We start from the raw sequence: 72,089 nt of genomic DNA, 5'->3' as shown, positions 1-72,089 counted from the left end.
TTTTAAATGTTCTTTACGCCAGTCAGACAGTGATGATCTATGCATTAGAGCTAAATTGACTGACTTTAATTCAACTGAAAGTGCTCAACGATAAGAAACGAATTCCTTAAAGGGGCTGTCATAATTATTTTTTTACTATAATAATTAAATACCTACAGACACTAGTGTTTCATTCTTTCAGGAATCTTCAGTGCAGGGTGTCACGATTAACACCAGTCGACAGATTCGAACTCAGCAACAATCGTTATACGATGATTTATGCATATATATATATATATATATATATATATATATATATACATATATATATATATATATATGTAACTACTTAATTTACTCACATAAAATTAATATACGAAAGTATAGATTTATGCGTAAACTTGAAGTATTTACTTCAAAAGTGCTCAATACGTAGGTAGAGCTAGTTAGTAAGTTATAAAATATATATGGTGATTAAGCTACACTGAATATTCCGCGTTTCATCCACTCTAGGACTCGTCAGGCTTATGTATATATATTTCCATAGATTTTGTTGTTGATTTTTAAACGATATTAAGATTAGCGTATTCACCTTGAAGATCGGATACTTTTTAGAAATTGCCAATTTTTTATTTTGGACATAAACAAATAATATTTTTATTTATTTATTTATTTATTTTTAAAACAGTAATCTACGTACATGCACGTTTTGGGGCCCTACATATATATATATATATATATATATATATATATATATATATATATATATATATATAAATATTGTATATCATAAAAGTGAGTACACCCCTCACATTTCTTCAAATATTTAAGTATACCTCTTTATGGGCAACACTAAAAAAATGATTTTTTGACACAATAAAACATAGTCTGTCTGCAGCATATATATAACAGAGTTAATTTATTTCCCCCCCCCTCAAAATAACTCAAAATATAGCCATTAAAAGCTAAATCTCTGGCAACAAAAGTGAGTAAACCCCTTACGAAATGTTGTCAATATTAACATACAACATGTCAACTCTCAATATTTTGTGTGGCCACCATCATTATCCAAAACTGCCTTTACTCTCCTGGGCATGGAGTTTACCAGAGTTTCACATGTAGCCACTTGAAAGATCTACCATTCTTCATTTCCGACGTTGTGGAGCTGGCGGATATTTGAGACTTTGCACACCTCCACCTTCTGTTTGAGGATGCCCCAATTCAAGTCTGGAGACAATCTTGGCCAGTCCATCACCTTTACCCTCAGCCTCTTCAGCAGTGGTTGTCTTGGATGTGTGTTTTTGGGCCATTGTCATGCTGGAACACTGCTCTGCAACCCAGTTTCTGGAGGGAGGGTTAGGGTTAGGGTTAGGAGGGAGGGTTAGGGTTAGGGTTAGGGTTAGGAGGGAGGGTTAGGGTTATGGTTAGGGTTAGGAGGGAGGGTTAGGGTTAGGGTTAGAGTTAGGAGGGAGGGTTAGGGTTAGGGTTAGGGTTAGGAGGGAGGGTTAGGGTTAGGAGGGAGGGTTAGGGTTAGGAGGGAGGGTTAGGGTTAGGGTTAGGGTTAGGAGGGAGGGTTAGGGTTAGGATTAGGAGAGAGGGTTAGGGTTAGGGTTAGGGTTAGGAGGGAGGGTTAGGGTTAGGGTTAGGGTTAGGAGGGAGGGTTAGGGTTAGGGTTAGGGTTAGGAGAGAGGGTTAGTTTCTGGAGGGAGGGGATCATGCTCTGCTGCAGTATTTGACAGTACATGTTGGAGTTCATGTTTCCCTCAATGAAATGTCACTCTCCAATACATGCAGCACTTATGCAGCCCCAAACCATGACATTCCCACCACCATGGCACGTCTGAACTCCAATCTCTGATCCCCCCTCGCCAATTCTTCACGAGAAACACCCGCCTAGCTGAATCCACTGTGAAAAATTTCCCCCGCTCTTTATCTGTGCCTAAATCAAAACGTAGATTCCATGAACAAAGCTTCTTTCTTAGAACTGCCCGCCTGTGGAACTCTGTTCCGTCTGCCTGCTTCCCACCTGACTACAACTTGGATGTCTTCAAGTCCAACGTTAACAAATTCCTAATGAACCGCCCTCTTAAGTAAACACTTCATTAAATCTCCACACTAACGTACTGTACTTGCAATAACCCTTATCCCCGAGTGGCTTCCGGGCCTTGATAAGTGGTGACCACCGTGTAAAAAAAAAAAAAAAAATTAAATTTTCTCTCATCAGACTAGGACATGTCTTCAGCAAACTGTTTGCGGGCTTTCTTGTGTATTGCTTTCCATGAACAAAGATAGGTGTGTCAAGCATGGTGGTGGGAATCTTTTAATTCGATTTGAGCTCCAGACAATAAATGTTAAGGGGTCAAAATTGGCGTCAAAGTTAAAAAAAATTTAACCTTCCAACCAATTTTTGGTCGAAACATTTGAAATTTTACATAAAGTGTATTCAGACATAGGACCAGCTTTTTAATCGGTTTTTGACCGAAATTCTGGCTACCAAAGTGTCAAAGTTCAAAAGATCTGACCTTTGCAGTCTCTATCAAACTATTCAGCCAATTTTGTGTCTGAACTTTGAACTTTTACATAAAGGATATTCAGACATGCAGAAATTTAGCTGTTGAGGAGTCAAAAAACAACGATTGGACCTTTGAAAACCCTACCAAACTCCTCCGCCAATTTTGGGTCTAAACACTTGAAATTTTAGATGTAGCTTACTTGGGCATGGATCAAACTTTTTAATTTGATTTGAGCCCCCAAAAATAAATGTTATAGGGTCAAAATTGGAGTCAAAATTAAATTTATTTTTACCTCTACGGTCTCTACCAAATTACTCAGCCAATTTCTGGTCTAAACATTTGAAATTGTACATAAAGGGTATTCAGAGATAGGGTAAGCTTTTTAATCGATTTAATTTGGTTGTCAAGAGGCCAAAGTTCAAAAGATTTGACCTTTGAGGTCTCTAGCAAACTATTCAGCCAATTTTAGGTCCGGTCTAAACATTTGAAATTTTACATCAATAGTATTCAGACATGCAGCAAGCTTTTTTGGGCGAAAATTTGGTTGCCAAGAGGTTAAAGTTAAAAGAGTTGACTTTGCAGACTCTACAGAACTCCTCTACCAATTTTGGGTCCAAACACTTGAACTTTTAGATGTAGGTTACCTGGATATGAGTCAAACTTTTTAATATATATATATAGATATGCACATAAAGTTATGAACAGTACATAGGCTCCAAGCAAAGCCGGGTTTAACTGCTAGTATATATATAAATAAATAAGTATATATATAAATCCTTTGTTTGTGAGATTAGTAGTCCCCAATTGAATAAGCGTATCTTTTCTTAAAACGAAAATCTACGCCGCAAAACGCATTTAATGAAAGACAATTTATTGCAGGAGATTACAAAAAACACATAAAAACTCTCTGGAGACAGCATATATTTCAATCTGACTTAATGATGAACCACCAGATTAAATCAAGGACTCATTAATAATTACAAACTCAATTAGTACGGCTATTATTATTGTCATGAAATGATATGAAATTGACACCATTAATGTGTAATGTTGGATGTCTTCTGCAGGGTTTCCCAAAGTAAGGCTGAGGGACCCCACAAGCCCTTTCTTAAAGATACCACAACTTAAGAGAGTTCCATCTACCATCGAGAGAAGGATAGACCGCGTCAGTTTCTGAACTTGGTATTTTACCTCACAGTATATACAGTGCCTCACCTTCCCAAATGATAACCCATCTAGTACTCAACGTTGATTAACTTCTTGCAAGAACTCGTGTCTCAACATGATTGTGCCGTGTATAAAAAGAAAATAAAAAATAAATGAACAAAAAATACAATAATTTTTGATTAATCAAAAACAAAACAAAAAATCAAGTGAAAAGCTTTTGCCCTGCCCAGGGGCTCCATGATATCCTGAAGTTTGGGAAACCCTGGTTTAAATCATGCAATTTCTGAGTCCAGAGCTTTGGTCTTTTAAGGCAGGGTTTCCCAAAGTGGGCTCCACAGAGCCCTGTGGGGCTCCGGAAGCCCTTTCTTAAAGAAGAACAAATGCTTTATATGAAAAAATAAAATGGATGCAAATATTTAATAATTGGTCTTTTTTACTGGAAAAAAATATGATACATAACTACAGGTTTAAAGAGTTTCAGGATGGTTTATGAAAAAGAAAATAACACAAAAATAAAATAAATAACTCCTTTGTTTGTGAGATTAGTAGTCCCCAATTGAATAAGCGTATCTCTTCTTAAAAAGAAAATCTACGCCGCAAACGCATTTATTGAAAGATAATCTATTGCAGGAGATTACAAAAACACATAAAAATTCTCTGGGGACAACATATATTTCAATCTGACTTAATGACGAACCACCAGATTAAATCAAGGACTCATTAATAATTACAAACTCAATTAGTACGGCTATTATTATTGTCATGAAATGATGTGAAATTGACACCATTAATGTGTAATATTGGATGTCTTCTGCAGGGTTTCCCAAAGTAAGGCTGAGGGACCCCACAAGCCCTTTCTTAAAGATATGCTTTATATGAAAAAATTAAATGGCTACAGACATTAAATTATTTACATTTTTTTTTTTACTGAAAATAGAAAAGATACATAACTACAAGTGTAAAGAGTTTCAGGATGGTTCATGAAAAAATAAATTACCAAAAAATTACAACAATTTTTGATTAATCAAAAACAAAAAAATGGTTGCAAACATTATCATTAGTAAGTGTTAAAATTTTAAATTAATGTTTTTTTTTAATATTTATTTTAGCAACTATCTTGTTAGTGCTCCGTGAAAAACTTTTACCCTGCTCAGGGGCTCCGTTGTGTCCTGAAGTTTGGGAAACCCTGGTTTAAATTATGCTATTTCTGAGCCCAGAGCTTTGGTCTTTTAAGGCAGGGTTTCCCAAGACGGACTCCGTGGGTAAAGCTGAGGGGCTCTGGAAGCCCTTTCTTAAAGAGGACCAAATGTTTTATATGAAAAAATTAAATAGCTGCAAAGATTTAATTAATCATTTTTTTTAAAGGAAAGAGATATGATATTTGAAAATTAAAATTTTTTTCATATTTATTTTAGAAATTATCCTGTTAGTGCTCTGTGAAAACTTTTCCCCTGAAGTTTGGAAAAAGTAAATAAAAAATAAATGGTACTAGTGCACTTACTGATCCGCACTATTTCTTAAATAGTATTTTCAAGTTTAATTAAAGTTTTATGATATCTGTTTTTATTAAATTGTAAGGTTAAAGTACAGAATAGGTACAAAACACCCTCCCCCTCCCCATGTTAAGAATGGCTTTCTAAATAATAACGTTATTATTTCAGTACGGATCAATAAGTGCACTAGTACCAAATAAATTAACAACAACAAAAAAAAAACATATGTAACAATTTTTGATTAATTAAACTCGCCAAACTTTCACAAGAAACACTAGACTAGCTGAAAACATTATCAATAATTTTCCCCACTCTTTATCTGTGCCTAAACCTAAACATAGATTCCATGACCAAAGCTTCTTTCTTAGAACTGCACGTCTGTGGAATTGTCTTCCGTTTTCCTGCTTTCCAGCTGTCTATAATATGGTTGTCTTCAAGTCCAACGTGAACAAGTTTCTGATGAGCCGTTCCACTTAAGTTAACAAATTTACCGAACTTCCATTACTATCGATTACTATATTGTCCTTTTGACTACTCTACACTCTTTAACCCTTATCCTTGAGTGGCCTATCGGCCTTGATAAGTGATGACGTTTATGTATAAAGCCTGCCTGCCTTCAACTACTTTTTTTTTAACACCTCTCTCCCGAGCTGCCTACTATTGTTGTGATTCGCCCCCCCCTCCTTCTACTACCACTATTTTTTTAACACCTCTCTCCATCCGCACCTCCCCCGGGGTTCCTTACTACACCACCTATCCATACTATATTGTCCTTTTGACTACTCTACACTCTTTAACCCTTATCCTTGAGTGGCCGATCGGCCTTGATAAGTGGTGACGCCTATGTAAAAAAAAAAAAAAAGAAAAGAAAGAACAAAAAGAAAAAAGATGGTTGTGAACATTATCATCATTAGAGTTAAAATGGTGTCCTGAAGTTTGGGAAACCCTGATTTAAATCATACACGGTGTCAGTGGATTGTTATAATTGTTTTCGTTTATATTGTTAATTGTGTCGTGAAGTTTAAGAAACCCTTTTTTTTTTATTTTTTTTTTTATTTTTTTTTTTTATTTTTTTTTTTTATTACTTTTTCACCCCAAACAAGGCGCATTGCCACTTTGGTGTAGGGGGCTACTATCAGGGGCAGCAACTACCGGGGCGCTATGTTGGGATTTGGGCAGCAAGGTGTCGGTTCACGTTGCACTTGAACTGCTGCATACTACTGTACTGACGTACAGTTGGGAAAACAGGAATTTGGAATGGAATTCCAGAGTCTAGCGGTTCTGGGGAAGAAACTACTGGAGTAGAAAGATCTTTTGCATCTAAGGATCTCTACTGTGTGGGGGTGGGATTTAGCTGCCTGTCGGGTTTGTCGAGGGTGTCTACGTCGTGGGGGGCACAAGTGTCTGCAGTTCGTCAGAGCATTCACCATTAAAGTACTTGTAGAACAAGCAGAGGGATACAACGTTTCGTCGATGGGACAGAGGCTGAAGCTTAGATGCCAGTTCAGGGCCTATCAGATTGGCGACTCTTTTTTGAACCTTGTCTAGGAGCGAGAGACTAGTAGCAGATGCACCAGGCCAAGAGCAGAATTTCCCAACCTTTTTTCTGGCAACCTTAAACTCTCAGATACCTACTACCGCCCTCCTACCTACATACATCCTTACATAAAAATTTTAGTAATAGTGGTAGTTCATATTCAACAAACTCCTACACTGTCGATCAAATAAGAACAGAGCAGCTATAAATCAAGTGGTCAATTAATCAATCATGTCAATGCTAAGACATCTTCTCCTATTCTATCTTCTCTTCTTCTATCTATTCATCTATATATATATATAATAGGCTTTTTCTGTTGTTCTTGGCCTTCGGGCCGGGATCAAAGTGTATCTGTTCCAGCAGATACTGCAAGCAAAGACCATATGTGGGGGGAAACCCCACATATAAGACCTTGGTCAATGTAGGGGCGACCCTTCATACCAATTGTCACTATCCAGCTCCCCTACTCCCCGGAGAGTTGGTCCCCATTTCCCCTTCACTCCTCACTTTAAAAATCGGCCTTGTGCCTAATTTGCTCAGTCGGGGAGCAAATAAATACCTCAAAGTGTAGTATTTGTTCCGGCAGATACTGCAAGCAAAGACCCTATGAGGAGGCGACCCCACAGATAAGACCTGGGTCAATGTAGGGGAAACCCTTCATATCAATTGTCACTATTCAGCTCTCCTACTCCCCGGGGAGTTGGTCCCCATTTCCCCTTCACTCCTCACATTAAAAATCGGCCTTGTGCCTAATTTGCTCAGTGGGGGGAGCAAATAAATACCCTGTTGTTCTTCGCCTTCGGGCCGGGATCAAAGTGTAGTATAGGAAATAGGCCAAAGTTAGTGGCTCACTGGAACTTAAACACTTCCCTTCTGGAGATACAAGACTTCCAAGAGAAGCTAATAGAATTAATTCAAAAAGCACTAGTGGGGGCGGTTATCGGGAGTAAGTGGTGGGTAGGTCTAAAAGCCAAAATAAGAACCTTCTCCGTCAAGTATGCCCAGCGCCTCGCACTAGATAAGGCCAAGACGAAGAAGCTAGAGCAGAAACTAGCCCGAGCTACGGGGGAGGGTGATAGGGTTAGTCAGGAACTAGCTAAGCAGGACCTTCTGCGTGAGAATAGCGAGCGTTATGAAGGTCAAGTAGTCAGAGCTAGGCTTAGAAAGGTAGGCAATGAAGCAGTCAATTCCAACACTGACATGTGTTGTGAAATTTCTAGGCGTGGCTCGGACAAGTACATTGCAAAGGTAAGACATCCAGATGAACGCACCCTTGAATCGACTCGGGAGATCTGCATGGGGTTTCGAGAACATTTCGAGGAGCGTTTTACGCAGCAGTCTGATCTTCCGGTCCTTGAGTTTAGTGACTATTTGGCTGACTCTCCTCGCCTTGAGGCGGCTAGAGCGGCTAGTTGCGAGGGCCGGGTGACGGAGCGGGAGGTTTTTACTGCGCTGAAGCAGGTTAGCTCTGACAGATCGCCAGGACTCGATGGTCTGCCATACAAACTGTATTTGAGGCTGTCGCCCATGTTTCTGCCTCTTCTGACAGATGTGTTCAACCATTGGTTTGCTCAGGGATCCATCCCGGAGCAAGTCACCAAGGGAGTGATCACATTGCTGAGGAAAGGTGACGGGCATGGTAGGGAAGAGGTAGACGATTACAGGCCCATAACTCTGCTAAACACAGAGTTGAAGATTTTGGCCAAGGTCCTGTCGAATCGGCTGCAGGTTGTTATCGGCGAGTTGGTTGAACCAGAACAGAACTATGCTGTGAAGGGGAGATCGATTCAGAACAACTTGCACCTGACCTGCACGATCCTAGAGGGAGGGATAGATGACGACACGGAAGCCGCGCTGATCAACTTAGATCAGTCCAAAGCTTTCTTTTCTTGGCATCTGTCTTAGAGGCCGCCGGTTTTAAACCGGACTTCTGCAAGTGGATCTCCGTGATGTATCGAAAGACCACAGCCGTCGTGCAAGTCAACGGAAAGCGCTCAAAACCATTTGTTATCTTTCGGTCGGTTCGTCAAGGTTGTCCGCTGTCGCCCCTGCTCTATGTTCTGGCTTTGGAGCTCCTGCTCCGCAAGCTGTGGGGAGACAAATTCGGCCCTGCGTGGAATTGCAATACCCGGTGGCTCAGCCGCCAAGGTATCCGCGTTCGCCGATGATGTCACGGCCTTTGTGTCGAGCTTCAGAGACATCGAGATCGTGTCGGAGGCACTCGCTCAGTATGAAAGAATTACAGGGACCCAAATAAACCGCAGCAAGTCGGTAGGACTGCGGTTGGGCGCCTGGAGTGGCAACGCCAACCTCCCGGCACCCTTCAACTGGACAGATAGCCCGGTTCGGATCCTCGGCGTGTGGTTCGGACCAGGTCTCCAGCTTGACAAAAATTGGTTGGAGGTACGGTCAAAGGTGGAGGCTGCAGTCAATTCGTGGCTTCCTAGGAAACTTTCCTTAAAGGGTAGAGCTGAGGTGTGAGCTACTTACGTCTTTTCTCTTATCCTTTACCGACTGGCCGTACTTCCCCTGCCTGCACAACACCTAACAGCTCTCGTCGAACTCTTGTCCTCACTTCTTTGGGACAAAGGCAGATACTGGGTGAGCAGACAGGTCTGTATTCGACGTCCGTGTGAGGGAGGCTTGGGAATGCCGGACTTGAAGTGTCATTGAGACGCTGAGAGGCTGGCCTTCCTGAGCCACTATATGCAAGATGACCAACCGGTGCACCCCGTGGTTACTGCCACCTTCCCCGACCTCGTTCTTGACCCTTCTATCGAGAGCCGTCGCAGGCCACGGGGAGAATCTGCCTACATGAAAGAGTGCCGAGCCGCGCTAAAACGACTACCAAGGTCCAGCGACCTTGTGACTGCTACCCGTAGGGAACTCCACAGGGATCTAGTGAGGGGGGCTGCTGACGACCCGCTATGCCGCGTTTGGGTTGGCAGCAGAGTGAGATCTGCTCCGCGTGGAACTGGGCGCCAGGTTTGAGTCATCTAAACAATTCGGAGTTCTCTCTCACCTGGCGATTGGCCCGAAATGCACTTCAACTCAACAACGTACAATGCAATTCTAGGTTTTTGGAGTCGCCTGATTGTCCCCGTTGTGGGACAACGGCCGTAGAAACGACTGATCATGCTTTCTTTGATTGCCGCGAACTCCGCCGGTACTGGTCGTATGTTGGTGAGGTGACGGCTTGCATCGATCCTGAGCATCCTCGCCCAATTACCGTATCCAATGTCGTGGACAATGTGAGGCCACCGTGGGACCGGGAAAGACAAATGGTCTACGTTACAATCCTGGCCGTGGCGAGAATGGTGATTTGGACGTCACGTCTGCAAGATTGCCGGGGGGTGTTGTCTTTTTCTGATCAGAATCTGATCGCTTTCTTTAAACACCAACTACGGGTGAAGATCAGATGTGATAGAAGAAGGCTGCATCGCGCGGCATTTGACAGAAGATGGATACATGTAGCAAGTCTGTGTGTACGAAGAGGAGCCAAATTTGAATGCGTGTTCCCCGCCTAGGTGTGGAACGCGCAGTTCCGTAAAGTAAAATTTAACAAATAGCCTCTCAGCTAGCTGAGTGTGTGTTCCATCCCTCCCTGATTAGCAAGCCTCCAAGATCCCCACCCCCTCTTTCTTACAATTTTTGTTTTCACCCCCTCCTCTAAATTTCACTCATCTTGGAGAGAAAGAAATACAAACTAACCCCCATTCCTTACCCACAAAATTTTCTTTTCTTTTCTTTTCTCCATTCACCCCAATCTAGAGACTGACCCGCAGAAGCCAGGTTCCTTTTAAAAACCTAGTGGAACGGGCAGTCTATCAACTAGACGGGGTTGGGAGGGTCCTACTACCCCCCCCTTTTTTTTCCCCACCCTCGACACAAATGAATTATTGTACCATTTTTATTGTTATCTTATTTTGTTTTTACACGCCAATAAAAAATGTTTTAAAAAAATTGGGAGTTAAGTAGGATGTCCCCCAGTATGAAAGGGTGAATGTGGTATTATGGTGAAAGATACTAGCTGGGAGAAACTTTTGATTTTGTTTAGTTCTGAAGTGACAAGGATGACCAACGACACCCACACATCCCCACTTTTTAGTTGGCCATGTGCCTAAGTTTTTTGTTCATTGTTGATTTTCAATGTATTTTTAACATGAATAAAGGATTTAATATCTCAAAGTGTAGTATCTGTTCCGGCAGATACTGCAAGCAAAGACCATATGTGGGGGTAACCCCACATATAAGACCTTGGTCAATGTAGGGGTGACCCTTCATACCAATTGTCACTATCCAGCTCCCCTACTCCCCGGGGAGTTGGTCCCCATTTCCCCTTCACTCCTCACATTAAAAATCGGCCTTGTGCCTAATTTGCTCGATGTGGAAGCAAATAAATACCTGGCCTTCGGGCCAGGATCAAAGTGTAGTATCGGTTTTGTGCCTAATTTGCTTGGTGGGGGAGCAAATAAATACCCTGTTGGTCTTGTGGGATCAAAGTGTAGTATCTGTTCTGCAGATGCTGCACTTAAGATAATTTATACCAGTCAATGAAGAGGAAACCCTCTATACTGGGACAATTATTATTTTTGGTAACCAAAGTGCCCCCCATTTTGCCTACTTTTAGGGGAGCTGGTTTTTACCCTACATTAAAAATGGCCTTGTGCCTAATTTGCTTTGGTGGGGAAGCAAATAAATACAATAAAATGAACTCATTTTTTCCCCCTATGATTTTGACCTTAATAGCATTAAAAATCAAGACAATATAATATGCACAAACTGCAGCACAATATCTGTGGTGTGTTATAGGCATATTACCTCTCCACTTCATCGATAATCGTAGATTCCAATATTTTTTCTGCTGAGAGTTAACTGCCAAAATCGGTAAAAATCAATGGAAGTAGTAAAATATTTTCTCTCTAATAAATTCCTCCTTCCCCCGCCACCAATTACACCGTTTCTGGGATCGTTCACAAGGGACAGTTATGAAGAAACGCCGGTTTCGGTTTTCTTTACTTTGTAGTTGCTTAAAAAAACTGGAATAGAATTTTACCGTGCCTTTCCGTTCAATGCTTTTCTGCTGGGTGAAACGCAACATGGACTTACCGAATCGAAGGGTTATTTATGCGATTTTTTTTTTTTCGCTTTTTGCTGTGTTTTTTTTTTTTTTTCCGAACACGTTCATCATTTTCTCCCCTTATTTTTGCTTTTCGTTTTCCCGATTTCTTTTTTTAAAGAAGTTTTACGTTTGTTTGCTGTTTTTTTTTTTTGGGGTTTTGGTTTTGGTTTTCCGATTTTTTAAAGAAGTTTAACATCGTTTTTTTTATTATTTAAACAGGATTATTACTTCGCTTATTGTTTAGTTTACCCTAACCTTAGCCCTAGCCCTAACCCTCCTCCCTTACACACACCTGAAAACACCCGGGCAATGCCGGGTACCCCCGCTAGTTAATTAATAAAAATCAAATTAATAATTGCGCAGATAGTTGTTGATGATCAGCAATAAGTTTCTATTCCTCCCCCACCCGACCCAATCAATCAAAAAAAAAAAAAGCTTTGTTACAGGGTTTGATTCTTGAATTAATTTTTCCAATTAAAAACAAGGGTGAATCCCAAAGAAAATGGGTTGAGAAAAAACCTACAGCTGTTACTTTTTTTTTTACATGGAGGTCACCACTTATGAAGGCCCAGAAGCCACTCGGGGATAAGGGTTATTGTGTGTACAGTAATCAATGGGATAGTATCGTAGTAATCGTTAGTATTGGAGATTTGATAAAGTGTCATTACTTAAGGGAGCGGTTCATCAGGAATTTGTTTATGTTGGACTTGAGGACATCAGGGGGTGGGGAACAGGCAAGCGGCAGGGAGTTCCACAGGTGTGCTTTGTTCATGGAATCTACGTTTTGATTTAGGCATGGATAAAGAGTGGGGAAAATTATTGACAGTGGTTTCAGCTAGTCGGGTGTTTTTTGTGAAAGATTGGCGAGGGGGGACCAGAGAATGGAGCTCAGACGAGCATTTGCCATGGAAATAACAATAAAACAGAGACAGGCTTGCAACGTCTCTCCTGTAGGAGAGAGGTTGCAGGGAAGATAAAAGGGCATCCCCCACTAAACCACGAAGTCTATTTTGTACTCTGTCAAGGCAGGATAGGCTGTTTTTAGCAGCTCCTGTCCAGATGTGGCAGCAGTACTCCATCCTTGGACGTACTTGGCTTTTATATAAATAGAGAATTGCATCAGTAGTGAGATATCTTCTGGAGCAGTAGAAGGATCCCACCATTTTCCCAGTGACCTTGGCCACAGATTTGATGTATGTGTTCCATTTCAGATCAGGAGCCCAGAAGCTTATCAAAACAGAAGCTTATCAAAACATGGAGCCTCCCCTAGATGAGAGCCATTCATTTCAATCGATGCCAGATGGGGATCAGAGCGTTTATGATGTAATGATAGGAGCTTGGTCTTAGATGCATTAAAGGTAACCAGCCACCTCTTCCCCGACTGTACCACGTGCTCAAGATCTGAGGAGAGAGAATCAGAGAGAACATTGTCATTTACGACCTTTGATGTGTTACCATAGATGGTCGTGTCATCAGCATAGATGTCAACGAATGATTTTAGTATGTGTTTTGGGAGATCATTGATGTAGATCAAGAAGAGAGTTGGGCCCAGGATGGATCCCTGAGGGACTTCAGCATTAATACTGTGGGCCTCTGATTTCTGCCCATCAACCACTACTCTTATGAGCCTATCAGAGAGAAATGATTTAATGATTGAGAAAACATTCCCAGTTATACCATAGCTGGAAATCTTGTGAAGTAGGCTTTTATGCCATATCTTATCGAAGGCCTTTGATATGTACAGGACCAATTGCCCTATAAATTTAGCCTTTGTCGAGAGATTCGCTAATTCCATGAGATATAACCGTTAGCACGTCTGCTGTAGATCTGGCAGAACGGAAACCATATTTCGTGTCACTAAGAAGGTTATTTCTGCTGAGGTGGTTGACTACTTCTCTATTTAATATGGATTCCAGCAATTTACTCATGACACACAGGAGACTTATTGGTCTGTATTGAGAGGGAGTAGTTTCCAAGATATGAAGAAATGTTAGTCTAAAGAAAGTGGGGGATCACTTTTCTATAATAATTTAACGCATAATGATCACCCACTTTATGGCCACCACTAGTGTAAAACTTGAATTTACGCCGCTGAAATACACATTTGCCAAATTTTTGTTGGAGGAGCGTCAACGTGTGGGTGCTCAATTTACGTAAAATTCTTCAAATATTGGAAACTACTCGTTTGCTGGAATTTTAAACGTTATCTTCGTTTTCAACATCCCTAAAAACTTATAAATGTCTTAATTTTCCAAGTTTTTTTTTCTATAGTGTGGAAAGTCGATTGTCTGCCCCCTTGCCGATCTTATATTCCCAACATTCCGAACAGGTGTCGCTAGCAGTGTATCATTCAAAAACAAGATGGTGGGAAGTTTTTCTTCGATAAAATTTCTCATAATATTTGATTTTCTTAAATAAAAAAAACAACTACTTGATTGATTTACGTAATTTTTGGAATATGACATTTTCATGCAGTGACAAGTACGTACATTATAAAGATTTTTGGGTTTGTATAACTGTACACATAGATTCGAAAAAGTTGTCAAAAAACAAATATATAACAAATAAATGTTATCAAAGGCAAGTTACTTTTCTACCTAACTGGATATATTTTTCGTGTTTTTATTCAATGTAACATGTTTATTCAGCTCGAAGACCATACAGTGTTTACCGATTGGAACATTCAAGATGGTGTGTGATTCTCTCTTTAACACGGTAAGTTTGGGAAAAGGTGTTATAAATAAAAAACCGGATAAAATACTGTTAAAAACTCGCTGAATATATGTTACCATGACATAGGTTGACATATATTCGGCGGGTTTTTAATAGTATTTTGTATAGTGTTTTAATTGTAACACCTTTTCCCAAACTTACGGTGTTAAAGAGGATGTGAGACGCCATCTTGAATTTTCGAATACATCGGTAAACACTGTATGTTTTTCGAGCTGAATAACTATGTTACATTGAATAAAAACACGAAAAATATATCCAGTTTGGTAGAAAAGTAACTTATCTTGCCTTTGATAACATTTATTTGTTATATATTTGTTTTTTGACAACTTTTTCGAATCTATGTGTATAGTAATACAAACTCAGAATTTTATCAGATTTTTATAGTAAAAAAGATTACTAGTGGACCACTGGACCATTTATAAACTTGCACCGCGCGCGTCGATAATGTAAACACTATTTTTGTCTCACATTTTCATTATTTTTGTATGCTGTAAGAAATTTTTTTAAAAATATTAGCAGTTTTTTTGAAGCTTCTTTTAAATGGTAGAAAAGTTAGGATTATAATATTAAATTAAATTACACTTACATCGTGTTGCATATGGGAGGGGGGTTAAAACTGTTGCGCGCGTTGGAGGTACTTATAGAATATTATTTATTAAAGAAAATAAAAATAGAATGTGATGAAAACGATCGTAAAACAGGAATTTGAAAAGGGAGGTAATTTTCCGTTTCGTATTAAAAGATGGCTGCAATTTTCCACCTGCTAACACGAATAAAGTTCTTTTTAGGTTTGTATTACTGTACACACAGATTCGAAAAAGCTCTCAAAAAACAAACAAAAAAAAATAGACAAAATACTGTTAGAAATTCGCGCAATATATATTACCGTGACATAGGTTGACATATTCGGTGTTTTTTTAATAGTATTTTGTCTAGTTTATTATTTATAGCACCTTTTCCCAAACTTACCGTGTTAAAGAAAGAGTCGGGCGCCATTTTGAATTTTCCAATACATCGGTAAACACTGCATGTTTTTCGAGCTGAATAAACATGTTACATTGAATAAAAACACAAAAAATATATCCAGTTTGGTAGAAAAGTAACTTATCTTGCCTTTGATAACATTTATTTGTTATATATTTGTTTTTTTGACAACTTTTTCGAATCTATGTGTACAGTAATACAAACCCTTCTTTTTTTTCTTTTTTAATAATTCGGTAATATTCAGGTAATTCCGACTTCAGAATTTGGAAGGTACCATTGTAACTTATTAGAATTAAAAAAAAAAAAAAAAAATCAGTTCGAACAATTGTTTTTTTTTTTTTTTAATCTGAAAACTATTTATCGACTACGAAATCTCATCTGAATAGTGTAGAAGTGTTATTTTTATCTGCCTATTTTCATTATTTGTATACTTTCCAATAACGTTCTTTTTTTTTTTAAATTTTTATTTCAGTAACTCACTTCAAAATACAAATACTGAATAACAAAAATAAATAAAAAAACACAATAGATTATTTTGAGCCGTCACCGGTTCCGGTTACAGTCACGCGGAAAATCTTGGCCTTCGGGACAAGATCAAAGTGTAGTATCAGTTCGGTGGAGGAGAAATCCTTCACGACTGAGACAAATAACGGGGAGACTATAATCGAAAATAATCAAAGCGAGTGGTATAGGTTTAGAGGAGTTATCTGCCCCTGTGTTTTTCGAGCGAGTTATCTGCCCTTATTTCCGGGCGAGTTATCTGCCCTTGTTTTTTTTTCCGATTTTCATTTCCTGTTTTTCGTTTCTTCCTCGAAAAACAGTTTTCCACGTGTCGGGAAATATATCTTTGTTCTTTCTCTGAGAGAGAGAGAGAGAGAGAGAGAGAGAGAGAGAGAAAAAAATATATATATCTGTGAGTATTATTAATATTTCGTTTATTTTTTAAAAAGTTTTTTTCTTTTATTTTTAAATTTATTTACTTTTTAATTTTCTGTTGGTATTTTTAAAAACTGGTTCTTTTCGGTTTTCACTTCCAACCGGAAATTCAAGTTTCCCCGGTTTATTTCGACTTTTTTGGATTATTAAATTATAAACGATACTTAACGCAGAATAAATATCGTTATAATATTTTAGATCGTTCCCTTTTTTTTTTTCATTTACGGTAGCTATTGTTTATTAAATTGTTACGTTATACTAAGAATGGATTTCTCTATTTCAGTACGGCCCGTGTTTGGTTTCGTTCGAAAAAGTTGTTAAAAAACAAAAATATTGGTACGCTACAACAGAAAACCGACCACTTTAATTTTTTAATTTTTTTTTTATAGGTAATTGAGGTCGAATCTGATAGTCAAACTTGGGGCAAATTTACCGTTTGCATGGTATTAACCCCTGAACCCACGAACTACTTTCCACCATTTTGCAGCTTCAGTTTACGCTACGCGCGTGCGCGCTGTGGCATAAACGACGGCTTCAACAAGCAAACTGCCTTCTCACATGGCGTATAAATCTTCCGCGGAAAATTTGAAATTAGATGCAAATGTTGGGCGGGGGGGTGAATGTAATTATTTTTTTATTTTTTTTTTAAGTTGGGGTAAATGTTATTATTTTTTGAAAAAGTTGGGGGGGATGAATGTAATTATTTTTTTAAGTTGGGTGTGTGTGTGTGTGTGCATGTAATTATTTTTTTTTTAAATTGGGGGGGAGGTGAATGTAATTTTATTTTTTTTTTTTTTCAGAACATACAATTTTTAACTTTTTTTTGGGTGGCGTTGTCAGCGACTTCAAGTACCTATAAAAACAAAAACAAATTAGAGTGGTCGGTGTTATGTGAATATTTACCGAAAAAGTAATATTAGCTGAAAAAGAAATAAAACAAAGCACTCAAAGTTGGAATATTAATTATTTGTCAAGACATAAAAAAAAAAAAAAAAAAAATGAAAATATCGAATAAAGTTTAAATTGTATGTATCCGTTATGGAACGAAGTTCTCCGAAAAAAAATTTCGGGTTTGTATTACTACACATAGATTCGAAAAAGTTGTCAAAAAACAAATATATAACAAATAAATGTTATCAAAGGCAAGATAAGTTACTTTTCTACATAACTGGATATGTTTTCAGTGTTTTTTATAGAATGTAACATGTTTATTCAGCTCGAAAAACATACTGTGTTTATCAATGTATTTGGAAATTCAAAATGGCGCCCGACTCTCCCTTTAACACGGTAAGTTTGGGAAAAGGTGCTATGAATATAAAACTAGACAAAATACTGTTAGAAACTCGCTCAATATATATTCCCGTGACATAGGTTGACATATATTTGGTGTTTTTTTTAATAGTATTTTGTCTAGTTTATTATTTATAACACCTTTTCCCGAACTTACCATGTTAAAGAGAGTCGGGCGGGCGCCATTTTTAATTTTCCAATACATCGGTAAACAATGTATGTTTTTCGAGCTGAATAAACATGTTACATTGAATAAAAACACAAAAATGTATCCAGTTTGGTAGAAAAGTAACTTATCTTGCCTTCGATAACATTTATTTGTTATATATTTGTTGTTTTGACAACCTTTTTCGAATCTGTGTGTACAGTAATACAAACCCCCCTTTTTGGATTTACTGTACAGTACACATAGATTCGAAAAAGTTGTCAAAAAACAACCGATGTATTCGAAAATTCAAGATGGCGTCTCACACCCTCTTTAACACCGTAAGTTTGGAAAAAGGTGTTATAAATAAAAAACTATACAAAATACTATTAAAAACCCGCCGAATATATGTCATTGTCAACCTATGTCACGGTAACATATATTGAGCGAGTTTTTAACAGTATTTTATTTGGTTTTTTATTTATAACATCTTTTCCCAAACTTACCGTGTTAAAGAGAGAATCAGACGCCATCTTGGATGTTCCAATACATCGGTAAACACTGCATGTTTTTCGAGCTGAATAAACATGTTACATTGAATAAAAACACGAAAAATATATCCAGTTTGGTAGAAAAGTAACTTATCTTGCCTTTGATAACATTTATTTGTTATATATTTGTTTTTTGACAACTTTTTCGAATCTATGTGTACAGTAATAAAAACCCGTTTCTTTTCTGTGTCTTATGTTATACATTAGTACATTAGGGGTCATTTCGAGTCAAAAGTTTATTTACTGCACCCATCTGAACTAGAGAAAATCATGGTTAAAATGTGTTTGTCTTTTTTTTTTAATGGAACCTTGGTCCTTGCTCCTTTAATTGAAAAAAAATTAGGACTTGAATTACATTTTTCGAGGAGTTATAAGCTTGGAAAGACAGGGGGTCGAATAATTCACGCCTCCCATTTTGTAAATGTCTAATAATAATTAATTTAGACCCCGATAAGTACATAATATTTTACTCACAAATTGAAGAGAAAAGGTCAATACATAATATATTCAAATTTAAAACAAAAAAAAAAACATTGTTCTTGTAGAATTTTACCTGTAAAGTCCGAAGTTTAAAACCTTTTTTAAAAAAAACACGTTTTTTTTTTTTTTTTTTTTTTTTTTTTTTAATGAAATCTTGGTCCTTGCTCCTTTAATTGAAAAAAAAAATTAGGGCTTGGATTGCATTTTTCGAGGAGTTATAAGCTTGGAAAGATGGGGTGGAATTATTCGCTATTTTCACGAAATTTCTGACACTGCTAGCCAACCAGACGGTTGAGTAAAAAGTCAGATCGAGCGTACCGGAAAACGAAATTAGACCAAATTGACAATTTTTTTTTTTTTTTTAACTTTGCGCTTTTCGGATTATTTTATGTTTTATTTTCTTGGTGGATACCGGAAAACGAAATGAGACCAAATCGACAACTTCTAAACAAAAATGAGTAATTTTTATTTTCTTGAATAAAAAAGAAAACTTACTCGACGAGAACACGACTGTTTTACTTTTTATTTATTTATTTTGTTATGGAGGAGGAAAGTCCTGGAGGAGAAATAGAAAAGTACAAGCTGTACATGTTTGACGTTCGCTCCAGGTTTGAGCAGGAATTGTAAGGTTAAATGATACCAAATTGACAATTTTTAAACAAAAATGAGTAAATTGACATATATATTGTAATATCCATTGAAAGCGGTCGGTGGTTCTATGAGAAAATAAAGCTGTGTACGGATTATAAATATTTTTTTTTCTGTCTTACGTTATACATTAGTACATTAGGGGTCATTTCGAGTTAAAAGTTTATTTACTGCACCCATCTGAACTAGAGAAAATCATGATTTAAATGTGTATGTCTCGTCTATATAACTAAACATGAATTTCTAACATGGCCGACATTCAGAAGAGTGATCAAAAAGTCAGATCGAGCGTACCGGAAAACGAAATGAGATCAAGTTGACAAGTTTTTTTTTTGGGGGGGGGGGGGTTGTCAGATTATAGTTATAGGTTAGGCACCGCCAAAACTGGGGGGGCAGGTCAGTACTTTTTGACGGACCGTCTTTTTAAAAATCTACCAAAAATCAGGTAATTATCCGATCAATACGAAATTTTCAGCGATTATTAGGAGAAGAATGAACTTTATAACAGTGTACTTATTTTTCATAAACGATATTTATATATATATATTTTTTTGCTTACAACCCCCCCCCCTTGTTTTGAAGTGGAAACAAATATGCTTAAAATAATCATCTGAAACTGAACAAAACATATTGTGTTGTTGTAAGGGACAGAATTATAGATTAAAAAAAAAAAAAAAAAAAAACTTGTTTGCATACCTTATTTTGACGTCTGAATATCAGAACTTCGATTGTGTTTAATTATCCCGCTTTTGAGTTTTGAAGTGTGAAATTCGGTGAATATGTTAAGTAAAATAATTAATTTAAGTTAAGCAAAACAAAACAAAAATTTTTTTAATATTTATACGAAAAAAGCCATTTTAAAATTTTTGATAAATAAATTAACAATTTTTTTTTAGCGAGCCGAATAATGCATGACCATTATTAAACAGGGCATGCTTTGAATAATCGATACAAAAAAAAAAATTCGATAAATATTGTGCCCTTTGTGTTAAAAATAGCATCATTTTTTTCGATCCCGTTTGAAAACGTTTGCCGCCTTTCGACTACGGTGGACCAAACGCGCTGAAATAATTTTTTTTTATTCTGCTTTAAATTGCCCCCACCCCATTTTGGGGAGTCTGGCCCCCACACACATACACATTTAAAACCAAACTCATACAAATGGTCACCCATCTGGTACTGGCCAGCCTCAGCTTAATAATACATTGAAATTTTCGTTACTGAAAAATAAGTTTTTTTGGCCTGTTTGGTCTTCCATAGTTTTCTCCTTATCAGACACAAACGTAAACAGTCGCGAAATCGACGCAAAATCTGGTTAGCTATATGAATAAGTGGAATTATTTGAAATTCAGGTACTTATATTATAATATTTTTGCATATTCTCTTAGAAAATCATCCTAAATCTTAGTTAGACAATAAATAAATAAATTAATTATTTCAAAAACCTTTTTTTTTTAATATTTATGTACGTTTTTTGTGCAAGACAAAAAATGTCAATTGTTAACTTTTTGGGAAAATTTAACATTTAAAATTTAATTAAAAATAGTAGAAAAAGTTTTACATTATTCTGTTTTCTATATGATAAAATTCAGGGTTTTATCTTTCTGGAAAAAAAAAGTTACTCAGAAATAATGGATTTTAATAAATGTAATTTAGTTTTAAAAAACAACAACAACTTGATTTTGCGGCCATTTTTGGCGGTGCCTATTATAGGTAAAAACATTATAAACACTTCAAACATTATGGAAGGCACTTAAACCATAAAAAATAACGGTAACATAAGTGCATAAGCACCAAAGTTGTTTTTGTTTTGTTAGTTAAATCCGGCTAAAAAACAATAAAAATAAAAAATCCGAAAACCGCAAAGTTCAAGCCAAATTGAAATTTTTATTTGTTAAGTTTGAATAAAAAATAATTATTAAAGCAGAAACAGTCGTTCGTGTTCTCGTCGGCTGAGTTTTCTTTTTTTTCTATTCAAGAAAATAAAAAGATATTCATTTTTGTTTACAAGTACTACTGATCTGGACTTTCACAAAATTTGTTAATAATTACCTATAACTATAATCTCTGGCAAAAATATCTCCCCCCACCCCCCAAAAAAAATATCCTCCAAGAACATAAAACAACCAAATAATCCGAAAAGCGCAAAGTTAAAAAAAAAAAAAAAAAATTGTCAATTTGGTCTCATTTCGTTTTCCGGTACGCTCGATCTGACTTTTTGATCACCCTTCTGAATGTCGGCCATATTAGATATTCATCGTTAGTTATTTAGACGAGACAAAAACATTTAAATCATGATTTTCTCTAGTTCAGATGGGTGCAGTAAATAAACTTCTAACTCGTAATGACCCCTAATGTACTAATGTATAATGTAAGACACAGAAAAGAAACATTTATAATGCGTGACGTACACAGCTTTATTTTCTCATATAATCACCATACACTCTCAATGGATATTTACTCAGAATTGGTACAAAATACTCTCCCCTCCCCATGTTAAGAATGGCTTTTTAAATAACGTTATTATTTCAGCACGGATCAATAAGTGCACTACTGCACTAGTACCTTATTTTTAACTCCTTTTCCCAAACTTATCGTGTCAAAGAGTCGGCCGCCATGTTAAATTTTCCAATACATTTGTAAACACTTTTTCGAGCTGAATAAACATGTTACATTAAATAAAAACACTAAAAAAGTATCCAGTTAGGTAGAAAAGTAACTTATCTTGCCTTTGATAACATTTATTTGTTATATATATATATATATATTTTTTTTTTTTTGAAAACTTTTTCGAATCTGTGTATACAGTAATACAAACCCGTGTTTGTTTGGTTCGAAAATCATACAGTTTATCGATGTATTTGTAAAAGAGAAATGGCGGCGAGGTCTATGTTGAATACGTTAAGTTTGGGAAAATGAGTTCAAACTAAAAAATTATACAAAGTACTGTTAGAAACTCCCTCAATATATGTCAGCCTATATCCCGGTAACATATATTGGGAAAGTTTCTAACAGTATTTCATTTAAAACAAGGTTTTACATAAGTTCCAAAACTAATTTTGGAATTTTACATTAAGACTCGTCTCGTGTTCGTATATAATGAAATATTTTTTTTTCAGATTTCAGAATCTGCAAACCGTTTCCGTCGCAAAGAAAATAGTTTCCATGATATAAAGAAATTGTTTTCGAACAGTTGGTGATCACTTTTCCATTTAAATTTAACTTAAAATGAGCACCCACTTTCTGGCCACTTTTAATTTTTCGCCAATACTACACTGACAAAGCAGTTTGGTACGAGAGTGTACATTTAACATCCTTCGTTTATACTCGCGCATAGCATAAACGAAGACTAGCCTGTGAAATGGAAAATAGTTTAGAGTTCAGGGATTCCGTGCTGAAATATTATTTAAAAAGCCATTCTTAACATGAGGAGGGGAGGGTGTTTTGTACGTATTCTGTACTTTAACCTTACAATTGAATAAAAAAAAAAAAATTAAACGTGGAAATACGACTTAAAAAATAGTGCGGATCACTCTCTGCATTAGCACCAAGAAATCAAACAAAACACTTTTTAGCCAATAAACACAAAAAATGCCCCCTCTCTCAGGTGGCCAGAAAGTAGGTACTCATTTTAAGTTAAATTTACATGGAAAAGTGGTCACCCACTGTTCGAAAAAGCAATTTCTTCATATCATGAAAACTATTTTTTTGCGACGGAAACGGTTTGCAGATTCGTTTTTAGCACACTTAAATCTACAAAAAAAATATTTTGTTATATACGAACGTGAGGCGAGCCTTAAAGTAAAATAATACCCTGGCCACCTAATGAGGGAGGAATTTCTTTGTTTATTGATTTTTTTTTTTCTCTGCTTTCATCTTTCAATAAATGGTTACTATATTGTCCAATTTCTACTGTACACTTTTTAACTCTTATCCTCGAGTGGCTTCTTGGCCTTGATAAGTGGTGATGCCTATGTAAAAAAAACAACAAAAAAAAAAGACACGAAAATTGAAAAACAAAAATAAACACCAACCCCTGTCTCTCCACCGACAGAATTTTTGTGAAATGTTAAATGGTATTCTGCTCGATAAATATCGGCGCGTTACTTACAGAAAAACGGTTAAACTGCAGAAGCACCTGTTAAACTACACGAGTTCTATAATTGAATACTTCCCCCCCCCCCGAAAAACAACACTTGTTAAACTATACCCCCAAAAAAGGTCAAAAAACAAATGTAAACTTGTGAAAACTTTTAGCTCAATTAAAAACTTTTAGATCAATTAAAAAGCATTAAAAACTGCGTAAAACAAATGAACCACTTTTTTTTTCTTGAAAACTTTTTCAAATATCCGCTAAAGATTCCTCTGCGATGTGATAGCAATGTTAGATGTCGCCATTTAAAATGAGTGATAAAAATGTGAATTATTAGACTCACTATCTTTCAAAGCTTATAACTAATTGAAAAATGTAATTTAAACCCTAATTTTTTTCTTTCAATAAAAGGAGCAAAGACCAAATTTTAAAATAAAAAGTTTGATAGAAAAATATGCAATTTTTTTTTTTTAAATCGGTTTTCTTTTAACAAATTTTAACTTACTCCAAATATAATAAATATATATAAAATCCCCTAAAAATCACTACTAAATACTAAATACTAATCAATGGGTGCTTCCATTCTTCATTTATAAGAATTTGTCCAAATTTATATTTTGTATTCCATGTACTTTTTAAATAAAAAAATTTTAAGCAAGCATCCGAAAAGACCGTGATTTTAAAATCCAATGTGTTCACAGAGCGGAGTTGCCTCCCTTTTTTCCAGTTGACAAATACGGAGGCCGAAAAGCGCTATAATTAATTATTTCAAAAATGTAAAAACAACACATTAGACCAAATATATTTCTCGGTAGTAACAATATAAAGAAATAAACATTTGAAGTGCTGATGTGTCTTATCTTCCCTTTGAATTTCTAACATGTGTTTAACTTGTCAACAATCAAATTAGTCGATCATAGGTCACCGTATTACAAATGATCGCATTTCACTCAAAGTTTACTTTAAAAAAAAAAAAAAAAAAAACCAGCCTACAAATTTTTCTTTTTTTTTTTTCTAATTCTCTTAAAGCATTTCATGGGTTTTTGATTTAAAATATTTTATTTTTTCTTCTATGCAATGAACTTTTTTTCTTTTTTTTTTTTCTTTTTTTCAAAAATCTAAAAAAAAACAATGAATGAAATAGAAAAAAATTGATGTAGGTGTCCAATTTTTACAGGACAATATTTTCGTAATGTGAGGTTTCACTGAAAAAAAAATCGTGTTTTTTTTTTTTTTTTTTTTTTTTTATAAAGGTTTTAAACTTTTTACTTTACAGGTAAATTTGCACATAACTATTCTTTTGTTGTTTTAAATTAGATTATTTCATCTTTTGCTTTCGATTCGTGATATATAAACCTTAGGTGAGAAACTTATTTTCTTTTTAATAAACATTTCAAAATGGGGGTGGAGGGTGAATAAAAAAAAATAAAACAAAAAAAAAACGTTCGTCTAGAATATTATATTCGGTTTATTGGAAAGAGCATAAAATTTCACATTAAACCTGCAAATATTGTAAAAATTGAACCAATAGAAAAAATTTTGATAGATTTTTAAATTGAAAAAATTGAAAAAAATTTCATTACGTAGAAAAAAATGGCTGCATGAGCACTTTGTAAACATTTTTTTTTTTTTTTTTTTTTTTTTTTTTTTTTTTTTAAATAAAAAAATATTTCTATTTAAAAAAAACTTTATTAGTTTATTTTGGAAGTATATTCCATAAAGAAATTAAACAACCCACTTTAAAAGAAGAAATCAGTTTTGTATATTTTATTTGCAGTTTTGTGTTAAGGGTGTAAAAAATTCCCCCAAAATTCCGACGCCCCCTAGCGATGTGATAAGTCACTTCACTTCGCGTGTGAACGCATCATGTAAGAAAACACTACCAGGGTCCAGGGGTTCATACTATGCAAACAGTAAATTTGCGACGGGTTTGATTTTTTTTTTGTCAGCAGCCTCTAATACCCCTAAAAACCGAATTAGAATGGTCGATATTCTGTTGTAGGGTAAGGTAACATTTAGCAAATCAAGAAAAATCTGTATACAAATAGTAATTCCTTATGTTATCAGTGGTGACCATTTATGTACACTCAAGCGTGCATATTTTTGCCAGAAACAAGTTTTCCAGATATTAAGTTATGTAATTCTATATGTTATCAGAGATGGACAAAAATTTTTCCAGCGCGCATATTTTTGATGCACGCGCATCAAAAATATGCGCGCTGGACAAGTTTTAGGCAAAATTTCACGAATTTAGCCTTTTTAAGTAGTTTAGCATTAAAAAAAAAAAAAAAAAAAACCTAAAAGGACAAATTTTTGAAATTTGGCCTAAAAACGTTGAGTACTTCTAAAATGGGTGATTGATTTGTAACTTGCCAGAGAAACTAACAAGCTATACGAAAAAAAAATTACGTACACGAAATAGCCAGTAAAAGTTAATTTTATACCTACCTGGCTCATTTTTTTTGGCTTGCAAGTAGTTTTTATTGCTCTTAATCTAAAAGATTCAGTTTTTCTGAGCGGATTTGAAAAAAAAAAAAAAAAAAAAAAAAAAAGCAATGGCAGCATCTTCTTTGGAAGAAGCAAGCCTCGTTTTGATTTCAAGGTTTACAGGTGCTTTGAAAAAAAATTTTTTCTGTGCACATCTCATAAACGAGTGGATTTTTCTTAGGGAGTATTTGCTGGATAGCAAACTAATTTCGGAAATTTAAAGAAACACCAAGCATGTTTTTTGGCGATTGTATTTCTTTCGCTGACAATCTTCTAAAGCTCAATAGAACAATATACTTTTTTTTTTTTTTCTTTTTTCTTTTTTTTTCTTTTTTTTTTCTTTTTCTTTTTTCTTTTCTTTTTTTTTTTTTTTCTTTTTTTTCTGTTTTTTTCTTTTTTTTCTGTTTTCTTTTTTTTTTCTTTTTTCTTTTTTTTCTTTTTTTTCTTTTTTTTCTTTTTTTTTCTTTTTTTTCTTTTTTTTCTTTTTTCTTTCTTTTTTTTTTCTTTTTTCTTTTTTTTCTTTTTTCTTTTTTTTCTTTTTTCTTTTTTTTTCTTTTTTTTTTTTAATGTTTCAAAAAATATCTGAAGAATTTAAAACGTTTATACCTTTAAGTATCGACATAAAATTTGTATATTTAAAATTACACTTGTTTAAAAAATATACAGAAAAATCTTGATGTACATACTCGTCACAGAACAAAGATGTCATATTCTAAAAATCATGTAGGTTTGGCTAGTAAACAAAAATATTTAGTTGTCAAAGGTCAACTAAAGATACGTTTGTCCGTAGAGCCCTTTTCTAAAATAACACCATAAGGGAGGCAAATGCTGTAACCAGGGGTTGAAAAAACATTGTATTCAACATCGTAATCTGAAAAAAAAAAATGTATTCTACGGCCACCGTATCTTGGGGTTCTTCCACGACTACCGAGAGAGAGTAAGCCAATGAACATGACAGCGTGACGTCATTACCAGATCAACATGTAGGTAACGAAAGTTTATAATAATAATTGCACATTGAGATCATTTTAATCTAACAAAATATAAGTGTGTTGTTTTTTAATTTTTATATCTATCAAAGGAAGTCAAATATTTAATTTAATTTTTTTTTACACTGCAACACAAACAATTTTTATGAGAATATTTTTCAGTCCATTCTTTTAATAATAAATAAAGCTTTCCATGGAGTATTTCCAAATATTTTAAAGTTAGAAGCATTTTTCACAATTTTTTTTTTTTTTTTCACTATTTTAGCAACGGGCGTAATTTATTTCTTTGAAATATATTTAAAAGTTCAGTTTTTTGTTTTATAACATTTTATCTGGGGGGAGGGCTTTCTAACTATTCAGCACTTTCACCTAACAATTTAATGAAAAAAAAAGATACCATAAAATTTAACTTGAAAATGCTATCTTAAAATATAGCACGGTGCATACACTGCACAAGCACCATTATTATTATTATAACAAATTTAATTTAATGGTTGCTCCCCAAAAACGCATACACAAAAGGTTTTCATTGGTTTATTTAATCACAAAAAACTTTTTTGAAGGAATTATTTGAGTCAAAAAAAAAAAAAGAAAGCATTATTTGAATATGTATGAAAAAAATAAAACATTAGTGTGGAAAATATAATATAAAAATAAAATAAAAACAAGCACAATAAAAGTATGAATGAAATTTAATTGAAGAAATTCAAAAAATAAAATACACTCTATTACAAAAAAAGTGTATGAGATATATACGAAGCAAGTGAAAGAAAACCTCAGGGAGCAGCCATTAAATTAAAACTCGTTTACGCAGGATCCACATTCCCTGTGAAATGCCAAAAGACACGGTAGATGACATGAATTGGTGCCACACCAACTAGTTCTGAAGGGTCAAAGAGTATGGAAAGTCCAAGGTAGGAGAGTACTAACCAGATCTCCACTGGACGTGTGCAGTTCAAATCTTATACTTGAGGAGGCATTTTGTCACCCAAACCCCAGGAAACACCAATGGCCGATGCCAACGAGAAATCAATGGTAAACGGCTGTTGCAATAACGTGCACAAGTGGTCAAGAGGTGGAGAGCACTGGAAATCTGGAGAGACTTGTCACTCGGTATCCAGCAAATACCACAGGTTACTGCTAGGGAACAATCACTAATGATAGCCTGTGAGACAGCGCCTAGTGAGTGAAATAATAATAATGTCCCCACCCAAATTCATCACCACCCTGATTTTAATATCGTAGATGTTTACTATAGTTTCTTAGTTTTTAGGATTTTTTAGGATTCCTAACCATGTAACTGATGAAAATACGCCACACATTTTGATGAAAAACATGGGAAAAAATGAACATAGAACAGAAAACCAAAACTTTAAATGTTATTTCTGTATTAAAAATAAGTTATTTAAATATTTCAACATATAATCTTGTGGGGGAAATCCAGCTCTCCAATAAGGGGCACTCTGGATAGGAATAAAAATTGTCTCGGTCATGAAGGATTTCTTCTACACCGGCCGAGGACAGTAAAGGTGAATCATCAGAACAGATACTACACTGTGATCTTGTCCAGAAGGCCAAGAATTGTTTGTTTTATGTTTCTTTTGTTTGTTCCCTAAATTCATAATTCAGTTTGATCAGTATTAGATTGTATATTGCTTTAAAATTATGTAATTTTACATAATATTTATATTTTATACTAGCAGGGGTGCCCGGCGTTGCTCGGGTGTTTGGAGGTGTATGCTGTGCAAAAAAAGCAAAAAAACAAAAAAAATGGTTAATTTTTTAAAACTTTGACCCCTATTATGACCCCTTAAAATTTATAGTTTCGGGCTCAAATCACTTTATTAAGTTAGATCCAGGTTCAAGGAACCTATATCTAAAATTTCAAGTGTCTAGACCCAAAATTGTCGGAGGAGTTTGGTAGAGTTCTTAAAGGTCAAATCGTTGAAATTTGACCCCTTAACAGCCAAATTTCTGGCTGACACCCGTCACATCGATTTTCCCAAATCTCAGTACCCGGTAGTCTATAGACTAAAAATTGACAGAGTTATTGCGTAGGGAAATGTACACAGACAGACAGACAGACAGACAGACACGTTCATTTTTATAGATATATAGATTGAATAAAGTTCAGTTTAATTATTAATTGAATCGAGTTCTTTTCTTTTTTAGCATGTTTTAGTGCTCGTTTTAAAAATGCTCTCATATAGTATCGACAGTGACAGTTTGACAAATCTTACCTACATTGCCTGCAGGCATTTTTCAGTTAACAGGCCTTTTATAATCTCGGTGGCTGTGGTTCTACTGTATTTTATTTTCTTTCACATTTTCTTTGTCAGTTATTTTTTTTTTTTTTTTTTAATCCTGAAGAACTAAAAAATGTTTTACAAAGCTTACAATTTTTTTGTTTTTTCAAGAGTACTCATTAGATTCTGCTAAAGAAATTATTTTAAATATTAAACATTTGGACATTTTTAATCAGAGCCAAGACAAAAAAAAGGGGGGGGGGTGAAACAAGCAAATAAATCTTACCACACCCAATAAAAGTTACTTTTGAATAATTTGTATGTGTTTTTGAGTTTGAGCATTTTTTAAATGCTTTTTTTTTTTTTTTTTTTTTTTTTTTTATTACATCTCAAAAGTTTTATCTGTAAAAACTGTTAAATATATTTGGAGACAAGATGGCCGACCAAACGAGTCAGTTTTTTCCTCGGTTTTCTTTCAAATTTTTTTTTTTTTTTTTTTTTTTGTGGTTGCCGGGAATATTTTTTAAGAATCTGTATCCAAGAAGAATGTAATACTTAGATCAAGTTTGAGTTTGATCGAGAACTCCTATGACTGGCAAACATTAATGAATGTCACCAAATAAATAAAATTATTTTAAATATTAAACATTTGGACATTTTTAATCAGAGCCAAAACAAAAAAAAAAAAAAAGTGAAAAAAGCAAATGATTGTCACTTCTGCATAATTTGTGTTTTTGAGCATTTTAAATGTTTTTTTTTTTTTTTTTTTTTTTTTTTTTTTTTTTTTTTTTTTTTTTTTGTCCCTGACAAAAGGAGAATGGACCTGTAACTAACTTCATTCCTGTTCGTTCGTCCATCCGCACTTTTCTCAATAACTATGTCTTGGAATTTTTAAAAATTTTGCATAAACATTAAACATGATATAAGTAAAAAAAAAAACAGAACAGATTTTCTGAGTTGCCTTAGGGGTGCCTTTTGGGTTAAAATGGTTTTTGTGCTTATTAAAAAAAAATGCCTGGGATTTTTTATAAAACTTTCTGAAAAGTTATAACTGATTTCTATATAATTTTGTTTGTCTATAGTTTGCGATAACTCTTGGGTGTGCCCCAGGGGCTCTTTTAGGGCTAATAAAAACACTCCATTTTTGGGACTATTTTACCATATTTGTCCGAAATTTTCTATGTTTGTCTATTTAGCAGTTTTACATGGGGCTGAACTCAAATTTAAATATGTTAAGACCCTGGGAACTTTTGGGGCTAAATGGGGGTGGGGGGTAAATGATGGACTTGGTCATTTCTTTTTTTGCATGGTGCAGAACTCAAATTTACATGTTTAGCCCTAAAACTGAACCTTTTGTTCATTTTTTACAAGGATTTTACGTCCCTTGAGGTGTGGAATGCTGAACTTAGTCATTTTTATGCCTCGTTCACTATGCACTCATGTTGGACCATACATAATTGATTTGTTTTTTCTTTTAATTTTTAGTAAGTCTCAAAATTTTTATCAGTAAAAACTGTTAAACGTTTGGAGACAAAATGGCCGACCAAATGAGTCAGTTTTTTTTTTTCTCAATATTTTTCAAATCTTTTTTTTTTTTTTTTTTTTTTTTCTGATTGACAAGAGTATTTTTTAAGAATCGGTATCCAAGAAAATTTTAATACTTACTTTAAGGTTGAGTTTGATCGAAAACTCCTTAGACTGGCAAACATTAACAAATGCCACGAAATTACACGGACAGAACATTTTTTTTTTTTTTTTTTTTTTTTAAATTTTAACCTAAACTAAGTTTTAATTAGTAAACTCTTTTAAAGTTTGGTAAAATCATTGAAACTCGATCTTGCTTTCTCCATTCGTAGTTGAAATTGCCCAAGTCACGACTGCACTTTTGTGCATACCTACAATTCATATATCTATGTTTGTGATACTAACTTCACGATTGCAAATTTCTGGATAAAGGATGAATATGTGGGTGCACTGCATTATTTAATGCAGCCTGGCGTGGGAAAAAATAGCCTGGCGTGGGCCAATCCTGCTCCAGGCTTTAGAGCATACATACAGCACCTGGTATTACCAAATGGTCACCCATTTTAATTCTTACGTCAAGTCAGAGTTTGATCGAAAACTTCTGAGACTGGCAAACATTAACCCTACCAGACTGAGTTACTGATATACTGGTAATTTCCGAAGAGGCTATATAGAGTTACTGTTAAACCTGTATTTGTCCGACCTTGTGTTTTTGTGCTGTCAGGGAGCTTAAAAATAGCTACCCAATCGCTGCTTAGCCTCGATTTAGCACAAGCCTAACGTTCTGCAAATGGCTTTCTTTGTTTTGGCGGAGTTGTGAGTTGTTTTGTTGATTAAAGTAGCCATGAAACGAACCAAGCACTTCGACAGGTAAAAGAGCGAAACCAAGGAGTGTTGGATAAAGCGACAAATTCTGATTCCGGCGAATTTGATCAAGAGTATGTTTCTGGGTCAACTAATGCTGAATATATCTATAGAGGAGAAGGTGATAATTCTGATGATGCAAGTCGGCCTAGATCAAAATCGAATGTTCCAAGTAGGGGGCGTGTCACTCAACCAGGTGATGGGGGAGATTCTGGTGTGGTTGATGAGGGATGGAGTCACAATTTTGTAGCTCCAAATCTGGATTTCAGAATTTTGCTCAGGAGGCCAGGCACAGGGGCAAATTAGGTTCAGTAGCTCAGGTCTGGTAGAGTCAACGAATGTCACTGAATAATATGTACCGAACAATTTTTTTTTTAATTTTCAAGTTTAAGTTAATAAAGTCTGTTTAAGTTTGGTAAAACCATTGGAACTTGATTTTACTTTTCGCTGTTCGTATTGCACATTTCCGCACACATACAATTTTTATTTTTTTTTTTATTTTTTTTTATTACATTTTCACCCCAGACAAGGCACATTGCCACTTGGGTGTTGGGGGCTACTATCAAGGGCAACAGCTACTGGGGTACTATGTAGGGAGTTGAGCAGCAAGATGTCGGTTCACATTACACTTGAACTTCTGCATGTCAGTACAGTTGGGAAGCAGGGATCTAGAATGGAATTCCAAAGTCTAGCGGTTCTGGAGAAGAAACTACTGGAGTAGAAAGCTCTTTTACATCTGGGGATCTCTACTGTGTGGGTGTGGGATTTAGCAGTCTGTCGAGGGTGTCTACGTCGTGGGGGCACAAGTGCTTGCAGTTCGTCAGAGCATTCTCCATTAAAATACTTGTAGAACAGGCAGAGGGATGCAACGTTTCGTCAAGGGGACAGAGGCTGAAGCTTAGATGACAGTTTAGGACCTATCAGGTTGGCTACTCTTTTTTGAACCTTGTCTAGGAGTGAGAGACTAGTAGCAGATGCACCAGCCCAAATATGACAACAATACTCCATACCTAGGCGAATGGTGGCCTTAAAGAGGTACAGGATACTTTCGGGTGTTAGTAGTTTTCTAGCATAGTAGAGAGAGCCTACCTTCTTCGCAGTGGTCCTGGCAATGCTTTCAATGTAATTGTTCCAACTCGTGTTTCCTGTGAATGTTAGGCCAAGGAGTTTAAAAGATGTACTTACAGATAAAGAGTCATTGGCATTTGCTATTGGTGGTAGAGAAGGATTCTTATAATTATTGAAGGAAACCAGTTTAGTCTTGGCAGTATTGAATGTGACCATCCATTTTTGTCCCCATTGCACTACAGATTGGTCGTGGATATGACGTAAAACTGTATCTGATGGTGAGGCCCCAGCTTGTGGGCTTTGGGGAGTGTGGAGCCACCCTTTAATTGCCATTGCTCCCAGGTCCACTCTGACGCAGAGTGGTAGTACCTGTTAGGGGTCCCAACTATGGGTTAAATAGAATCAGACTTAAAAAACAAATATACTTCATTAAAAAATTGTTCCTCAAAATCACTAGATTCGGCATTAAATAACCTGAAAAGGGTTGATATGCCGTAAAACAAAAACAACCAACCAACCACTACAGATTGGAGGTCATCCTCTAGTGTTTCTGCCATATCTTTTAGATATGTATTGGTTTTCCTGTCGTGCCTGTTATAGAGTGTGGTTTCATTAGCATATATACCCATCTCACAGGCAATTTTGTCGGGGAGGTCATTTATGAATATTACGAACAATAGAGGTCCAAGGATAGAACCCTGGGGCACTCTCGCATTTATAAATCTATGTTCGTGATACTAGGTCCTGGATATGACCTTAAACTATATCCAGTGGTGAGGCCCCAGCTTGCGGGCTTTGGGGAGTGTGGAGCCACCATTTAATTGCCATTGCTCCCATGTCCACTCTGACCCGGAGTGATAGTACCTGTTAGGGTCCCAACTATATAAATAGAAACCAACTTGAAAACAACAAATATATTCTATTAAAAAATATTCTTCAAAATGTCTGGATTCGGCATTAAATAACCTGAAAAGGGTTAATATGCCGTAAAACAACCAACCAATCGTGGCTGCAGGTTTCTGGACGAATAATAAATAATCTTAGTGCAGCATATCAGCGAAAAAAGCGACCCCCCCCATCCTCCCTGTAGAAAAGTGCCCAGTTGAGGGTGAAGAAATGAATGTTTTTAGCCAATTTTACAGTATTAGTCGTCTGAAAGGTCGAGCTTCTAAACTTGTGAAAATCCGTCACCTCTGTTGAAAGTTTTAGGCAGACATGCAAACATACATACATACATACATACATAGATTTATATATTTGTAGCTCAAATTTTCAACCCAACCCGATTAAAAATGTTTCCCTATCTCTGAATACCCTTTATGTAAAATTTCAAATGTTTAGACCAGAAATTGTCTGAGTAATTTGGTAGACTGCATAGGTCTAATTTATTCTAACTTTTGACCCCTATTATGACCCCTTAACATTTGTTTTAGGCTCAAATCAAGTTATTAAATTACATCCATGTCCAAGGAACCTATGTATAAAATTTCAATTGTTTATACCCAAAATTAGCGGAGGAGTTTGGTAGAATTCTCAAATGTCAAATCATGGAACTTTGACCCCTTAACAGCCAAATTCCTGTCCGAAAACGTGTTACAAAGATTTTCCCAAATCTCAGTACCCTGTACATTAAATTTCGAGTCTTGTAGACTGGAAATTGACAGAATTATTGCGTAGGGAAATGTAGACAGACAGACAGGCGCTTTCACTTTTAAAGATATAGAGATTGATTACTACATGTCCAGTTATACTAGCAAATTACCTAACAATTTGATAAACAAAAATATTGTAAAAATTGAATTTCACTTTACTATGAAAAATTGAATTTCACTTTACTATGAAAAATTGAATTTCACTTTACTATGAAAAATTGAATTTCATTTTACTATGAAAAATTGAATTTCATTTTACTATGAAAAATTGAATTTCACTTTACTATGAAAAATTGAATTTCACTTTACTATGAAAAATTGAATTTCACTTTACTATGAAAAATTGAATTTCACTTTACTATGAAAAATTGAATTTCACTTTACTATGAAAAATTGAATTTCATTTTACTATGAAAAATTGAATTTCATTTTACTATGAAAAATTGAATTTCACTTTACTATGAAAAATTGAATTTCACTTTACTATGAAAAATTGAATTTCACTTTACTATGAAAAATTGAATTTCACTTTACTATGAAAATTTGAATTTCACTTTACTATGAAAAATTGAATTTCATTTTACTATGAAAAATTGAATTTCATTTTACTATGAAAAATTGAATTTCACTTTACTATGAAAAATTGAATTTCACTTTACTATGAAAAATTGAATTTCACTTTACTATGAAAAATTGAATTTCACTTTACTATGAAAAATTGAATTTCACTTTACTATGAAAAATTGAATTTCATTTTACTATGAAAAATTGAATTTCACTTTACTATGAAAAATTGAATTTCACTTTACTATGAAAAATTGAATTTCATTTTACTATGAAAAATTGAATTTCATTTTACTATGAAAAATTGAATTTCACTTTACTATGAAAAATTGAATTTCATTTTACTATGAAAAAAAAGGTTTAAATTTAGTAATTAAGTAAAAAAAAAATTAAATAATTCGAAAAAAAAATGATTTTTGCTTGAATCTATTTTTTATCACTTGATTATAAATCTTTTCTCATAGTATTTTCAAGTTAAATTCAGTTTTTACAATATTTTTGTTTCTTAAATTGTTAGGTAATTTGCTAGAATAACTTAAAATTGAAAGCTAAATCACAACGCAATTTTATGAAAATAAACAAATATTTTACTTGTTTGAAATTTATAATTTTAATATATTTCAGAGTCATACTCCATCCTCAGTAATTTTTTTTTTTTTTTTTTTTTTTTTTAGCCATGTTGTAACGTTGGAGAAGTCAATAGTAAAAATCCACACGTCTCTTAGCTGTTGTATTTGAAATGCCGTGAACGGTGCGTTGGCTATGCGAGATTAACGTCAGGGGTGTGAGTTCTGTTATAAAAACATTGATTTAATTTGAATAAAATAAAATACGCAGCAGGTGCGCTTGAAAGCCAAATCACAACGCAATATTATGAAAATAAACAAATATTTTGTTTGAAATTCATCATTTAAATATATTTCAAACTGATTGTCTTCAAGTTCAATGTAAACAAGTTCTTACTGAACCGTCCTCCTAAGTAATCAAAGTTACAAATTTCCCACTAATGTTTACTACGCTAAGATCACAATGACTAATCTATACCTATTAACCCTTATCCTCGAGTGGCCTCTGAGCCTTGATAAGTGGTGGCCTCCATGAAAAACATAAAAAAATTTAATTTATTTTTATTAGGCGATGGTTTATATCAGTTTTAAATATGTTAAACAAAAAAAAAATGCACTGTTAATTGACTGTTTGGGTACCAATAGAAATGTCCAGTGATGCCAGCCTGCTGCTACGAGTTTGGGAGAGGGGGCATGTGAGCAAGAAAAAAGCGTAAGTAGAATCGGGGAGACCATAGCTACAGGAGAATCACGAAACGTTAGCCATCATAGATTGGAAAATGAAATGCCGGAAACGCGGATGCATCCGATTTTTTTTTTTTCAAAACCCAGGACGAACATGCTTAGTAATATTGGTGCTGGAAATAACGAAAATCGAAATATTGAATTTCTGTTAACAGTAATGCTATCTACTTGATTGTCATGTTGAAATTGCGAACACATTATTGCATAAAGTATGTACTTTAATGATCCAGTGCCCCCCCCACTTGCCTTTGCAATTACATTTACCTCCCCTGAATTCATGCACTTAACTCCCCTACTATTATAAGAACGGTACTTGTTTAGTTTAATCAAGACATTTAAAAGTGAAAATATTGAAAAAAAAATTATATTGTATGTACTCTTTATGGAATGAAGTTCTGATACAAAAAAAAAATCACTTATTTTGATCAAGTATTTTTTTCTTTTTTACAGAAGAAAATCAAATTTTAATGGTGTTGATCGTGTCACGGCCATCTTGTTTATTTAGCGGATGAGGAGGGGATACCTTTTAAACGAAAAAGTGATTGACAAAATAAAAGTGATTTAAAAAAAACAAAAAAAACAAAAAAAAAAAAGATAAACTCTGTAAAATAATTGGAAAAAAAACCTAAAATATTTATCTAAGGTATTTTTTCTGCTCATGTTTCAAAATAATCTCATTAAATTCTTACTAACTTTAAGTGATGATTGGAGTTATCTTCCCTGGCGCTCCCCCCCCTCTTCACCTCCGAAATATACAAGATGGCCACAACACGATTGATCTCATTAAAATTTGATTTTCTTTTGTACAAAAAAAAAAAATACCACTTAATCAAATAAGGTGATTTTTTTTTTTTTTTTTTTTTTTTTTTGAGAACTTTATTCCATAATAAGTAAATGCAATATCACTTTTTTTTTTTTTTCAAATAATTTAATTTTTTACTGTTTTGATTAAACTGTATGAGTACCGTAAGAACTATTTATTTAAAAAAAAAAAATTGGAAAATTGAATTTCAACTAAAAGCAATGTTTTAATTGTTATGCTGAAATTAAGATTCTCATGATCTAGCGCCCCCCCCCTTGCCATTAGTAGTTACCTCTCCTGGCTTCATGCAGTTATCTCCCCTGTTATCTATATATCTATAAAAGTGAGCGTGTCTGTGTACATTTCCCAATGCAATAACTCTGTCAATTTCAGTCAACAGACTCTAAATTTGATATACAGAGTACTGAGATTTGGGGAAAATCGTTACCTGTTTTCGGACAGAAATTAGGCTGTTAAGGGGTCAAAGTTCAACGATTTGACCTTTGAGAACTCTACCAAACTCCTCCGACAATTTGGGGTCTAAGCACTTGAAATTTTAGATATAGGTTCCTTGGACATAGATCTAACTTAATAACTTGATTTGAGCTTAAAACAATAAATGTTAAGCGGTCATAATAGGGGTCAAAGTTTAAAAAATTGACCGCTTTTTTTTTTTTTTTTTTTCAACATACCCCTCCAAACACCCGGGCAATGCCTGGCTAAAATGCTAGTAAGAAAAAATTATTTTTATTATTTAAAAATTTTTCATTAATTTTCTATTTTATCATTTTTTTTTCTTTATTTTTGGATATGTTAATAATTTCGACATGAAATTTAGGTAGATAACATTGCTTTTAATTAAAATTAGTTTTGGTTTTTGTTATTTCGAATAAGCACCCAGGGGTGGGGGTGGGGGGAAATGCTGCACACATGTCAGCAATAATTGTTGTTGTGTTTTTTTTTTTTTTTTTTGGTCCTCCAACAACGGAGGGATTGGATCTAGTAATTCATTTGTTTGGACTTTTCTTAGATTTATTTATTTATTTTTTTTTTTTAATTTTTTTTTTTTTTTTTTTTTTACAATTTTACGCAAACATTAGTCATGGTGAAAGTAAATTTTTCATTCGTGGACTCCGTGTGCTAGTCTTTTCTTAAAAAAACCAAAAAAAAAAAAACCTTTTGCCAATGTTTGCATTTTCCGACTACTAATACGTTATATTATTTTAATTGGAATTCATTATTGAGATGAGTATTATTTATTGATTTTATTTATTGTGGGATATTATTCTCATCTTTATTAGTTGTTGTTTCACAATGTCTCGGCCAACTATTCATCTGGCCTTCGGGGTGCAGTTGACGGTTCCAGGTGATCATTGTCTGAAGATAGCGGTTTCAATCCTACCCAAAGCCGGCCAGAGGTTTACTTGGCCAAAACGTGGTAAGACGACAATTACGGATGACAGTAATTGCTGAGAATGCAGTTAGGAGATTCGGAGTTCCTATTCGTCGCGGTTACCACCTGACGAAGGCCAGAGAAATAGTTGGCTGAAACGTTGTGAAACAGCATCCAATAAAGATGAGAATAAAAGTCTGCAGTAAATAAATTAATATAAATAATACATTGTTGGCGTTTTCTTTCCTGGATATTTAATAACTTTGCAGTATTGCGCGCATGAAGATGTGAAATAGGGATCTCGGCATTCCGTTAAAATAAAAATATATAATGTTCCCTATAGTGCTAAAATTTTCTAAGTTTTATGAAGTACTTTATATATTTTGATAAAAACAAAACAATTACTGGGTTGAAAAGGGTCAGCTGTATTAAGACTTTCAAGAAAAGCATTAAATATATTTTTCAGCAACATATGTAATTTTTTTTTTTTTTTTTTTTTTTGAAAAAGAGAATGTTCTTGAAATATTAAGATCTCCGTCTTCTCTGTTAAATAAAACAAAGAAGACATTTCGTTTGTCCATTTTTGTTCAGTTCATGCGCCACGTCACTAAAACAGCCAGTTCTCTGCATTGCTATAGCCTTCTTATGTTATATTATAAACCCTTTTTAAGAATTCAAAACACAACAACCATTGGTATAAGCAACAGTCCGTTTTTTATTTCTCCTGTTGTTCTTGCTTATGGTAGAGAGAGAGAGTGTGGGAGCGACAGAGAGAATTATCGTGGCGTCCACTCGGTTGACAATCAAATCTCCAACTGCTATCTTTTTCCTTCTGTCACTTTTTCCTGTCAATCTTTTCAAAACCTCCACATAACCAGATTCCTTTCTGTTACATTTTTCATAACAATAACAAGGTTTGTTTATATTTGTGAGAAATATTGAAACAATTCCCGTTTAGCGTGTTAATTTCTGACATTTCATCCGCAGACGCATTCCACATTTTAATTCATGAACATACATATATGTATATACACCTATCTATCTATCTATCTATCTATCTATCTATCTATCTATCTATATATATATATATATATATATATATATATATATATATACTAGCATGTCAACACGGCTTAGACCGGGTCATTTGTGTAACACTTATACTCCTTCATATCTATTTATCAGCAATGCTTCAAGCAAACTACCTTTCTCTATTATGGAATTTTTCTTTTTATACGAGGGAGTTGCCACTTATCAAAGCCTGAAGACTACTCAAGGATAAGGGTTAATGAATGTAATGTGATAGTGTAGTAATTATTAATGAGGTCAATAGGGTAGAATTTGATTATTTAAGGGGTCGGTTCAACAAGAATTTGTTTACATTAGACTTGAAGGCTAGTTGGTCATAATTCCTCGTAAAAGCTAATGTGGGTTAACCATAGTGAGGAGATCTTGTTTGGGCAACAAATACTATGTGATTTTGAATATTTGGTCGGGGTTTACTCCTAGGGAAAACTAATCTCATGCCAGATTGTCCTGACAAACCCCCTTAGACACTCGAGGATAGTGTCTAGTAGGTTCAAGTTCTCTCTCTCTCTCTCTCTCTCTCTCTCTCTCTCTCTCTCTCTCTCTCTCTCTCTCTCTCTCTCTCTCTCTGAATGAATCAATGTCAAGTCAAATTTGCTAGCCATCTTTTTTTCTTTTTTTTTCTTTTCTTTTTTTTTCTTTTTTTTACTTTTTTCTTTTTTTTTCTTTTTCTTTTTCGTTTTTTCTTTTTCGTTTTTTCTTTCTTTTTCGTTTTTTCTTTCTTTTTCGTTTTTCTTTTTTTTTTTTTCTTTTTTTTTTTTTTTTTTTTTTTTTTTTTTTTTTCTTTTTTTTTTCTTTTTTTTTTCTTTTTTCTTTTTTTTTCTTTTTTTTTCTTTTTTTTCTTCTTTTTTTCTTTTTTCTTTTTTTCTTTTTTCTTTTTTCTTTTTTTTTCCTTTTTTTTACTTTTTTCTTTTTTTTTCTTTTTCTTTTTCGTTTTTTCTTTCTTTTTCGTTTTTTCTTTCTTTTTCGTTTTTCTTTTTCTTTCTTTTTTTCTTTTTCTTTTTTCTTTTTTTTCTTTTTTTTCCTTTTTTCCCTTTTTTTCCTTTTTTTTTTTTTTTTTTTTTTTTTTTTTTTTTTTTTACTGGAAAGGAAATCTCCACTTATCCTCGAGTAGCCTTTGGGCTTTGATAAGCGTTAATAAATGTAATGTGGTAGTCTAATAAATAAATTAGGTAGAATTTGATGATTTAAAGAGACGGTTCAACAATAACTTGTTTACATTAGACTTGAAGGTTATCATACTGTAGTTAGCCGGGAAGCAGGTCAGTGGAAGTGTTTCACAAGTGGGTACTTCTAGGAAAGAAGCTTTGTTTGTGGAATCTGTGTTTAGATTAAGGCACAGATAGTGGAGGAAAATGTTGGATGTGGTTGTAGCTAGTTGAGTTTTTTGTTTTTGTAAACGTTTGACAAGGAGGCATCATAGATTGGAGTTCAGTCGAGCACTTGGCTTGAAAATAACGATAAAGCAAAGACAGGCTCGCAATGTCTCTTCTGTGGGGAAAAGGTTGTAGGGAAGAGAAAAATACATCATGAGGAAAAAGCTTGTATTTGCGCAGAGGTATTTGTTTACATTTTTTTTTAGTGCTTTTAAAACTTTTTTTTTTTCTTTTTGACAATATACATTTTCCGACAACTAATACACGATTTTTCATTTGTAGGGTTGTTTCTTGCCAAATCGACGATGGCTATATGGAAGAATTCAGCACTCGTCAACACGTGGTGCACGAGTGCAGGCTCATGTAGAGGCTTCGGTGCCTGCCAAGTGAGCCGTAAAAACAATTTTGCAAGGATGTGTGTCAGCTATTTTCAAATGTCTTGCTGTGAGTCGGTGTTTACCAGAAGAAAAGGTGGTTGTCCAGAATTTCCCCCCCTAAATAAAACCAAAAATACAGAAAAATCCTTATATGCTGTACCTACCTATCGCTGAATGAAACGATCATATTCCAAAAATCATGTAAATTAATCAATGTTTTTTTTTACATAGAAAATCTGTTTTATGATTTTTACGCTATTAATAGTAAATCATAGCACTTACAAAACTGAAATTCACTAGGTGGGTTCCCTATACCGTGCTAGAAAACTCGTTGCAGCTGTCAGTATTCTTTTTTTTTTTTTTTTTTTTTTTTTTTTTTTTACACAGTGATCACCACTTATCAAGGTCCGGAAGCCACTCAGGGATAAGGGTTATTGCAAGTACATTACGTTAGTGAAGAGATTTGCTGAAATTTTTACTTAAGGGGGCGGTTCATTAGGAATTTGTTAACATTGGACTTGAAGACAACCAAGTTGTAGTCCGGAGGGAAGCAGGCAGACGGAACAGAGTTCCACAGGCGTGCAGTTCTAAGAAAGAAGCTTTGTTCATGAAATCCGCGTTTTGATCTAGGCACAAATATAGAGTGGGGGAAATTTTTTTTTTTTTCTAGAGATCTTTATCTTAAGCCCCCCCCCCCCCCCCCGCTCCAATCACCAGATATTGAAATCTGTAATAATGATCTGGTCTCTGTTGATTTTGCGGTGGGTGTAAAGTTCTGTGCAGTTGTCTCTTTGAGAAGGGGTTTAGTTTATATGCACCCTTTCCGGGAATGCCGACGGGGCTGACGAGGCACTTTTTGCAGTTGGGGGTGCTGACTTCTCAATCCTACTTTCTGGTCCCAGTGTCAAAGTTTTTGAAGTGTGAGAGAACTAAATACCATCACCAACAACAAAAAAAAAATCCCTCGAAGTTCGAATTATCTTTATTTATTCAAGATGGCAGAGTGGGACACTTTTTTCTCGTTTCCTCATGAAGTTTGATTTTCTTCCAAAAAAAAAAAAATTACTTGATCAATGTATATAATTTTTGGAATGTGACATTTTTGTTCTATCATGAGATTAAAAAAAAATTATTTAATATCGGAGGAAATTCTGGATAAGAACTGAAGTAGATAAAAAGGACAACTGGTCAAACAACAGTTTTTGCTGGATTCGACCAAACAACAAAGTATGGAAGTTTAGTTTCTGCGGAAGACCGGTTTTTATAAACTTCTTGGCTTTATCAAAAAAACTGGCCTGGTCCTAAAAAAAAAAAAATTTGGGTGCCATTTTATTGTACTATTAAAAGAAAATGCAGCGGGGTGGACGCACATAAGAAAGTTGATAATTTTAAAAGATAGAGAGAAAAAAAAATGTCGCATGGTAGACACGAACTTGCAAAGATAAAAAAAAAAAAAAAAAATGTTTAATATCGGGGAAATTCTGGATAAAAACCGAAGAAGATAAAAATTACAAACAAGTTTCAGCTGGATTCGACCAAACAACAAAGTATGGAATTTTAGTTCCTGTGGAGGACCGGACTTCATCAAAAAACTGGCCTGATCATAAAATGTGGTTAAATAATAATTAAAAAAAAAATAGAATTGGGTGCTGTCTTATTGTGCTATTAAAAGAAAGAAGAAAAAAAAAGTACCGGGGTGGACGCACATAAGAAAGTCGTTAATTTTAAGATAGAACAGAGGAAAAGAAAAGAAAAAAAATGCTGCGTGGTGGATGTGAACCTACAAAAGCCAAGTTCGTAAGTGAACATGTTATCGATCAGACGACGCTAGGTTATGACGTTGCAAATTTAGCTTTTTAAAATAAAACGATGAACCGACCGTTTGCACATGCGCGATCAACAAACAACATCGAAACCAAAAGTTTTACCTGACCCCCCCCCCCCCCCTTAAAACAAAGCATTGCGAATTCTTCTGATATTACGTGTCGGAGATTACTTTTTCTAACGGTACCATGTTTGTGCCGCTTTGACATGGATAAAGTTTTTAGCGAACATACAAACGCACACACGCACATGGAATACCGAGACCTTCCAAAAGAGGAACCGTAAAAAGTGAAACCAACATGCATATTTTATTACCGTTTTTTACACGGTTCCACTACCAGAATCGAATTAAGGATCCAATAATTTTGTCAGACCTTACAGCTTAGAAAGTTTATTATATATGCGCATATATATATATACAGGGTGTTCCAAAAGTCTTGGGCACATTCCAAGTCCGCATATCTGCTTAATTGTGAATGGTAGTAAGATGAAAGCGGTGCCATTTTAAAGCTAAACGCATTAAGTTTTTTGTAAGGCTAAACCAAAATATACCAGATATACCAAAATATACCAGATATACCAGATGTGTTTTTTAGTTCTAGAGATATTCAATGTCAAAATGTGCCCAAGACTTTTGGAACACCCTGTATTTGGATGTATAGGATTCACTCCCAAACTATTTAACCAATCATGAATTTTAGAACATAATTGTTAATAAATGGGCCAAATTTTGGGTTATAATTAGTTTATGCAAAGGAGGTAAACCCTTTATAAAAATTCATATCCCTCCGATTTTAGTAAATATAATATGGACATATATAAATTTTCACATGAAAATTTATATATTTCAGATTTTTATTGAATTTAACCCAAAGTCAGAAGACATAAATTAAGCAAGTTTTCAATCAATTTCAATTTTTTTTTTAAATGAAGACGGCTTAAAGCGAAGCCTTAAATTTTAAAGATGTTCTAGAATCCAAACGTGTTATGTAAGGCTATACCAAAATATACCAGATATACCAGATGTGTTTTTTAGTTCTAGAGATATTCAATGTCAAAATGTGCCCAAGACTTTTGGAACACCATATATATATATATATATATATATGTAGTAATTTATAAAATATATATGGCGATTAAGCTACACTGAATATTCTGCGTTTCATTCAACTATAGGATTCGTCAGGCTTATGCGCGAATTCTGTCGTTGCTTCTTGTTTTTATATATGTTGAGGATTTCTAGTTGGCCAATCAGCTTTCTAGTATCCACCGCGCCCCTAGGTATATTTATATGTATATAAAAAAAAAAAAAAAAAAAAGAAGTAGAACGGCCACCTAAAACCACTAACCTGGCTCTAAAACAGATCCTTTGTTTGATAAAATGCATGCCCATTGGCTGGTAGGAAGGGGCGCGGTGGATGCTAGATAGCTGATTGGCCGACTAGAAATCCTCAACATATATAAAAACAAGAAGCAACGACAGAATTCGCGCATAAGCCTGACGAATCCTATAGTTGGATGAAACGCAGAATATTCAGTGTAGCTTAATCGCCAGATATATTTTATAAATTACTAACTAGCTCTACCTACGTATTGAGCACTTTTGAAGTAAATACTTAAAGTTTACGCATAAATCTATACTTTCGTATAGTAAATTTATGTGAATAAATGAAATAGTTATATATATATATATATATATATATATATATATATATGTACGTATGTATCTGTTGTCAAGGTCACTGGAAAAATGGTGGGATCCTTCTATCAACCCAGTATATTTCCTGCTTATTTCTGTTAAATCATTTAAATATTTACGTTTGATCAGTATTATGATTTAATTTTTTTCTCTTTCTTAGGACTGGTCGTGCGTATTCAAACCGCCCAAGTTGGCCCGTTTTGTCAGCTCCACTAAATATGCTTCAGTCGAGCTGCCGAGTACCCATGACACTTTGTTGTAAAATTTTCAGCTTATATATATATATATATATATATATATATAAACTACTTAATTTACTCACATAAAATTAATATACGAAAGTATAGATTTATGCATAAACTTTAAGTATTTACTTCAAAAGTGCTCAATACATAGGTAGAGCTAGTTAGTTACTATATATATATATATATATATATGCGTGTAATTTAAAGGAGATTAGAATAGTAGTCTAAAGAGCAGAGTGTATTTTAATGTGATAGTAGAATCATATAATGTATGTTATATATAGCTGTATAATTACATTGAGAGCATTGCCAAGACCGCTGTGAAGAAGGTAGGTTCTCTCTACCGTGCTAGAAAACTACTAACACCCGAAAGTATCCTCTAAGGCCACCATTCGCCCATGTATGGAGTATTGTTGTCATATTTGGGCTGGTGCATCTGCTACTAGTCTCTTGCTCCTAGACAAGGGGGTCCTTAAACTATATCCAGTGGTGAGGAGGCCCCAGCTTGCGGGCTTTGGGGAGTGTGGAGCCACCCTTTAATTGCCATTGCTCCCAGGTTCACTCTGACCCAGTGTGGTAGTACCTGTTAGGGTCCCAACTATGGGTTGAATAGAAACCGACTTGAAAACAACAAATATATTCTATTAAAATATTTTTCTTCAAAATCTTTGAATTCGGCATTAAATAACCTGAAAAGGGTTGATATGCCGTAAAACAAAAACAGCCAAGCAACCAACCTAGACAAGGTTCAAAAGAGTTGCCAACCTGATAGGTCCTGAACTGTCACCCAAGCTTCAGCCTCAGTCCCATCTAATTGTTGCATCCCTCTGCCTGTGTAGTGTATTTTAATGTGATAGTAAAATCACTAATATAATATCCATATTATTATTTTTTTAATTTTTGTTTTTTTTATTACATTTTCACCTTAAACAACGCACATGGCCACTTTGATGTAAGGGGCTACTATCAGGGACTTAAGCTACAGGGGTACTATGTTGGGAGTTGGGCAGCAAGATGTCGGTTCACGTTACGTTTGAACTTCTGCATGTCAGTACAGTTGGGGAAGCAGGGACCCGGAATTCCAAAGTCCAGCGGTTCTGGGGAAGAAACTACTTACATCTAGGGATCTCTACTGTGAAGGGGTGGGATTTAGCTGCTTGTAGTTTGTCGGAGCATTCACTGTTAAAGTACTTGTAGAACAGTCAGAGGGATGCAACATTTCGTCGATGCACTCCTTTACATAATTAAATATAAATAATATGCATACACAGAAATAGTAAGAAAGAGCCGGCAGAAATTTAGCGAAACCTTCCAAAAGAGGAACCTTGAAGAGTGGGACCAACATCAACATGCAAAGTATTTTCTGGGGGAAACTCTCCCAGGAATACATAGACAAAGAAGGTTCCTTGGACTGGCTCAAAAGGGGATCCCTCCACCACGACCAGGAGAGGGTTATAATGGCTGCTCAAGTCCAGGGATTAATAACAAATGCATTCAAGAAGATGGCAGGTGTCAGTAATGACAACAAATGCAGATTCCGCCACACGGAATTACAAAGTGTGAGTCATCTAGTATCAAGTTGCAAGGTTCGTTTGGGGGACGGCTACTACACAACGTGACATGATGGAGTATGTAAGTACCTCCACTGGACCATCTGTAAAAAATTAAACATCCAGTGTAGCAGCAAATCCTGGGAACATCAATCTGAAAGAACAGTTGGAAATGACTTATGTACCATACATTACGACCATGTAATCCCTACAGCCACCTACCTTGAAAATATTGCTGTGAAACCTGACATAGTTATATGGAATAAGTCAGAGAGAGTTGCAACCTTGGTTGAAGTGAGTGTTCCTAATGATGGAGGTCTGAACAGAGCTGAAAAAGAGAAACGGATCAAATATCAAGGTCTGATGTATGATATGAAAAGAAACTGGAATCTTAGGGAGATATCAATCATACCAATTATTATAGGTGCCACAGGGCTTATGAAGAAGAACCTGAAGTCCTACCTAACTAATATTCCTGGTGAATGAATTGCAAAAGAGATCCAGACAATTGCACTTAAGGGAACAACGAGGATACTAAAAAGAGCTCTCGGCTGGTTTCAATAAAAAGAAGGGCAATGTTGGTAGTTGGTTTGGTTGCCCCATACCCAGCATTACAATTTTCAAAGAAAGAAAAATTAAAAAAAAAAAAAAAGTCTTTAACACTGTTTTTTTATTAGCATGGATACATGCCATTCGGTTTTCACGCAGTTGCTATACTAAGGACATTGAGCACTATAATCAATACCCTCACAAAAAAAAACAAAAAAACTCCCCACCAGCAGTTTCGACTTGGTTCAATGTGGCTGACAAGTTTTTAGTGGACATACAAACACACACAAGCACACACACACAAACCAACATTTGAGATTCATATAATAGACTACCGAGGGTACCTGGCATTGCCCGGTTGTGGAGCAGTGGTGTAGTAAGGAACCCCGGTAGGCAGCCTGGGTAGAGAGGGTGCCCAGGTGTGGGGAGAGGTGAAGGGAGGGAGAATCAAAACAACAGTAGGCAGCCGGGTGGAGAGAGATGTTTTTTTAAAAAAAACAAACAGTGGTAGTAGGTAGGCTCAAACTCATGACGCAAAGGAGAAAAAGAAGGTTAAAAAGCCTAACATGATGCACCCAGCGAGAGACTGGAAGTTGCGAGCGTTGGAATTAAGGGTAGTCAATCAGAGACAATGATTTGTGAAAATGTCGACGAAAAAAACTAACCCCTCCTTGTAATAAAAACAGTCCAGTTGAGGATGAATGTTTTTTTTGCCAATTTTCTAATATTTGTTGTCCCAGATGTCGAGCTTCAAAATGATACTGATTTCGGCAGGATCTGTCGCATGTGTCGAAAGTTTTTGGCAGACATACAAACACACACGCACACAATGAGATTTATCTATTGTATAAATGTTGCCTGTCTGTTTAGATGTATGTATGTCTGCATAAAAATTTTGACAAAGGCAATGAATTTAGCGTTTTGAAGCTCGATGCTTCGGACCATAAATATTGAAAAATTGGCTAAAAAGATTAATTCCTTCATCCTCAACTGGGCACTTTTCTACAGGGAGGGGTCGCTTTTTTCACCGATATTTTCAAAAGTCATGTGTTTTTTTTTTTTTTTTTTTTTTTTTTTTTTTTTTTTTTTTTTTATTGACTAGCCTTAATTTACATCTTCGCCACTTCCGTTTTTTTTTTTTTTTTTTTTTTTCCCATTCTTTTCCTCTTTCGCAGTTGGGGGGTTTGAACCGGCCTGCCTACTACCACTTTTTCGTTTTTGCACAACACACACCTCCAAACACCCGGGCATCACTGGGCACCCAGGCTAGTCTAACAGACGGAGAAGAGGTGTGCGTACCGGAAGAATATGTAATGATGGCTGGTGAAGACGGCTAGTTTTCAAAAGTTTGTTTATGGTCACATCCACGTCAACCACAAAGAACTGTGTAAATTTGAAGACCAGTATTTGCACAAATTCAATTGAACCAGTTTGGTCTAATGACAAAGAAAATCTGTCGGAGAACAAATGATATCCGTGGTGATTATTTGCTTCCGTTCATCTGCTCTCTCAACGCTTTGCTGACATGAATAATAAACTGTTTTCTTGTAGCAAGTTAGAATAAAATATTAAATCCTACAGATGATTTTGTTTGTTATATTTTTTTTTTGCGTGTTTACAACTCGACTAGCTACTACAACTATCATGATTTAACCCTTGAGTGGCCTCCTTCTCGCTTTAATGAGTGGTGACTATATAAAGTAATGCCCCCCCCCCAAAAAAAAAAAAATTAAAAAAAAATGATACCCCCCTCCAAATAATTGTTTATTTAAAAAAAAAAAAAATCAATTTTTCTTTTCTCTTCTTTTTTCTCTTTCCTTTCTCTTTTTTCTCTTTCCTTTCTTTCCTCTTTTTTCTCTTTTCCCTTTTTCTTTTTCTCTTCTGTTTTCTCTGTTTTCTTTTTCAGTTTTTCTTTTTCCTCTTTTTCGCTTTTGTTTTTGCTTTTGTTTTTTTTTTTTGCTTTTGTTTTTTTTTTTGCTTTTGTTTTTTTTTTTTTGCTTTTGTTTTTTTTTTTTTGCTTTTGTTTTTTTTTTTTTTTGCTTTTGTTTTTTTTTTGCTTTTTGTTTTTTTTTGCTTTTTTTTTTTTGCTTTTTGTTTTTTTTTGCTTTTGTTTTTTTTTTTTTGCTTTAGTGTTTTTTTTTTTTTTTTTTTTTTTTTCTTTTACTTAAATCGCTCAAGATAAGACAAAAAATTGATTTAAAAAAAAAAGAAAAGTCATTGACACTTTTGAATTCTAACATCCTTGGCAAAACAGAATGAGGGTTTGAACAGCATTAGTTGTCATTTTAATTACTGTTTTAATTTATTTCAAAAGTTTAATAATGCTCTTTTAATTTATGTATCGTGCTGAAATTATTTGGAAAGCCATTTTTAACATGGAAGAGGATCTTTTGCTGCGGATGCTTAAATGCAGAAGTGGCAAAATCATAATATTAATTCATACGTCCAAGGATGGAATACTGTTGCCATATCTGGGCAGGAGCTGCTAAAAATAGCCTATCCTGCCTTGACAGAGTACAAAATAGACTTTGTGGCTTAGTGGGGGATGCCCTTTTCTCTACCTTGCAACCTCTCTCCCACAGAAGAGACGTTGCGAGCCTATCCTTGTTTTATCGTTATTTCCATGGCAGGTGCTCGTCTGAACTCCAATCTCTGGTCCCCCCTCGCCAATCTTTCACGAAAAACACCCGTCTAGCTGAATCCACTGTGAAAAATTTCCCCCACTCTATATCTGTGCCTAAATCAAAACGCGGATTTCATGAACAAAGCTTATTTCTTAGAACTGCACGCCTGTGGAACTCTGTTCCGTCTGCCTGCTTCCCACTGGACTACAACTTGGATGTGTTTAAGTCCAACATTAACAAATTCCTAATGAACCGCCCTCCTAAGTAAACACTTTATCAAATCTCCACACTAACGTAATGTACTTGCAATAACCCTTATCCCTGAGTGGCTTCCGGACCTTGATAGGTGGTGATCACTGTGTAAAAAAAAAAAAAAAAAAAAAAAAAATTGTCCATACATCCAGTGTCACAAAAAAACCATCATCGTAAACATTGAGAAACAAATTATAGTCACTCTTTATAAGTTAAAAAAATCATTAAAACCATTTTCCCTCCAAAAATTAGAACAAAAAAAAAACACATAGCTGTCTGTTTATGGAGTAAGACAGTTTTTTTTTGTTATAGTGTCTTTTTAGAATTAAAAAAAAAAATTCAAGTGAATCGACATCTGTTCCTTTATGATTTTATATTCAGAAAAAAAAAAACAATGCGTTGTTTGTTAAATTTTCATTGAAAAAAAAATTTAAGTAAACAAAAAATGCTTAAGTTATTAATAACATTTCTGTTAGACTGTCATGCTTAAGTTTTAAATAGGTGTTCCGTTCATCTATACTGGATTCACGTTTTTCCGGTGTGCTACTAATCTCATTTTTAGTGGGCAACATGTCCCACATTTGTATAAATATTTTCGCGATTGGAACTGCAGGCATAGATTTTCAAAATGCGTCAGTTCTTACATGACTTGAACTTTTGAAATGCGCTAAGTCCTTAAGAAAATAATGGTCGCCTAAAGCGCTATTTTATAAAAAGTTATTTTTTAACAGAGAATTTATAATTTACTTCCAGTAAAATTTGATGTGATTGATTGTTCTCCATCTCTATATCTGTGAAAGTGTCTGTCTGTCTGTACATCTTCCTATATGATATCTCTGTCAATTTTCAGTCGTACAGACTCGAAATTTGATATACAGGCTACTAAGATTTGGGAAAATCTTTGTAATCGGTCAGAAATTTTGCTGCTAAGGGGTCAAAGTTCAACAATTTGACCTTTGAGAACTCTACCAAACTCCTCCGCCAATTTTGGGTCTAAATGCTTGAAATTTTAGATATAGGTTCCTTGGACATGGATCTAACTTTGAGCCCAAAACAAATGTTAAGCGGTCATAATAGGGGTCAAAGTTAAAAAAAAAAAAAATTTACTTTTTTTTTTTTTTTGCTCAACATACCCAATACCCAAGCAACGCCGGACTGAAATGCTAGTAAGTGTATGTTTTTGTTTTTCCGCGAGAGAAAATTGTGACACAATCTCTGAAAGAAATCAACATTATACCAGTTGTTGGTTGATTGGTTGTTTTTATTTTACGGCATATCAACCCTTTTCAGGTTATTTAATACCGAATCCAGTTATTTCTAAGCAAAATTTTTTCGATAGAATATATATATATATTTTTTTTTTCCAAGTCATTTTCTATTTAACCCATAGTTGGAACCCTAACAGGTACTACCACACTGGGTCAGAGTGGACCTGGGAGCAATGGCAATTAAAGGGTGGTCTAAACATTTGAAATTTTACATAAAGGGTATTCAGAGATAGGGCAAGCTTTTTAATCGGTTTGGGTCGAAAATTTGAGTTACCAATATATAAATGTATGTATGTTTGCATGTCTGCCTAAAACTTTCGACAGAGGCGACGAATTTTCACAAGATCAGTATCGTTTTGAAGCTCGACCCTTCAGATGACATGACAAATACCAAAAAATTGGCTAAAAACATTAATTTCTTCACCCTCAACTGGGCACTTTTCTACAGAGAGAAGGTCGCTTTTTTCACCGATAATTTCTGAAAGACTCCCTTCTTTCCGATTGTCTAACCTTAATTTAAACCTATGTCACTTCCGATTTGGCAATGGTCGTAACAGCAAAGACGTCACATTTTTTTCCATTCTTTTCTTCCTTCCTACTACCACTTTTTTTTTTTTTGCGCTTAACACACACCTCCAAACACTGCCTAAAACTTTCGACCGAGGCGACGAATTTTCACAAGATCAGTATTGTTTTGAAGCTGGATCCTTCAGATGACAAATACCGAAAAATTGGCTAAAAACATTAATTTCTTCACCTTCAACTGGTCACTTTTCTACAGGGGTGGATGAGGGTGGGTCGCTTTTTTTTTTTGCCGATATTTTCGAAAGTCATCCCCCCCTTTTCAGTTGCTTAGCCTTAATTTAAACTTACGTCACTTCCGGCTTGGCGGTGGTCGTAACAGCAAAAATGTCACGTTTTTTTCCCATTCTTCCTACCACCACTTTTCTTTTGCTCAAAATATACACTTCCACACCCCTGGGCATTACCGGACTGAAATACTAGTCTAATATATAAACGGCTATATGTCTGTATGTCTGTCTCCATATTTTCAAACTCTATGTCCTCCGGACAATTTTTTTAATTCTTAGTCAGTTTGTATGCGTGTCATGTTGGTACAGTGGTAACCAATCTTTCACGAAAAACACCCGTCTAGCTTAATCCACTGTGAAAAATTTTCCCCACTCTTTATCTGTGCCTAAATCAAAACGTAGATTCCATGAACAAAGCTTCTTTCTTAGAACACCCCTGGGCATTACCGGACTGAAATACTAGCCTAATATATAAACGGCTATATGTCCGTCGGTCTGTCTCCCTATTTTTTTTTTTTTTTTTTTTTTTTTTATTACATTTTCACCCCAAACAAGGCACATTGCCACTTTGGTGTAGGGGGCTACTATCAGGGGAAACATCTACTGGGGTACTATGTAGGGATTTGGGCAGCGAGATGTTGGTTCACGTTGCACTTGAACTTCTGCAAGTCAGTACAGTTGGGGAAGCAGTGACCTGGAATGGAATTACAAAGTCTAGCTGTTCTGGGGAAGAAACTACTGGAGTAGAAAGATCTTTTACATCTAGGGATCTCTACAGTGTGGGGGTGGGATTTTGCAGCTTGTCGGGTCTGTCGAGGGTGTTTACGTCGTGGGGGCACGAGTGCTTGCAGTTCATCAGAGCATTCACCATTATAATACTTGTAGAACAGGCAGAGGGATGCAACGTTTCGACGATGGGACAGAGGCTGAAGCTTAGATGCCAGTTTAGGGCCTATCAGATTTGCGACTCTCTTTTGAACCCTGTCAACAAGGAGCGAGAGACTAGTAGCCGATGCATCAGCCCAAATATGACAGCAATACTCCATACATGGGCGAATAGTGGCCTTGTAGAGGTACAGGATACTTTCGGGTGTTAGAAGTTTTCTAGCACGGTAGAGAGAGCCCACCTTCCTCGCTATTTTCAAACTCTTATGTCCTCCGAAACTAAAAGTGTTTTTTTTTATGGACAATTTTTTTTAATTCTTAGTCAGTTCATATGCGTGTCATGTTGGTACAGTGGTAACCAATCTTTCACGAAAAACACCCGTCTAGCTTAATCCACTGTGAAAAATTTTCCCCACTCTTTATCTGTGCCTAAATCAAAACATAGATTCCATGAACAAAGTTTCTTTCTTAGAACTGCACGCCTGTGGAACTCTGTTCCATCTGCCTGCTTCCCACCTGACTCTAACCTGGATGTTGTCAAGTCCAATGTTAACAAATTCCTAATGAACCGCCCCCTTAAGTAAACACTTCATTAAATCTCCACACTAATGTACTGTACTTGCAATAACCCTTATCCTGAGTGGCTTCTGGGCCTTGATAAGTGGTGACCACCATGTAAAAAAAAAAAGTCACCAGCCTTGAATGTTTTTTTTCTTTCGGTTTCGATTCTAGCTGATGGCATCCAAATACATTTTTTTTTGTTTACTTTTGAAGTCACAATTCTATAATAAAATATACGAAATCTGGACAAATTAAAATATCATATTTAAACATGCAAAGCAGGATGCCACCACCTCTAGTCTAATATATAAATGGCTATGTGTCCGTCTGTCTTCATATTTTCAAACTCTATCTCTTCAGAAACTAAAAGTTGCAAAGCGGCACTAGGGGCCTCAAATGATTGGATTTTTTACGGACTGTTCTTTTCTGTGTCCTTTATCCGGTTAAAATAGTTTTTAAGGGGTCAAAAATGGGTTGAAATTGAAAAAAAAAAAAAAATCATTAAATCGTTAAACATTTTTTTTATATTCATCTTAGTGTAGTTTTTATTTATAATCAGTTCATATGCATGTCACATTGTTAGGGTGGTAACGTCACCAGCTTTGAATGCTACAGTTTTGCTTTCGGTTTCAATTTTAACTGCTAACACCATTTTTTTTTTTTTTCACTTTTGAAATCACAACTCTAATAATATACAGGGTGTCCGTAAAGTTACTATAAAAAAAAATAAATATTAACTATTAATACAAATATAATACAATAAGACTGTATAGTAACTTTACGGACACCCTGTATACGAAATCTGAACAAATAAAAATCATACTTAAGTGTATTTTATGACCGGGTAAAGCCCCCCCCCCCCAATAATTTGTTTCTTATTTTCAGATAGAAAGTGTTTTTGAAGCATGTAAAAAAACAAAAAAAAACAATTCAAACTTGGGGCTTAATGTCTCCGAAACTTCTGCCAATGCGAATACAGAATGGGGAGACGGATCCACAAACCTAATGTGGTTCCAGAAATTCTGATGAGAGCCTTCAAGACGAAGAAGGTAGAGGATGTCTGTGTAATCTTGACAAGAAACAATTGCAAGCACTTGTTGAGCAAAATCCATGTCAAAATGTATCATGCAACAATTTCACGTTATTTACCGTACTGGAATTGTGAAAAATGTTAAATCGCTGTCTGTGTAGCATCAATGATCTGTCTCTTGACCAAATAGCCACTAGAGCATGAAACATGGATCCTTTATGATAACCGTTAAATAATCCAATCAATGGGTTTATAAAATATATATATCGGAGGAAATAAAATGCTAACCGCATTTCATTTCCTCTGATGATATAAGCCAGTATTGAAAATCCATGGATTAAGGAAATTAACATAACTCCCTCCTTGTGTCAAGCAATAAATTCTTAACTCGAATATGTGTTTATATTTTGATTTTCAGAATTTAACTTTAATCATTAAATTTATATATTGCTCTATTTTTTTAACTATTGAGCTTTACCTTTTTGGCTAGGATCATCTTGAAAGTATTACCTCAATGTAATATCTGACAGGTAAATTCACTTGATCTCTAATCTGTGACTCATCTCGCTTATATATATATATAGAAATTCCGAGAGAAAGATGTATATTTAAATGAGAGGTCACAAACAATTGGTATGTATTTTGTAACATTATTTTATTCCGTGTTTTGATTTTTCATTAAAAAAGGTATCATATTTAGATGATTGTAATGTTTTTAAATCATTGAAATAGTTTTTAACGTGTTTCAGACGCTTCTGTGAAGCGTCCTCTTCAGAACGTATTCAAAATGTAAAATATTTAAAATATATTTAAGATGTGTTTAAAATGTATAAGAGCATTTACGCAGTCCATTTTGATGACATGTTTCCGAGCGGGTTCTAAAGGTCTTAATTCGTGTGTTCAACCCCTACCCTTGCTTATTGGGGGTCAGACCATGGTCATTGCTGTCTTTTGCTTTTCCTTTGTTTTTTCTTATTTTTTCTTACTTGAGTGGAAGTGAGGGGCACGTTGCTACTTGGTCGAATGAGTGCATAGGGAAGACAAACATCTCGAGGACGAAATTCTAAAACTAAATGAAAATGGACAGAATAATCCTCATCTAACCAACAGCATAAAGTATTAACCAACATTGACTCGGAAACCTTTTTTTTTTTTTTTTTTACACAGTGATCACCACTTATCAAGGCCCGAAAGCCACTCAGGGATAAGGGTTATTGCAAGTACATTACGTTAGTGTGGAGATTTGATGACCTCTCTCATATATATATATACATATATATATATACATATATATATATATATATATATATATATATATTAAAAAAAATTATTCTGGGAATAGTACTTATTTCAAAGTAAATAAACACTTTAAAATAAGTTGAAACAAAATATATCCAGGTAGGTAGAAGAGTAACATTTATTGTTCCCCTTGACAAAGGAGGGATTGGACCTAGTAATTCACTCCCGTTCATCCGTTTTTTCGCACTTTTCTCAATAACCATGATTGGATTTTAAAAAAATTTTGCACAAACGTTAGTCATGGTGAAAGTAAATTTTTAACTTATGGAGGGGGACCTTGCATGCTCGGCTTATTTTAAAAACATTATTGCTGAGATTTATTTTATTTTATACCAAAGTTAAGCAACAATGAGCCTGGCCAATACCAGATGGGTGACCATTTGGGACTGTTGTGCTCTCCGTTTATCTCGGTATTGTTTCCAGTCGTCCTGGACTTCTCTTTGCCATTGGACTCAAGCAGTAGCAATTCAGGAGAGGTTGGGTTTGGGATTGCACAACCCTTGCCTCACAATTACACATGCAGCTGCTCCAGCATGGAGTATCCTTTGTCTTTCGAGACTGTACGGAAGCATTGACATTCGGTAAATTGTATTCCTTTTGGTGTTAAGATTTTGGATAAACATTATCGGAAATGTGAGTTCTCTCTTTTTTTTTTTTTTTTTTTTTTTTTTTTAAATTTTTTTTTTAAGTGGTATTCCCTTCAATTTGAAATTTTAGAAAACCAAATAATGTTAAAAAAATGTTTTTGTTATAGTCAGCTAACGTACTTCCTAACTTCCGGCGTGGCTGCTACCGGAAGCGGTGACAAGGCAAATCAGTTCCTTCACTCTTATTGTTCTTCAGTATTTCTATTGTGAAGCGATTTATTGGAATAAAATATAAGGGAGTTTATTTATACAATAAAAGTTGCCATTGGACTCAAACAGTACCAAATCAGGAGAGGTTGGGTTGGGGATTGCACAATCCCTGCCTCACAATTATATGCTCAACTCCCCCTATACAGGGTATCCTATGGCTTTTAAGACAGAACGGAGTCATGGATGACTGCAATCAACTTGCCAATATGCGTACTCACAAGAAATAATTCTTGTACATTCGTAAATTAGTGTCGTTCAATTCTGCTCCACGATAACCCGGCCAAGAATAACTTAGCAGATACGAAATCGTAACGCATTCGCTGGGATCTTTCGTCTACTGATTATTATTTTCTTCACTTTTTTATGTCGCAAAACTTTCTAAAGCGTTAAGCTATGGAATCCGCTTTTAAATCCACGACTTTTTATCAACGAGAAATGATCTAGTGCATTGATAGCAGAGATGCGTTAGGGCGGTGGTTCCCAACCTATTTTGGGCCATGCCCCACCTAGGCATTTCTAAAATCATGATGCCTCCCCCTTGTGATAGTTAATTTTTGGGGTTTGTATTACTATACACATAGATTCGAAAAAGTTGTCAAAAAACAAATATATAATAAATAAATATTATCAAAGGCAAGATAAGTTACTTTTCTACCAAACTGGATATATTTTTCGTGTTTTTATTCAATGTAACATGTTTATTCAGCTCGAAAACCATAGTGCTTACCGATGTATTGGAAAATTCAAGATGGCGCCTCACTCCCTCTTTAACACGGTAAGTTTGGAAAAAGGTGTTATAAATAAAAAACTAGAAAAAAAAACAATTAAAAACCCGCCGAATATATGTCAAGCTATGTCACGGTAACATATATTGAGCGAGTTTTTAACAGTATTTTATCCAGTTTTTTATTTATAATACCTTTTCCCAAACTTATCGTGTTAAAGAGGGAGTCAGACGCCATCTTGAATTTTCCAATACATCGGTAAACGCTGTATGGTTTTCGAGCTGAATAAACATGTTACATTGAATAAAAACACGAAAAATATATCCAGTTTGGTAGAAAAGTAACTTATCTTGCCTTTGATAACATTTATTTGTTATATATTTGTTTTTTGACAACTTTTTCGAATCTATACGTACAGTAATACAAATCCAATTTTTGTTATTAAAACTCCCTCTGTTATTCAGTGAAGTAAGCTTAAAAGGCCATTAACTTGTATCTAAACAAGGTTCCAAAGAACATGGCATCAATGAAAGAGAAAAATTTTAAAACAATTCACTGTTTATATAATAATAATCATAATAGTAATGATAATAATAATAATAATGAAAAAAAAAAACTCATTCTCTCAGTCTTTGGTATAGTAAGCCCAAGGGTGCACGTCCTGCCCATGCCCCACCGGTGGTGCATGCGCCCCACGTTGGGAATGACTGCGTTAGGGTGAGCTAAATTTGGTATATAGGGTATTCAGACATGTGGAAAAGTTTTTAATCGGTTTTTGACCAATTTGGACATTTCTACTGTTTATCTATATATACCTACTAGCAGGCGGCCCGGTCGTAAAATATGCTTAAATATGATATTTTGATTAATGCAGGTTTCGTATTTATTATATTATATTAGACTCGATATATAGTAATGATTTAAAGTTTAAAAAAAATAAAATGACTCGTGTCTCACCATTGATAATCGAAACCAAGATATTTAGCTTACGATTTACTTTTTCCTTTGGCGTTAATGGCCGAGCTATGAAGAGATGTTTGCTGCAAGGCTAAAAATTAAAAACCTGAACCAATAGCTATCACGTTATGCATGCATATTCATAATGCCATTGTTCGACCTTCACCTGGCAAATTCATTTTTTTTAATTTTACACTTTTGCACTGATTTTCCCCAGCTAAAACCCAATTATAAAGTTTCGTATGGGTTCGAATACCCTATATATGAAATCAAAACTTGAGAGAGGAGTTTGGTAGGCAGAATTTTTTTAGACGAGTATATATACGTATACATAAATACATATAGAAAAAGATTTTTGTTTACTATAAGATTTTTACGCAAATATTACGCAAGTATAAATCATGTAGAATATCTGCATGAATATAATTACACGTAATAGTTAACTAAAGATGATCATCCCATAAGAAAACCGAAAAAAACTAATAGAGAATTAATTAAAATGAATGTTTAAAAGAATATGCAAATTAGATCTTTTGTAGATGAATGCAATTCCACAACTCATATATAAGAAAATTGTATTTTCTTTTTAAATAAATAGAAAAGGTTTTTAATATGAATATCAATACACACAAAAGAAACATGAATTTATAGGAGTGTGTATATATATATATATATATATAACTACATTTAGTCCTATAAATTAATAGACGAAAGTATAAATTTATGCGTAAACTTTAAATATTTACTCAAACAGTGCTTAATACATAGGTAGAGCTAGGTAGTAAGTTATAAAAATATATATGGCAATTAAACTACACAATATTCCGCATTTCATCCACGCTTGGATTCGTCAGGCATAAGCTAACGTGGATGAAACACTGTATGTTCTGTGTAGCTTAATTGCCATATATATTTTTATAACTTTGTGTGTGTGTGTATATATATATATATATATATATATATATATTTGTAGTCATTCACAGACAACTAGCAACTACCTCAAGCCAAGATCGAAACTTGACCGTTTAGTCGACACTCAGCGCATTTAACCAATCTGTTATTTGTCTGCTGCTAAGATGAGGATGCAAAATTACAATGATTATTTTTCTCAAACACCTAAGCTCAATATGTTTACACAAAGCGAATTTTTTTTTTTAGTTTGCATATTTTTTTTTTTGTTTTTATTATTCACTGGAAAGAGGTACTTTTTACGTTCGCCCAAACAATTAAAACCGTGTTCTATAGCATGTCCATTGGATATGATGAGAAAACACGAGAAAAATTGTCCAATACATCCAAAAACAAGGGAAATTGAAGAGACGGATAGTAAAGCTAAAGTGCCTATTTATTTATATATTAGTAAGATTCTAATATACATAGGTTGCATCTTTTCGATTTGCTATTAATTTCTGTTAAAAAAAAACGCATCAAAAAATGCAGAAAATAATCAATGAAGAAACACATTTACATTTATTACAGATGAAAAATTGTAAAATTTATGAATCCTAAACGGCTGGATTGATTTTTTTGAAATTTCACACAAATGTACTTTGTGTCTGGCAGTGTTCTTAGGTTTTGTATCGGAATGTCTTCGATAAGTATCGATAATCGAAATAATCTTATGTGCGGGGAGTAAGTTCATTGCTTACTGTCTGAGACGCCCCAACAAGGGAATGCTGACAGGGCTGCCCAGGCAATTTTTGCTAGGCTAGAGTGCTCTTTCTTTAGGAATGCTGGCTTGACTCTCCTCACCTTCTGACCTTGTGTCACGTCAGTTTCATGCCAAAAATATTGCATGCACGCAGTGGACTTGCTGTTTTAATTGCATCGGTGACCACAGCTCCCCAAATTGTGGAGCCATGGTAATCTCGGGAAGACAAGTAAAGACGGTAGTTTCCCGTTGCTTTCTGTCTTGATTCGGGGGGGTATACCTCCCAGTGAGTTAAACGCGCCCCCAGATACCAACCTGGAAATTTCTATGACTCTGCGTGGTACATACAGCGCCTAGCCTTTCCAAATGGTCACCCATCTGGTATTGGCCAGGCTCATCATTGTTTAACTTCAGTGATCAGGGTCAAAAAAAGGAGTTTCAAATCTAATAAGTCCTGCACTATCGTCCAAGCTTCAACCTCTGTCCCATCACCGCAATGTCACATCCATATACCTGTTTTAATAGAATGTACTTTGAATAAGCCATAGCATTTATGTTCCACTCAATGCACCTACCTCTAACGGCCCTGTTGTTTTAACAGCGTTGGCGACCACGGCTCCCCAAATTGTAGAGCCATGGTAATCTGTGAAAGACGAGTAAAGACGGTAGTTTCTCGTAGCTTTCTGTTTTGATTCAAGCAGATATCTACCCCCCACCCCACCCCGTGAGTTAATCGCGTCCCCAGATACCAACCTGGAAATTTCTATGACTTGGCATGGTACATAGTGCTTAGTCTTCCCAAATGGTCGCCCATCTGGTACTGGTCAGTCTCATCGTTGCTTAACTTCAGGGGTTATGTAGGCAACATATATAATATATATATATATATATATATCTATCTCGCTTATGAAAAAAGAATTAAACCCTTCACTTAATCGTCAAATCAACGTTAAAAGTACATGGCTAAATATAGTTTATTTAGTCCTGTCCAGGCCTCCATAGATTATTTTAAACTATCATTAAATTTTGTTTTTTTTTCTAAATTTCGCTATGAAAATCTCTGTTCATCCATAGTTTTGACCTTCTGAATTATTACTTAACAGTTCACACAAGCAAAAGGGTCCAGTAGATTCTTTGATAAGACAGGCACTCATTCAAAATTAATTTTTCTGTTTAGAGCATAATTGAACCATGATACTTGACGTTTGCATTTTAAACTTTAATTCAAGCGGTTATATATAAAAAATGAATTCAAACGATTATATATAAAAAATGAATTCAAGCGGTTATATATAAAAAATGAATTCAAGCGGTTATATATAAAAAATGAATTCAAGCGGTTATATATAAAAAATGAATTCAAGCGGTTATATATAAAAAATGAATTCAAGCGGTTATATATAAAAAATGAATTCAAGCGGTTATATATAAAAAATGAATTCAAGCGGTTATATATAAAAAATGAATTCAAGCGGTTATATATAAAAAATGAATTCAAGCGGTTATATATAAAAAATGAATTCAAGCGGTTATATATAAAAAATGAATTCAAGCGGTTATATATAAAAAATAATTTTATAAAATCAACAGTATATTTCTCTACAGTGCAATGTAGACTACAATGTATTGTGGACTAAGTTATTGCAGGGAGTGAAGCTTCCTCTCTGTAACATCGCTCTGGGTCCCTGATTAGAGCAGGCAATCACTTTGAAAAATGGGTGATTTTTACCGATTTCGATGACCGTATTAAAAGAGTGGAACATTCGTAGATTCTCATTCAATCTCAGGCAATTCCGGGTTTCCTTGCTAGTTTATATTCCAAAAAAATAAAATTAAATTAAAAAAAAAATATATATAATAAAAAAAAATTTAAAAAAGAATTTTTTAAATAAAATAAAATAAAAAAAAAAAATAAAAAAAATAAAATAAAAAAAAATAAAGATGAAAGTAATGTTTGAATTATTGCTTGACAGTTAACATCACAATTTTAAATTGCAAAGCAATAGTATGACATTTGGGGCCATCAAATAATCCATCCATAGCCTTGAGCCCCTGGGGGGAGAGGCATAAGCCATCTACAACTTTGTAGATGCTTTTGTAGCAAGTTCTTTTTTCGGGTGAGGGTGCTGGCCCCATGCCCAACCTTTCCAGAAGGTAGCACCTCGCCTTCTCAAATGGTCACTCATCTCGTACTGGCTTGGCTCAATGTTGCTTAACTTTGATCTGGGGAGAACCAGTGTGGCAGCGTTGATTGCTGACGTAAATATTGCAACAGAATTTAAGATAAAAAATAAAATAAATTCTTTATACGTGAGTATATTATTTCAGAAACATGATTGAACTAACAAATTTATTTTTTTCTAATTTCTTTTTCAGATTTGAAAAATATTCATGGGTTTACCTAAAGATCTATCCGGTAGTCCAGAAGAGTTCCAGGCAGATGATTTCGGCCACCGAGAAAATTTCTCAGCAAGTTTAACGTCAGCGATGAAGTGTCGTGAAAGAGAAGATATTTCCATTGAAGATCTCCTTTGTTTATCTGCAGTAGAAAACCGCCTTGAAAATACGGATATTTCCGATAAGGATGTCGTTTCTGAAATTCCTCCATCTATGGAAGACGACTGTCTTAAAAAGGAGGATGCTTCCGATAAAGCTGACATTTCTGTAGAAAAGACTCTACCAATTTCTAAAGTTACTCAGCCGTTGTCTGGGATGAATGCGAAACGCAGATATGATTCCAAGGAAGAGAAAACCAAACCTAAAGCAAAGAGGGTGCGGAAAAATGTTTTTTATCTTTTATCTACCTCAGGTGAAAAGGAGGATTGTTCCGATATTCCTCCATCTACCCCAGGTGACCTTCTTCAAAAGGTGACTGTTTCCGGTGAAAATGTAATTTCCGATATTCCTCTGACTACTCCGGGTGACCTTCTTGAAAAGGAGGATGTTTCCGATAAAAGTCTCACTTCTGATGTTCCTTTAAAAAATATTTCCGTAATTCCTAAACCTATTCCGGATTCTTCCGCGAAGAATACCAAAGACAAATATGATTCTGAGAAAGCAAAGAGACAGAGCAAAAATATAATTCCTGCTATCCGTCCATCTCCCGCCAAGGACCATTTTTTAAAAGAGGGCATTTCTGATAAGAATATAACTTCCGATATTCCTCCATCTACCGCTGGCAACCATTTTGAGAAAGACGATCTTTCTGACGACGATGACATTTCCCGTTTTCCTTTAAAGAATCTGCGGATTCCTAAAGTTGCTCGACGGTTGTCCGTGAAGAATGCAAAGCGCAAGTATGATTCCCAGAAAGAGAAAACCAACCTTAAAGCAAAGAGGCAGCGCAAACGTATTTTAAAAGATTTGTCTTTCGACTCTGATTTTTTGTCCAGGGAATGTTTTAGTTCCAGTCGCAGATCGGGTAAACAAGACTCAAAGGAAACAAAACATGATTCGGATTCGGATTCCTCTTCCCCTCCTCCTCCTGCTGGTCCTTTTGAATGTAAAATTTGTCAACGTTTGTACGTCCACGAAAAAAGTTTAAAACGCCACATGAAAACTCATTCACAAAACGAGGAATTGTTCCAATGCCAGAAATGTGACGCTGCCTTTCGCCAGGCGTGTGACCTGAAAAAACATGAGAGATTGCACGATGGAGTCCGACCTTACTCGTGTAATGAATGTGATGCCAGTTTCACTCAGCTGTCGGCCCTGAATCGGCATGCGAAGATACACACGGATGAGAAAGGTTTCTCCTGTGGCGATTGCGGTAAGCGCTTCATCCAAAGCTCGTCTTTGAAACGGCACGAGAATTGCCACAAGCAGACCAAGACGTTTATGTGCAAATTTTGCGAGACGATGTTCAGTGAAAAACACCACCTCGACTCGCATGTCAATTCGATGCACAGAGATGAGGCTGATCACAAGCCGGAGGAGTTTGCATGCGAAGTCTGCAGCAAGGTTTTCTTCCGCTACAGCAACTATTGGACACACAAGAAGGGCCACGACAAGGACACTCGCAACGCTTACAAATGCGAAAAATGCAACGTGACGTTCTCCACAAAATCAAACCTGAATCGGCACTGCAATTTTAAGCACGAAAAAGTTCCCAATTCCGATGTTGAAAAACCGTATCCTTGCAACGTTTGTGACGAACGGTTCTCCCGGAACGTGAGCCTCAAGTTGCATATGCGTTTCCATGACACGTCGGACGTGCACCGTTGCAATGTATGCCCGAAAACGTTCACAGCTAAAATCTGGTTGAGAAAACACTTGGCCTTGCATACAAATAACGGTTTACAGTGCGAACAATGTCTGCGTATATTTCGCTCGCATTTTCGACTCAATCTTCACAGAAGACAAATGGGTGGCAAATGCGTCGGCCCAGTTGCAATAACCGAGCATCGGAAGTATGCATGCAAATACTGCGACGCCAAGCTATCGTTGCGGACGAGGTTGGCTAAGCATGTTCGGAAAGCTCACCCAGAGGTACAAGCATTTCTCTGTGATGTTTGTGAAAAGGGGTTCTGTTACTATCTTGATTTCTTGTCTCATCGGAAGACCCACCGCTATATACCGTATCAGTGCAAGACTTGCCGGCTTGCTTTCCCAAGATATAGAGAACTTCTCGCACATTTTCAAGAACAAACGCATATTTCAAAAGCCTCGTCAAAATCTCAACCAGCCGAGGGCCAACCTTCAACCTCCAAATTATCGGTTGCGGCTAATAGCATTGATAATTCACCCCGAAAGGTTAGCGGAAAAACAGACATGGCAGTTTGTTGTTCTGAGATGCAACTAGAGTCTTCTGCGAGCGCAGATACTGCCGCTTCCGAAGACGCTTCTGTAAAATCTCAGCCAGCCAAGGACCAATCTTCTATCTCTGAATTATCGGCAGGGACTAATATCGCGGATAACTCACCCCAGAAGGTTATTGAAAACAAATGCTCTGAAAAACCAAACATGACGGCAGCTTATTCTCAAAAGCGACTAGAGAGTTCTATGGGGACCGATACTGCTGCTTCCGAAGATACCTCTATAAAATCTCAACCAGCTGAAGACCTGTCTTCTATCTCTGAATTATCGGCTAATATCGTTGCTAATACTTCCCAGAAGGTTATTGAAAACAAACTCCCTGAACAAACAGACATGACAGTTTGTTTTGAAAAGCAACTAGAGAGTTCTACGAGGGCCGGCACTGCTGCTTCCGAAGACGCTTGTGTAAAATCTCAACTAGCCAAGGATCAATCTTCCCTCTCTGAATTATCGGCTGGGACTAATATTGTGGATAACTCAACCCAGGTTATTGAAAACAAACTTGCTGAAAAACCAAACGTGGCAGCGGCTTGTTCTGAAAAGCAAGAAGAGAGTTCTACGAGGGCCGATACTGTCGCTTCCGAAGGGACCTCGAGTTCTGTGAGTCTGTTCTGTCAGATTTGTAGCCTTGTGTTTCTTACGACTGTTCATTACAGGGCACACTGTCGACTCGCTCACGGTGAGAAGAAATACCCTTGCCAGAAGTGTGACAGCGGCTTCGACTATTTGGGCAAGTTTCGGGCGCACATGAGGACTGTGCACCCAATACCCAAGATCAAGAAAAAGAAGAAGAAATCTGAAAAGCTAATCAAGCCGAAGGTAGCTCCGAGGTTAGACCCTGTTAAACTAGACAAACTGCTCAAGGCCAGAGTGAAGGAGGCAATGAAAAAATCTAAACGCAGGCTGCCAGAAGCAGCAAAAAAATCCCGTGACAGAAATCGGCCAAAATCATTCATCATTGATTGAATGGGACTTTCTTTTTTTTTTCTTTTTTTTTTTATAATATATTTGCGTTTATTTAAATGATTCTGTATGTATATATATTGTGCTCCTCCAGTGTTTCCTCAATTTGCAAATAAAAAAAAAAAAATGGCTGGTAAGCGAAAGAACTGATTTTACCTTTTTTTATAAATATTAGTTATATATATATATATATATATATAAAAGGTGAAATATAATTGCCTAAACATATTTCCCCATAAACGTATATAACTACGTTGTCCTCGTTTTTTTAAAAATGTAACTATGGTACTTGTACAGTTTAATCAAGACATAAAAAAATGAAAATATCAAAAAAAGGTTATATTGTACGTATCCGTTTTGGACTGAAGATCTCTGAAAAAAAAATTTAATTTGATTTGATTTGATCAAGTAGTTTTTTTTTTTTTTTTTTTTTTTTACAGCAGAAAAACACTTTTTTATGCGTTGAAGGCAGACAAAAAAAAAAAATTAATTTAATTTGATCGAGTATGTTTTTTTTTGTTTTTTACAGACGAATTCTCACGAGAATGAAACGCGGGATATTCTGTATAGCTTAATTGTCATATATATTTTTATAACTTACTATATATATATATATATAATGTTTCTGTGGAAATATGATTTTATCAATTATATTTCACTTTTTATATATACAAATCCAAGGCTTCTTTCTTAGAACTGCACGTCTGTGGAACTTTGTTCCGTCTGCCTGCTTCCCACCGGACTACAACTTGAATGTCTTCAAGTCCAATGTTAACAAATTCCTAATGAACCGCCCCCTTAAGTAAATACTTCATCAAATCTCCACACTAACGTAATGTACTTGCAATAACCCTTATCCCTGAGTGGCTTCCGGGCCTTGATAAGTGGTGATCACTGTGTAAAAAAAAAAAAAAAATAATTTAATAAGCTCAATGTAATTACAGAGCATATAACAAATACATGACAAAAGTCAATATTCCAAATTTCATGATGTTGACCATCTTACAATTTATTTCTTTAATTCCGTTGACATTTACAATTCTTGATGGTATCTGTTTCGTAGCACAAAATCATTCACTTAATTATTATATCAATTCTTTTGGTGAATTGATAGTTGCTACTTTTTCTGAAGAGTTAAGGGCAAAATAGATTCATTGATTGATATAATAATTAAGTGAATGATTTTGCGCTACGAAACAGTTGCTGTCAAGAATTGTGTCAACAGAATTGAAAGAATAAATTGCAAGATGGTCAACCATCTATCAGTTATTTGTATGCATATGTAAAATAAAGATCTTGAAGTTGAAAAAAGTTGGGTTTTTTTTTCCAAATTTTCAAAAAAACCTTTTAAACCTGTAAAGGAGGTATACAAAATTTAAATTATCTGACAAGGAATACAAATGAAAAAAGAAAAACCTTATTCCATGGAGTTTTGAAGAATGCACTTCTTATCAGAGGGGAGAGGTTCGCAAAATATACAAAAAAATTTTGCAGATTAGAAGAAACAAAAAATATGAAATTTATATTTGCATAAAGTCATTTAACTTTTAATCGGTGTACCCAGAAGACAAAACCATCTAGATTAAATAAGTAAACTGAAAACGTCAGTCTATAGAGAATTCAACCAGAATTGCTTTATCATGATAATAGACACTGCAGTTCTCTGTGAATTCTCTGTTGCCGCCTTACGCAGTGATCTTTAACTTAAATTTCAGTTCACCTTCACTAATTACTAACGTTATTTCCACTGCGAGGCACAGGGAGAAAAAAGATCTGGTAAAAGTCCTATTGGAAAAATGGTAGGGTTTGTATTACTGTACACATAGATTCGAAAAAATTGTCAAAAAACAACCGAATACATGTCAACTTATGTCACGGTAACATATATTGAGCGAATTTCTAACAGTATTTTGTCTAGTTTATTATTTATAATACCTTTTCCCAAACGTACCCTCTCCGAGAGAGAGTCGGCTGCCATTTTGAATTTTCCAATACATCGGTAAACTCTGCATGTTTTTCGAGCTGAATAAACATGTTAAATTGAATAAAAACACGAAAAATATATCCAGTTAGGTAGAAAAGTAACTTATCTTGCCTTTGATAACATTTATTTGTTCTATATTTGTTTTTTGACAACTTTTTCGAATCTATGTGTACAGTAATACAAACCCAGATGGTAAGTTCCAGAACAGGAAAAATCCGAGGTGCATCTGTTGAAAATGTATCGGTAATCCATGGAAATATGAATATAGATATCAATGTCCGATACATAATTTTTAATTTTTTTTTTTACAAGGTGATCACCACTTATCAAGGCCCGGAAGCCACTCAGGGATAAGGGTTATTGCATGTACAGTACGTTAGTGTGGGGGTTTAATAAAAGTGTCTACTTAAGGGGGCGGTTCATCAGGAATTTGTTTATGTTGGACTTGAAAACATCCAGGTTGTAGTCAGGTGGGAAGCAGGCAGACGGAACAGAATTCCACAGGTGTGCAGTTCTAAGAAAGAAGCTTTGTTCATGGAATCTACATTTTGATTTGGGCACAGATAAAGAGTGGGGAAAATTTTTGACAGTGGTTTCAGCTAGACGGATGTTTTTCGTAAAAGATTTGCGAGGGGGGGGACTAGTGATTGGAGCTCAGACGAGCACCTGCCATGGAAATAACGATAAAACAAAGATAGGCTTGTAACGTCTCTTCTGTGGGAGAGAGGTTGCAGGGAAGAGAAAAGGGCATTCCCCACTAAACCACGAAGTCTATTTTGTACTCTGTCAAGGCAGGATAGGCTGTTTTTAGCAGCTCCTGCCCAGATATGGCAGCAGTATTCCATCCTTGGGCGGACTTGGCTTTTATATAGATAGAAAATTGCATCAGTAGTGAGATATCTTCTGGAGCGGTAGAAGGATCCCACCATCTTTCCATCGACCTTGGCAACAGACTTGATGTACGCGTTCCATTTCAGATCAGTAGTAAAGGTCAAACCCAGAAGCTTGTCAAAACATGGGGCTTCTCCTAGACGAGAGCCATCCATTTCAATTGATGACAGATGGGGATCAGAGCATTGATGAGGTAAAGAGAGAAGCTTGGTTTTAGATGCATTAAAAGTAACCAGCCACGTCTTTCCCCACTGAACCACACGCTCGAGATCAGAGGAGAGAGAATCAGAGAGAACTTTGTCATTTACAGCATTTGATGTGTTGCCGTAGATGGTCGTGTCATCAGCATAGATGTCTACGAATGATTTATGTATGTATTTAGGGAGATCATTGATGTAGATCAGGAAAAGAGTTGGGCCCAGGATGGACCCCTGAGGGACTCCAGCATTAATACTGTGAGTTTCTGATTTTTGTCCATCGACCACTACTCTTATGAGCCTATCAGAGAGAAATGATTTAATGATAGAGAAAACATTTCCTGTCCTACCGTAGCTGAAAATCTTGTGAAGTAGACCCTTATGCCATACCTTGTCAAAGGCCTTTGATATGTCAAGAGCAATTGCACTTTGGAGCTTCAAGAAAAGTCATGTATATAGGGTGGAATGATAAGTGTTGCCCTAAAGAAAGCAACACTACAGCTTTATTTTAAAACTTTTATCGAAAAAATCAACTCTGGTAACTTGATAATGTAGTAGAACTTACATATATTCAATGTAGCTGCCTTCGGCCTCAATCATGACTCGATATGGGTCGGGAACAGAGAGCATGCTTTTTTTACAAGCACAGACAGGAGCTTGGCGAATACTCGGCAGATGGCAGTGATCAGGATGTCTTTGGTGTTGTACAAAGTAATGTTGGTGATCTCGACGTATGACCGAGCAGGTCTAGCAGGTTCAGGTCGGGGAAGGCCAGTGAGAAAAAGGGAACAACTTGAGAAGTAAATATATGAACGAAAAGAAGGACGTTAAAATATAGATAGTAAGTTAGATTAGGAAAAAGAGTGGTGGGGAAAAAAAGAAAATGGAAAAGGGAGAAAAAAGAGTAAAAGGAAGGAAGAAGGGATATTAAAAAAAGACGAAAGAGAGACATAGTTAATTGTTTTTGTGAAAGTTTGGCAAAGAGAAAACATAGGTTGGAGTTCAGTTGAGCACTTGCTATGAGAATAACAATGGAGCGGAGACATATATTTGTACATGTGCTGAACTCAAATTTAAATATGTTAAGGTCTTGAGGACTTTTGGGGCTAAATGGGGGTGTGGGGGGGGGGCAAATGATAGACTTAATCATTTCTTTTTTTGCATGGTGCAGAACTCAAATTTACATATGTTAAGTCCTAAAACCGCACCGTTTGTTCATTTTCACCAGGATTTGATGTCCCCTGGGGACTTTGGGGCTAAATATGTGTGGGGTGGCAAATGCTGAACTAACAATATGTGAGATGATATTTTATATAAAAAAAACTTTGGTTCTAATGATATGAAAGTCGTTTTCCATCTATAACAACTTAGGAAGAGAGGAAATATATAATGAATGTATAAATGTATATACACATAAATAAAATAATTTGAAGTAGTATAGGAAAAAAGTGAGACTAAAGGAAAAAAACTTTTGCAATACAGTAGCTTTAGTTTCAAAAAAAAAAAAAAATTAGAAGAAATCTTTTCTATTGAGTAAATTTATAGTCATAGGTTTAAGCCATTTCGAATTGGTTATATTTGATTTTTTTCTTATGCTTACATTGGGAAATAAGTTCGCACTTGGAATTAATTAAGTTGATAATTTGGGGGGGAGTAATTATACTTATAGCTTACACTTTTCTTTCTGTAAACCAAATATTCCGCTTTCGTAATGTTAAGAAAAAATCTTGTGAGAGGATTTTTTTTTTTTTTTATAAAACATTCAATGTGTATATATATATTGATTTCCGCCATTTTCAGATAAGAAAATGGCCGATGAACAAAAGACCTTGCAACATTTTTGGTTCCATTTTTAAACTTAAATGTTTATGGGGAAATATGTTTCTTCAATTATATTTCACCTGATTAAATGGGACTTTTTTTATTTAAATGATTCTGTATGTGTATATATATGTGTATATTTTGTGCTATAAATAAAAAAGAAAATAGCTGATGAGCGATGGAATGGATTATACCCTGAAACTTTTTTAGCTAGACTCCGGCTTTAGCTGACAAAACTTCTGGTACCGTGTCATCTAAACTTGTGTAAAATCATAAATATATATTAGTGGCATGGCAAGGCCACAGTGAAGACACCAATCAAAAAAAAAAATCCTAAGTAAAATTCATCTCAAAGCAGCAAAACTAAAGCTGACCTGCCAGGACACTGTATATGTAGGCAAATTTGGGTATATTTTATTGGTTTTTACAAATTGTCATAAAATTTTAACCACAAAATAGAATTATAATCTTCAAAAAGCTTGCAAATTTTTATGTAGTTTCTTCCATAAAACTCAAGATATGAGCACTTCAATATTCAATTTGGCTAGGAGTATATATATATATACCACCTTTTTTTGCAATTTTAAAAGTTTCAAATCTAAGTGACTAATAATCATAATTTAACAAATGAAGGCTCGTTGAAAAGGTAATGAACTTAATTGTGTAGTAGGCTATGTGATATTTGCCCTTAAGATCACATTAAGAGGATCGTCCAGCACCTATTTTTGGCACTTTTTTTATAGCCATGAAATGTTTCAATCAGTCATTTGTTTTCCTAGTTTTGCATAATAATTACAAAATATCTGATATTTCCCCCAAACCTCTGGCCGTGATGAAGGGGAGACTAAAACTTGCTAAAATGGTTTCACATAACAGCAAGAGGAGACTTGATTCCAAATATTTCTCATGTGTTATATCTCCCCTCTTTGGTTTTTATACATAAAGTAAATTTCACATTGTATAAGGATTATTTGATACTGGAGATAATCATAATTGTATCCTATTTTCAAAAGAGGGGAGATATAACATATGAGAAATATTTGGAATCAAGTCTCCCCTTGCTGTTATTTTAGATCATTTGAAACTACAGCAAGTTTTAGTTTCTCCTTCATCAAGGCCAGAGATTTTGGGGAAGTATATATAATGGGGAATATGTTCATTCAATTATATTTCACCTTATATATATATTTTTATATATAAGTAGCAGTTCAGCCTGGCTTT

At 35.1% G+C, this 72,089-nt stretch overlaps 1 protein-coding gene across 3 annotated transcripts; it reads left to right on the top strand.

Moving 5' to 3' along the window:
• Positions 1-16,315: 16,315 nt before the first annotated feature.
• LOC145269229 (uncharacterized) lies at positions 16,316-66,129 on the top strand. Of its 3 annotated transcripts, none has more exons than XM_080124850.1 (3): positions 16,316-16,441; positions 41,315-41,503; positions 62,574-66,129. In XM_080124850.1, exon 3 carries the CDS (start codon positions 62,589-62,591, stop codon positions 65,976-65,978), a length of 3,390 nt encoding a protein of 1,129 aa, XP_079980976.1. In that variant the 5' UTR covers positions 16,316-16,441; positions 41,315-41,503; positions 62,574-62,588; the 3' UTR covers positions 65,979-66,129. The 3 variants fall into 3 exon arrangements, with proteins under 3 accessions (XP_079980976.1, XP_079980974.1, XP_079980977.1); XM_080124848.1 differs by having other exon boundaries at positions 41,315-41,610; XM_080124851.1 differs by lacking the exon at positions 41,315-41,503 and having other exon boundaries at positions 16,321-16,441.
• Positions 66,130-72,089: the final 5,960 nt, after the last annotated feature.

This window comes from Euprymna scolopes, chromosome 45 (genome assembly GCF_053919585.1).
Source record: "Euprymna scolopes isolate OS-2025 chromosome 45, ASM5391958v1, whole genome shotgun sequence".
Classification (NCBI taxonomy): Eukaryota; Metazoa; Mollusca; class Cephalopoda; order Sepiida; family Sepiolidae; genus Euprymna; species Euprymna scolopes.
The sequence above is the reverse complement of the archived record's forward strand: the minus strand, read 5'-3'. Positions and strand labels throughout refer to the sequence as shown.

Coding starts and splice junctions, on each gene's coding strand:
- LOC145269229 (XM_080124850.1), top strand. CDS start 62,589: ATGGGTTTACCTAAAGATCTATCCGGTAGTCCAGAAGAGTTCCAGGCA.